The sequence below is a fragment of the Cornus florida genome, unplaced genomic scaffold, assembly GCF_030987335.1.
Source record: "Cornus florida cultivar Cherokee Brave unplaced genomic scaffold, ASM3098733v1 CherokeeBrave_3.0.0_Hap2_Chr03, whole genome shotgun sequence".
In the NCBI taxonomy this organism is placed as follows: Eukaryota; Viridiplantae; Streptophyta; class Magnoliopsida; order Cornales; family Cornaceae; genus Cornus; species Cornus florida.
Window position 1 is genome coordinate 14226402 of NW_026775573.1, and position 67364 is coordinate 14293765.

The window sequence follows — 67364 nt, forward strand, 5'->3', positions numbered from 1 at the left end:
TCCACACATGACCTCTCCTATATAAACCCCCGTGTACTTTTGTATTACACATCTCATACAACAATACAATTGCTCTCTTTATTACTAACAATGCAAACATGCCACGAGGATGTCCTTTGCAGCGTGATACTTGCATTTTGCATATAATTTTTAAATTAGGTTACATGATTACGACATAGCTGTTGATTTTTTGAACGCATAGTATTTTATCATTTAAATCTCCTGGGCTGTTTTATCCTTTCGGATTTGTTGATGTTAGACTTCAGTTTTTTGCAAGGAGAAGTCATACGTCACAAGCAAGGAAGAGAGAGAAGCAAATTTGTTGCGAGTGGTTAATTGATTGACTCGATGAAAACTGTCACACTATATCCTATTTGTTAAATTATTATGGAGCATCAATGCATTCTCCTTGGCATTAGGCTTAGATGATGATGGGATAATGATCATGGTGGTTGGTGCTGCTCACTTGCTTCATGTTATTACCCCTTTTTTCGTAAAAGGAGAAGGGCTGCTCCTTTTCTAAGGTTTTAAATGGACCATACTCTTGACCAGGAGTCTCCTAGTCTATATGATCATTTCAACTGATTATGGCCTTGAAATTGAATGGGGTATATTTGGAGCGAGTAGTCTCCTTCTTCTTCTTATTATTTTTTTAGGAAAGATGTTGAATTGAATATTGCACTCTGGAATAGTGGAATACAAATGGTTGCTTAATTGAGACTGTGAGTGCTTAAATGTCCTTAGAATGTTGAATATGCATGTATTTGGACCTTTTCTGATCCACATAAAATGTTTTCAGATGATGCAGCTGGTACTTCAGAGGAGGATCTAAGCTGTGGAGAGGTGGAAGCAGCCGAAAGTCAAGAATCATCCGGTGCCCGTCCTGGTGACCGGGAGCTGAAAGACATGCTACTGCGCAAGTATAGTGGTTATCTTAGCAGTTTGAAAAAGGAATTCTTGAAGAAAAGAAAGAAAGGTAAGCTACCCAAAGATGCGAGGACTGTATTGATGGACTGGTGGAACACTCACTATAGGTGGCCATATCCAACGGTAAGTTCAAATGCAAGCTCACTTTATTATCATTGAATTCCTCTAAAGATTTTTTGCCATATAATAACTGATGGAGTTCAAAAAGGCCAAAAGAATATCATCCTGGTAAGCGAAGACATAAATTGGAACTTAAACATTTAAAATAGTTCAGGACTACCAAGTCTTGGATTGTCATGAAGTGCATTAACATTCACTACCAAGACCTTGATCTTCCATAGAAATTCAAATTACTTATAGTTCCTCTGCAACTAGTTCAGGTGTACTGGTAGTTATTCCAACTATTAAGAACTGATACCAGTTCCAAGACAGATTTATGTGAACATTTTTTTATCAGCATCGACCGTCCAAATTGTTAAGGATAACACTAGTACTTCTGTGGTGTTACATTCTGTGGATAACATGTGGCGAATACGATGTGGCGGTGTCTTGAATTCGGAATCAAATGAGTCCTTTTTCTGGAGATTAGAGGGTCAATGGGCCCAAACTTTGTTTGGATTACCCATTTCAGGTCTTCTAGATTTTGTCTTATATTTGGACATAATTATGAAGGACCAGATTAAAATTTTATTTTAATTATTTCATTTATTTATTTTTACCTTGGCAAGAAACTCACACACCCACTTTGCCTTTATGAGGACTTGAACTTTTTCCCTTCCACTTTGGAAGACGAGGAAATACCGCTAGGCTTTGGCATCAACCTTTTGTGAAGAACCAGATTAATTCTGAGAAAACTCGTTTGTTTTATCGATCGAAAGTTAGGGTTTACGAGGTTAGATGCATCCAGCCCTTTTTTGTAACCTTCTTCATATTTTAAGTGAAATTTCTTTCATCAATTTTGCTCGGAGATATGTTATGTATTTTGTTTGAATAATTTTTTTTCCTCATCTTTATTATTATGTATCCTTAATCTCAAATCTGTTGGAACTGATTGGAGTCCGAGTTTGGACCTAATTTCATAACATTCTCCATAAATTAATGCACATGAGTCGAGTCATTCTTGGATTTGTACATCTGCGCCTTACTCATGTTCGAATGCATGCTGAAAAGAAAAATGCTTTTTGCATAGCTCAAAACCTACAATGGAAGTTTATTTATATCATTTTATTATCCAAGCACATTTCAAATGTAGCTTGGAAATTTAAAAGATGGTTCAATTAGAATTGTTCGATTTCATTTCTTAACATTTCCACCGTGGTAGTCTGATTCAAATTACTCAAAAGAATGGATTTATATATGAATGATGATGATGCAGGAAGAAGACAAGGCAAAGTTATCAGAGGTCACTGGATTAGACCAGAAGCAGATCAATAACTGGTTCATAAACCAGAGAAAGCGGCATTGGAAACCTTCTGAAGACATGAGATTCGCTCTCATGGAAGGCGTCAGCAGTGGCATTGGAGAACCTATATACTTTGACACCGTGGGAGGAGCTCGAAGTGTTGATATTTAAAATGACTTTTTATTCAGATGAAGGATTTATTCTGTTCTTTTTCGTTTTACATTCGTGTAATTTACATATGGAATTTGCATGTATATAAAGGTGACTTTCATTCCCTTGATATACTAGTTCTAAATCTTTCCTTATCATAGAGCATTAGTTTGTTGGAAGTTCATGTGATTCCTCAACCAGTGTAGTGAAATAGATGGCATTGGTGGGGATCATTGTTGAGATCAATTTTTGATGGTTCAACAGACAAAGAGGGAAAGCTCACACCTCTCATATCTTCCACAAGAAGTTTGCCTCTCCGGAAACTTTAATCCAGGTACGACGTGAACCAAATTTATGGACTGCTGTGGAAAAATTATTTATGTGAACGTCATACCATGTGATCACAGATATATTCAAAACTTGCCAATGACATGACTCATGAGCCACTCTTGTAAATATGTGAAAGAAATCAAATCAAAATTACTAGCCAAGGAACAAAAATCCCTGACAAGAACCTCAAATTTTCACCGTCAAGTGCTCGTCCTACTAGGATGCAACATCACGAGGTCCATCGATTTCTGCCTGGAGACGACCAAGAAATTGACTAAGTTTAGTCGGCTATAGCAGCAAAATGACTGAACCTACTAGGATGCAACATCACGAGGTCCAAATCTAAACAGTTTACAGTGTTTTGCTTTGCTACAGTACACTACCAGCAATAAATAGGCTACCTAGACAAGAGTGACATCCGTCTACAGGTAGTTTCTTATTGATGGGCTTTCCATATTTTAGAACACTTTTAAGATTATTAAATCCAAACTTTGCCTTTGCTCGTGATGGATAGGTTCAATTCATGCCAGTGAATCAAAAAAATGTATTGCAAACATGGAAATGAAGTTTTTACCAATCTATCCTGGATTATAATCAGAGAATTGTGGCTTAGACTAAGCTTTCTCTCGGGTATCCAAAATTTACTTCTGGATTTTCCTTCAATATCCTCTATGTTTTGGGTATTAGACTGTGGTTTACAATCACTATGGCCCACTTAGTACTTAACACTTCGATTTTGAGTTCAAAATGGGGTGCAACTTGGGCTGCCCAGGCCCAACCCAAACCCAACCTCAACCTTTAATTTAGACTGAAAAGGTTATAAGATCTCAGTTCATTTCATGGTGTCATGCATCACTAAAATAGTTATAAGCTTCCACTATTACTCTCATATACAACAAACATGCCAAGTCCAACAGCACTGGGAAAGTCATTCTCCTGATTTTGTTTTCTTAGGAAACAAACAGAACCTTGTTTCAAAAAACTAGTTTTCAAAAGTCCCTTTAAAAAACCATATTTGATAGCTTGTAGTCCATAACTCTTCTAGATTTCCAACACAATAACAACCAAAAATCAGTATAGTTTATTGGTAAGAAACACAACTCACACACCTTGGCACGCTTTTTGTCCACACACGGACTCGAACCCCTAACCTCCGCTTTAAGTATGAGAGGTTATACCATTGAACTAGATGCCCTCTGGCTATATATATATAATGGACAATTGGACATGAAAGTGCACTATCCAAATATTTGAGCCAGTCACATTGCAAAACAAAATCTGTTATAACTACAGTAACCCTACCACATTAAAACACAAAATCTGTTGTCTTCAATTAAGTCTTAACCATCAGGCGACCTCTTGCAATATCCAAAAGTAGCCTTCTAGGCATGAGTAAGAGTAATGCCAAGTCTCTATCAGTAATCATATCATCCAGTCTTTAGTGCTTGAACCCCACAAATTTAATTGTATGTGCAAATTTCCACAAATTGGAGAGAGAATTTCAGTGGGTTGCATTTGATTATGGGATGAAATAGCATTTCATTTACTTGGAGAGATTTGTTACTAAGACCTAGAACCAATAACATATCAAGAATCAAATAGAAAAGTAAACATATCACATATAAAGAACATGAACTTTGCTCTCTCTCGCACTTTTTTCTGCGGTTTTCAGTGTTTTGTCGTGTCCCACTCTATGCTTATATACTATGCTACAATGAGTCCTAAACAGGGTTCAAGACCCGCAAGAGAAAATCGGGTCAAAATATTTTTCCCAAATCAGGTAGTGGCGCGATCCAAACAAAACTCGAGCCACAACATCACATAAATGAAACTTCATGTTGTGATTGAAGGAATTTTATTGGAAAATTTTCTCATTCATTAATCATTATTAAGAACTTTTTCAGAAGGATCAACAGGCTCTTGATTCTTAAGTCAAAGGACTATAATTTGAATTGTTATTTTGAACATATAACTCAAAATTAGACAAATTAATCTAAATCAAACCCCATAATAGATAAAGCTTGCTCTTGGAATCAAACCAAAAAAACCAGTCGTCTCAATGTGACTATTTTTGTTTTTTGTCTTTCTTCTCTGCTTCTTCTTCTAATCTTTTCCCACTGCAAGTGGGCAAGTTTTATCCCATATTGCAAAAAGAACAAAAACACAACAGAAAAAAGAGGAAGAAGATAAAGAGGCATGATATCAGCTAGCAACTGCAATGAATTGCATAGTTTGAACATTGAACATTGAACATTGAACGTTGGTCCTCTTAACTTCCTGCTTGTAACATTAAATTCATTATATAATTTTTATCATGATATGAAGAAAACTGAAGGAGCACATATATAAACATGTGCACACTCCATATATCCATATACATGAAGTAATACATACTTTAACTAGAGGGTAAAAAAAAAAAAAATTGAAACATGGGGGAGGAGTTAATCTTATTTCTTGAAATTCAAGTAAAAAGAAGGATTGGGGTGGTGGGAGGGAAGTGGAGGAAAGGAAAGGAAAGGAGGGTTTAATTATGAGAGATGCTCCTCAATGGTTAATTCCTCAATCATGTTCAGTTGCTTGAGGGGATTGAATGTTTGGATCTCGGAGCATTTGGTTGGCAGTATATTAATAGAGCCAAGCCCCTGATCAAATGAGTGCATAGGCATTGGAAACTTACGTGCAATGACAACGGAATTGATAACCTCATCCACGGGATGAAACACAGAGAGAACCTCAAACCCTTGAAGATCACAAGGATCGATTACCGGATAGAGAAAAGCCCGAGCGCCATGAGCACTCCTGAGCATCAAAAGTGCTCCCGGATCCATATAGTTAGCCAAATGATCGATGACTCGGATCTTTTCAGCCTTGTCCATACCAACTAGTGCAGCCAAGAACACAACATCGTAGTCTTTCAACTCACTCGTCACATTCATGATATCATTGGTGTGGAAGAACATTCGTTTCGACAAGTCTGGATCAGACGAAACCAAGCGAGACGCCATTGAATTGGCTGAAGGGTCGATGTCATAGTTGTGGAAAGAGGTGGAGGTGAGGTGGAAGGAGGCCAACACAATTGATGTGAAAGGAAGGGGGCCTGAGCCCACAAAGGCGACGCGGCTAGGGACATGAGTGCAGTGCTGACTAAGGATGGTGAACTCGAGCTGACTGAGCTTGATGTAGTTGGAATAGTATGGGAAGATAGTGAGATGGTCAAGTGGGTTGTCATATGAACCTAAGATGGTTGAGAAATGGCTCTCCAGAAGTCCTTCGGCTTCTCCGCAGAGCCTGATGAGCTTGGACCTGGTTTCCTGCACTCTCTTGTGGAGCTTGGGGACATCAATTGGGGATGGTGGCATGCACATGAGGACAAGTTGGGTGAAGAGCATGTTGACATCTTTGGATGGTTTTAGACTGTCGAGCCTCGAGATCTTCTCATACATCTCGCATACTCTCTCTACCAAAAGCTCATCTTCACAGCCCATGTTGACACTATGAGGTTAGAAGAGTTTCTCTCAAGGAATGCCCAACCAACAAGGCCCTCTTTAGAAAAATATTGTGAGCACACACTTCCCCAAGTCCCCCAATGGTCTTTATTTATGGGCACTTGAAAAGAGGGGTGGAGCTTGCTGCGGTTTTGTACATTACAACTTATCAAAACAAATAAAATAAAAAAATAAAAAAATTTATTCATTAAAATATTATTCCATAACAATTTTTATTTTATTTTATTTTTATTTTTTCTCACAAGAAAAGTACTTTCAATAAAAATATATATATACGTACACGTACATAAAACGGCAAACAAACTCATCGCAAAGAGGTTAAAAAATATGTCGAGCACGATAATTTAACAAGAGTCTTAGCCCATCTTTCATTGCTTATTTTTAGTCACTTTTATAAATAAAAAATTATTTTTTCTTCAATAACATATATGAATACATAAACACATGCATATAACCAATGAGCTTATAAGATTCACGAGCGACACAAATTCATCGTGAAGAGGTTAAAAATTGTGAAGAACACGATGTTTTTGCAAGATTCTCTAAGAGCATGTATTTATTATTTATTTAATATTTATCTATTTATTATTTTATTATCTATTTATTATTTTATTAATTTAATTTAAAAATTAAATAAAAAATTTAATTTTTTGTCTTTTTCCCAACGGTTATATTTCCAACGGCTATATTCTCAATGGCTATATTTCAATTTCTATATAAACCACTCATTCCATCTTCTTTTAATTATCAAGTTCACTTCTTTGCATTCTCAAGTCTATTCTCTGTTTTTTTGAGTCTTCATCTTTCTTATACAAAAAAACAATGGCTTCATCATCACGAGATATACTTGTCTCCGAGTCTATTTCTCCATTGAATTCGTCAGATTGAGATGGGGAAGATATTTTTGAAATCCATCGAAAAAGGATGAACGATGTGAGAAGATTATTATCGTCTGATAAGGTGCGGGCATTCTTTCAACCTCGTAAGAGAAATGATATTAAACGTGATCGAGAAGAGGCAGCACAACGACTATTCCGAGATTACATTGCTGAAAATCCGATTTATCCACCAAACATATTTCATAGAAGGTTTTGAATGCGACGAGAGTTGTTTTTTCGCATTTTGAACAGTGTTACAACATATGATGAATGGGTCATCCAGAAACTTGATGCCCTTGGTCGTACGTGGTTCACTCTTATACAGAAGATGACTGCTGCAATCTGTATACTCGCATATGAAATTTCAGCTAATCTTTGTGACGAATATATAAAGATTTCTGAGCGCATTGCGATTGAAAGCTTGAAGAGGTTTTGTGATGTTATAATTGCTATGTATGCGGAGCAGTACCAATGCTCACCAAATGCAGACGACATTGCACGTCTGCTTTGGAAAGGGAAGAGAGAGGATTTCAGGTATGATTGGCTTTATAGATTGTATGTATTAGGAATGGAAGAACTGCTCCACAATGTGGCATGGCACGTACACGGGAAGAAGCCATAAACCTACCCTCATATTGGAGGCCGTTGCATCGAAAAATTTCTGGATCTGGTATGCTTTCTTTGGTATGGCTGGTTCACACAATGACTTGAATGTTCTCGATCATTCCCTAGTATTCAAGAGCATGATCAATGGTATAATGCCTTCGGTTAATTATGTGGTGAATGGGTATCGGCGTACAATGGGGTATTACCTATCTGATGATATATATCCTAAGTGGGCAACTTTGATGCAGACCATCCCGCACTCAACAATTGTCAAAGAGAAATTATTTGCTAACAAACAAGAATTTGTTAGGAAGGATGTAAAACAAACGTTCGGCATATTGCAGATGAGGTGGCCTATAACGCATCAATCGATACTTTATTGGAATACAGAAGATCTAAACAAGATAATGAGAACGTGCATCATATTACACAATATGATCATTGAAGATGAGGGCGAACACGTTTTGCAATGGACACCTTCGACGGATAACCCAATCTCTCTTCCACATTACATTCAAAACCCATTAATGTTGGCGGCACACATTTCCTCTCGCCTAAGTAGGATTCGCAATAGATTAGATAATACCGATCTTAGGAGATATCTCATGGAACATTTTGTGGAATCAATTTGGTGATGAAGATATATAAATTTGTTGTAATCGAATAAAACGTAATTTTCATATTGCTGATGAATAAAAATTATTTTTAAAATTATTTTTTTCGATTATATTTGTTAAGAAATTAAAAAAAAAAATTATTATTTAAAGAAATATCCATTACATATATAAATAAAAATTATATTAACTTCCCACAGATAAAAAAAGAAAATTACATTACATTAGCTTCCCACAGTTAGAAAAATAAATTTATATTATATTAGTTTCCCACAGATAGAAAAAGAAAATTATATTAAATAACTTCACAAACTACCCCTTTTACTGAAACCTGCATAAATTTCATTTTGTTGATCAATGATCCATGTTGGAGCATCATTTGGATTTTTAAGCATCATTTCTCTTTCGAAATCAATTTGATTCTGCTCAAATTTTAACTTTTTCATTTATTTTTGCGCCTCAAATTCCAACATTTTCAATTCTTTTTGCGCCTCAATGTCCATACTTTTTGTACATTTTTGCTCCAAGCCTAAATCGAATGTAGCTTTCAATTTTATTTTTTGAGATTCGATTGCCAAGACATTCATCAACTCACTTTGAAGGGTAAAACTTTAAATTGTTCTAGAAATAAGTTATGTTGTACCACCTCTTTAATCTTTTTGCGACCCTTTTTAGATGTTTTTCGTCTCGTCCAGCCATGCGAACTTTCAACACTAATTGCAGGCGAATTGTCATCACCAAGGTTTACTGAACCTGGTGTTGATACTCCAGGTGTTGACGAAGTAGATGGATTGGTTTAGATTGTTGACGAAGTAGGTGGAACAGTTTATGGCCAATTTCCAGGCTTTTTCATATCGATCTCCATTGCTTTTTTGTTTTTCCCTTTATCATTGCTGTTAAAAATGGAATTCCATTTTGACGAATTCTTTAAAATACTCCAACAGTGATCCAACTTAAATGGCTTATTTTCTGACGTATTAAATACATTTATTGCATCATTGAGCTATAAAAAATATACAATAATTGAAATTAGTTAGATTGCCAATTAAAATAAATAATTTTTTTTTTAAATTACAAAGTAAAAAACTTACTGCATCTTCAATGTTGAAGCCACTAGGAGTATGATGTTGGATTTGTTTGTAATATTCAGAAAATTTGTTAATAGTTTTTTTAATGTGTGAGAAACGATTTTGCAAACCTGGTACATTTCAGGACGTCGTGCCCCCTGGTTGCCGAATAAAATTTTTGTGGATTCGTTGCCAATACGTGATTTTATGTTGACCCGAACTCGTTATTGGATCTTCCCCAATGTCAACCCATGCTTTGCATAATGCTTCATCTTCTTCAATGGACCAATTTTGTTTCGTACGCCTAGAATTATGTTGGGTTTGAGATGGTTGGGATTGAGAAGGTTGGGATTGGGATGGTTGGAATTAAGATGGTTGGAATTGGAAATGAGGTTGGAATTGGGGATGTGGTAGGTATGGGAACTAAGAGTATTGAGGTTGAGATAGGTTTTCGGATTGAAAAAAAATTGAATAATCAAAATTATAATTGGATTGCGGTTGTAATTCGGAGTTATGAGATTAGTTAAGATGGAGGCGAAAAAATGGAGGTAAAGGATCTATAGAGATGAATGTTAAAAAAAATATTGAGAGAGAGAATTATTGAATATGAGAATTAATATTTATAGAGTGTTTTTTTTTTTTTTTTAAATGAATAAATAAAAGAGCCATTTAAAAGAACTGTTTGATAAACAAATACTGATGCCATCAAAACATATCAAGATGCCGAGTGAAGATACAGGAGTAGTGAGCCAATAAAATATTACGCACAATGATAGAACATATCCAAACACATCTCTGTCGGTAGAAAAGAGCATAGAGAGGACTCTATGGGCGCCACAAAAATGGTACTTACTTTATGCGCATACCACCCCTCTCTCTACTTTTCAGACTTCTTCTCTATTAATTGCCGTACACTAGATGCTCTAAGTTTTACTCCTTATTTTAAGCACTTTGAATACATGTACAAACACATATAAAGCTTATAAGAGTCATACGGACGCACAAACACAAACTCAAACTGACACAATTTTATGTTTTATTCTTTATTTTAGGCACTTGGATTTTTATGACTAGCACGATAATTTTGTAGGAGTCTCTATGTTTTACTCTTTATTTTAGGGTATTTTAATTTTATAACTTATACATATAAATACATATATACATACATATAATGAATAAGCTTATAATAATCACGAGGACAAACTCATCAGGTTAAAAAACATGAAATCCATGATGTTATTGCACGAGTCTCGTACATGTTTTGATGCTTACTCTTTTTTTTTTTCGTCTCAAAATACATATACATATATATAATGAATAAGTTTTATAAGAGCACCATTTTTTCGCATGAATCTCGTCCATGTTTTACTGCTTACTTTTACGGGCACTTTGATTTTCTTAACTTACATACATGAATACATACATGATATAAAAATGAGCTTATAAGAGTCACGAGGACAGACAATCTCATCGCGAGAAAGTTAAAATACATAAACGAGCACGATATTTTCGCACGAGTCTCGTACATATTTTATTACTTACTTTTAGGCACTTCGATTTTCATAAATTTTTAATTTTTTTTTTCTAAAGTAGTTTAAAAACATATATGAATACATATACATATATATGAATACAAAAAGAAGGCAAAAGTGCAAACAACCCCCTTGAACTACCACAAATCGACAATTTACCCATTGGATTACAAAAATGAACAAATCAGTACCACAACTATCCAAATTGTGCAAATTAACCCCTGAAACGCAATTCCGGCCACTTTCTTGCCCACGTGACCTGTTATTTTCTTTTAATTCCAAAATTGCCCTCACCATAAATGAACCCATTTCATCCTTATGCTCTCTCTCTCAGGTCAATTTATATATTTGCTCTTTCTCTATATATATAGCAATACTCTAATCCACTCCACCTCTGCCATGGAAGACATGCCTAGATCCGACTTATTCTCTATGTGGGATTTCACGACGGAGCCATACGATCGACTTCGCCAACATGTATTGTGACAGCAACAGGATCATTGCTTTGAAGCTCGATTACCCAAGGGCCTGTTCGTTGCTCTAGCCGAGTTCACCGTCATCCCGGATTGGATCATCGATGCTCGGCCTGAATGTTATCTCAGTTGAATAACCTACGGGTTCTTGCCGTCAGCAAGAATTTCATCTCCAACGAGGTTCCGGCGACCCTAGGTCAGCTTCGTGCTCTACGAACCCTCGATCTTAGTTATAATTTTTGCTTTACTGTAACGAACTCGCTCATGGCCGCCATCAATTTTTGATTCTCCGTTTTTCAAATTGCCTCTGAAATTGTAAATGGCAATTTAATATATTTATTTATTTATTTTGGATGGATTTTAGAAGTTAAAGTTGGGTGCTTGTTTTAGACTACAACTTTAAAAAAAAGGTTTGATCTCCAAACATGAACTTTTGATTGGAAGTATTGTTTTAGTTAGATGTTCTTTTCTTCTCTTCCACTCAAGTATAATTGAATATATATATATATACACACATGGTACTATATTGATGTATGTATATAAACTACTTCAAAAAATATTTTGACTAATTTCTAATTTCAAATTTCACAAAATCTAATTTCTATGCTAATTTTAACGGGTCTTAGAAAATGCCATTTTAATTGTGTTGTAATTAATTTTGATTAAATTGATATTACTTTGATAAATTGATTTGACAATTTTTTATTGAAGTTAATGTAAGCAATATACATATGACTTTCTAATTACAGCAGTATTCAATATTATTCAAGCCAACAATTAGCTTGCTAAAAAAAAAAAAAAAAAAAAAAAAAAAGCCAACAATTAGCATGCAATTTTTAATATTTGAAAATTATTTTTAGAATAAAACAATACATGAATTAGCATGCAATTTTTATAAGCTCTATATGTGTAGCCTCTACCTTTGGTAGTCTTTGTCAACCATTATTCAGATTCAGTAATATCACGAGTCAAATGAGTATTCTAAAATAAATACATATATATAAATTGACCAGAGAGAGAGAGAGGATAAGGACGAAATGAGTTCATTTATAGGTGAGGGCAAAATTGGAATTAAAAGAAAATGACAGGTCACGTGGGCCGGAAAGTGGCCGAAACTGCGTTTCAGGGGTTAATTTGCACGATTTGGATAGTTGTGGGACTGACTTGTTCATTTTTGTAGTCCAGGGACGTAAATTGCCGATTTGTGATAGTTCAGGGGGGTTGTTTGTACTTTTGCCTGTAAAGAATGAGGTTATAAGAGTCACGAAGGACGTATAAACTCGCAAATTCTCATCTCCAGGGACTTCATAACTTACACATATGAATAAACATACACATGTATGAGTTTCTAAGAGTATCGGGAGATTAAAAACATAGAGAGTATTTTTACTGCTTACTTTGATTTCCCATACCAATAGAAAGGTAAAAATTTCATTGTTTTTAAGTGGACTTGTTACTGGTAGTGTTGTGATATTACACACACACACACACATATATATAATTAGTGTAAAAATTATTATCAAGAAAATAGGTAATATGTTCATACCATAGTTAATTTTTATTGGAAATACTAAAATAATTATGCAAAAAGTGAACTTGTCAAAATAATCATGTCTACTTTGCAACTTTTGAAAGGGGGTGACAAAAATAGCATATGAATATTTTTTTACTTTTGAAAGTAGTGAGGGGTTCGTGAAATTTGACTTTTATTTATTTATTAATTTTAGTGTCTTCTGATAAAATTAAAAGAAAAATGTGCCTTTACAGCCAACGCTTGAATTTTGGAAACATTCATCTTTTTATTTTTTTTTAACCTTCTTGTAATTTAGAATTATGTATACTACAACCGATCTTTTCCTAAATTTAGGCTTCATTTTCTTCTAATGAAAATTTTAAGTTCGATATGTGGCATTGGATTTGACAAAATAACTAGTTTATTTATTTTATCATTTACATATTTATTATTTATTTCTGTTTGGTAGCAAGCTAACTAGTTGTAAATGTACCAACCATAACCATGACTAGGAAAAAAGAAATTTTTACAATTTTTTGAAATTTTTATTTTTACAATTTTTACTAGGAAAAGAAATTTTTCTCAAAGGCATGTTTCACCTCTCTTTTAATTAAAAATTAGGATAAAAAAAATGATTCTTACATGAAATTTTCAAATCTATTTGTCAGATCCGTGTTTGAGTTTATTCAATACATCAAATGGATAGACTAAAAAAATAATAATAATAATCAAAGGATTACATTGCATTACATTTTAGGGTTTCATGCTTAGAATTGCCGAAATGAAGTAGGGTATTAGTGGACCCCCATATTTTATCATTACATAAATTTTTGTCTTGGAAGTTGGAATCAAATTTTTGATCCCAATGCTGAGGCATGTTTTGAAGTTTGTCATGAGACTTCTTGAGAGACATAAAACCCTAGGGAGTGAGGTTCTTCCCCACCTACGGATTTATTGATTTTTGGAAGAACATAGGTAGTTTTTTGGCAACCCAATGAGGTGCATTAATGTGAGATTAAACTACTATGTTTAGGTTGAAGTATAACATTTTCTAATAGTTAAAACAAAATTTTAATGTCCTTGTTTGGTGAAAGTTGTAACTACTAGATATAATGGTTGCATGAATGCTGGCTGTCACTTGATTTTTGAAGGTAGTCTATTTAATAAAAACTAATACATGGTCCATAATATACCATAATTGTTTTTGAAAAATGATAAGTTGGCTTATTTCTCTATCCTATCTAAAGGGTTAAAGTGTTCACGACTCTCTCACCCGACTAAGTGGGGTAAGAATATTTCGATCCTCTTTTATTTTTCATATTTAGAACTTCGTTGTAACCCATCGTTCAAATTTGTACTCTACAAGTGGTACACAAATAAAATTTAAAAATAGAATTCAAATAGGGATACCTTTTCTAATATCTCCTCAATTAAATCTCAAGGGTCAGGTAGGAAAAATTTTGAAAAAAAAAGAAGTTCCTGTCGATTCTTGTTTGATATATTCTGATGCATGATGTTAATTTTTTATGAAATCACAACACCAAAAGAGCCATTAATCTTCCAAAAGGGCAAAAAAAAAAAATAAATAAAAAAATAAAAAAAAAAAAAGAAAAGAAAAGAAAAGAAAAGTCAACAGCAAGGTTTGGAAGATTAATGGCTCTTTTGGTGTAAATGGAAGAACTGTTCCAGTGGTCAACCCCTGAATAGCCCCATAAGATTAGATTCTTCTCACACTGAGACTCTGCACTAGGAACATGCAAGAGCTGGTTAGATTCTCTTCTAATGCTTTCACATTGATACTTTACAAAGATTTTTAGGTCGACTTCTTGTCGTAGCCTAATGATAATAATAATAGTGTATAAAATACAACATATACTACTACTACTGATTTAGTTGAATTCTATTTGAGTGTTGTTCATCACTTGGCATCATTCAGTTCACACTATATAGCTTGTTGGCCCCACTATATAGCTTGTTTGCCATTTTAATATCAAAACAACTTGTCATGTATACCTATTGCCTGACACGCAATTAGCAGTTGGGTCCACATCAAATCCCACCAATAATATATAATTATATTGATCAATTATCTTCAAACATTAATTACACGCGCGCGTATGGTGCAAAGTTAAATTTCTCCCTCATCATACACAGCGAAAATATCATCAAATTACATTAACACAAGCATATATGGAGATAACAATCATACACATTAACGTACAACACAATATTTTACATAATTCAATTCACCCAACTCTATAGTTACGTTCATGGGAGAGGGATATTTAATGAAGAGAATATACAATCACATGTCAAACCCCACTCACTCACTCATCATCTCTTTTGAGGAACACTCACCCTTAAACTCCTTACATCTTTTTTCTCTTCTTTCTCTCTAAACCTCTCACACCATCTCTATTTATAAAGTCTTAAAATCCAATTTCTTGTTAGACAAGTATTCCTCAACTTATCCACAAAAAGTTACCATTTCAGCATAATGGATTACAATTTCCTCCACAAATTTCAGCATTCCAAAACGAAAAAGGACACTAATTTTGTGCACATGAATTTTGAGCCACAAACCCAACAATCTCCACCTTGGCTCAAAATTCATCTTCATGTGTTCCTTCATAGTTCCACCTCGACTAAGGATCTTTGTATAACTCCACCTTAAATAAGAATCTCTTCTTAGTTCTATCTTAACTAAAGATTTCTTCACTGCAAATAAAACACTACATCCTACACAGTGTTAACACATACTGGTAACTCTTTTTTTTCCAAGTCATTTCTTGATTCTTTTCTCGCTATTTCTTAAACCTTTTTTTTTTAAACCTTTAATTAGTAGAAAGCGTTAAACTCTTAACCTCACTCCCTTTTAAGAAAAAAAAAAATTGAAGAAGAGGTCATATCATTAGATTAGGGCATATATTTATATTTTAATGAATATTATTATGAGTAAGACTGCAACAAAAGTAAAATGGAATAACAATTACAAGAAGACAAAAGAACATACAATTGGCTACACCCATGCTTTTCTTTTCTTCGCTATCACGACTAGCTCTTTAATTTAAATTAATTTTTAATGAATATTATTATGAGTACCACTGCAACAATAGTAAAATGGAATAACAATTACAAGAAGACAAAAGAACATACAATTGTCTACACCCATGCTTTTCTTTTCTATGTTATCACGACTAGCTATTTAATTTAATTTAATTTTTTTTCAATTTAGGTGGATAAGTTATCTAGGGGTAACATAGACAATCAATCAAGTTTCGCCCTTTACATGATTGGTTAAAAATAAACTAATAGAAAGCTAATTCTTTCAATGCCAAGTCTTTAGTTGTTTAAACATTGTGAATGTCGTTTTCATCACTTAGTACTCGATTGCCATGATTTTTACGAGGTCTATATTTTGGGTCAAATAAGATACATACACACATATATAACTTATTTGATATTTTTAGTCCTTGTCATGCCATTTATAAATAATCTTTCAGGTTCAAATTTGGCCTTTCGTAATTAAAAAAAGAATAAGGAGGAGGAGGAGGAGGAGGTTTGATTCTAATGAGCTATCAAGAGTTGTGATCTAACGCTATGTCTTTAACTGGAGGTATGAGTTTCTTGGCGAAAGAGAACAAAAAAATTATATTAAATTAAAAAAATTGTTCCAAAGAAATTCATTTCTTTTTGGTATTTATTCTCAAATTACATAGTGCTCCATTTTCTTCTTCTTTTTATTCTTCTTAAAACGTAGTTTGCAACATATCATAATTTTTCTTTTTCTCAAGTTATGCGGTTTTTTTACATCAATTGTGTGGCAATATTTACAATGTTAGTTTATTATTTAGTTTAGAACTTGACATATTGAGAAAAGAGACTAAAAACGAACTTAGATCCTCCATGAAGTATTGGAGGTCTAACCCAAAGACAAAAGGTGGAGATATTCGCACAAAGGGTGTGAATCCTACCTCTTATAGGGTGATATAAATCATTATAAATATACTGGACCGTTCAATTCACATCAAAGAATCCAAATTTATGATAAAAATAAATAAATAAACATACTTTTAGCATTACAAATTAGTAATGCGTCCGCGGCGGAATAAAATGTGCAGACAAAATAACAATAATTAAGGTGACATATGATTGTTACAAGGGCCATCATATGTCCCACTTAGGGTTTTAACAATTGGTTTTTCTTTTTCAATATTTTAGGGTTTTTTTTCTCCTTTATGCCAAGAAAAAGTTGGCTTTCTATAATTTGAATGGCAACCCCTGAAGTCTATTCATGTCCTTGATAGCTCTTTGTCGAGATCAAATAACCTCCTCCTCATACGAGATAGATAGTGCTCTTTGTTTATTATTTCTTCACCTTTTCTTCTTTCAATTTCAATGGTGCAAAATGAGAGATCATTCATCCCTTTATGGTAGTGCTAAAACCCCATCCATGGGATGCTTTTTATCTTTGGAGATTTTCCTCTTGCTTTGACCTCCATTTTCTAACTTTTGCATAGATTCTAATACATGGTGCACGAAGGTGGTACACTCAACTTTATTGAGGATTGAACAAATTATGTACGAATAAATCGTTTAACGTTTATTACGTTAAACTCTTTTGAAATTTTAAATGTGTGCTCAACAACATCACTGATTGAATGATAATTCAATCACTTGTTTTTTCTTTTCAATGACCAAATTTATAAAATGATAATTTTGTCATTCTCTTGTATTGAATGTAATATAATATATTATTATTATTATTATTATTATATAAGAATATTAGTGACTTTTCACATTCAAAGTCACTTTTTAAGAGATGTCAAAGTAATAAATAATGAATGGTCTGCTTGTGCTTAATTTGCCCAAATCTCGTAAAAAGTTAGTATATTTTATTATTTATTATAAGATAATTTTTTGAACCAAAATATTAATTTATAAATTTTTTTTTTCATTTACTATATCATAATTGTCCTCAGCGAATTTTCACCTCTTGAATGTGTTTTATGATTTTAATGTTTATACATGTTTTATCAAACAAATTATTGTTGTTGACAAATCCGACTCCTTTTTTCTTTCACTTTTTCACAAAATTAAAAATCTTATTTTGTAGAAAGATCAATATTGGCTTAGAGTTCCTTACATACTTTCTGAGAGTCGATAAATCAACTGATTTTTTATTTTAAATTTTTATTTTTATCTGTAGAAAGGTTGACGGTAAAAAAAGGGTTGGGAAGGCCAAATGGCAAACATTTCAAAACAATTTTAAGGTGGGCAAGTTTATAATTATTAAATAATATACATATAAAAATTAGAATAATCAAAAGTCGTGTCCTTCTCAACTCTATGTGCCTCGTCCCACATCATATATGAATGAAAAATGAAATAGATATACTGAGTATGCAACACTACCTAATAACTTAAGTTTTTGGGTTAGAGGACAAGTTACCGATTTGTTACAGTTCGCGTTGCTAGTGACATGAACAACTGTGTGCATATGCGGGATAGGACTTAGTAGTGTGTGTTAAAAGAGAAAGTTCAATTGATATTCTCATTTTATTAATACTAAAATACCTTTTTATGTAGTAAAAGATCAAACTCTGAATTTCAAAAGTACAGTTCAAAATTTCAAAATTTTCTCAATTTAGTTTCATTTTTCTTAATTTCTCTTTTATTTTCTTTTTCAATACAAGGACCTAATTCTATTTTTTCATATCTTGAAACAAAAACAAATAGAGATTTCATTTGATTCCCTTCTTCTTTCTATCTTTTTTTTTTTTTTTTTGGTTCCTTTTTTTAAAGCCAAAAAGTAGACTTTTCAACTAAATTTCTAAGACCATTGGGCAACTAAATTGTACTTTTCTCTCTCTACTTCTCTGTTCCCTTTCTTCTATTTGTTTAGATTTTACTTTAATTTGTTTTATGAGATTTTACTTGATTGTTATGCTGAGTTTTTTCGAAAATTAAGAAATTGATTTTAAGTGTTTGACATGTGTCTTATAGTATCTTTTAATATTAATTGATTTTGATATAGTGTCTCATTTGGTTATTTAGCCTTAATCTTTACTTATATCGAATATATTTGATTTAGAAAGCAGTTTGAGTTTGATTTTTAATAGTTTTATAAAATCTTATGATTTTCAATCCAATACTACAATTTTGATCCTATAGACCGCTCAACGATCCTGCGTATTATCTCAATCCTAACAACCTTAATTTTAAAATTTTCAAAATTTAACATTATCGAGTGTCTCACATTGCTATTGATCTTACATTATCGCTGCTCGGTGGACCTTAGAGCTTGTGCGAGGCACACGACTACTCAGGTATAGTGATTTTTTTAAATGGAACCACTAAGATCGAAACTTAACAACATCGAGTGCCTCACGTTGCTATTGACCTTACACCGCAACTGTTGGATGGACCTTAAAACTTGTACAAGGCACACCACTACTATAGTGATTTTTTAAATGGGACCACTAAGATGGAAAAGTCAATTTTGTGGAAGTAGAGATTGTGACATTTCATTAACTCAACATGATACATTTCAAACTCATTTATAGTTTTTTTTTTTTTTTTTTTTTTTTTTTTTTAAGTTAAAAGGAAACTCATTTATAGTTAAAAAGCTTTTAATATATTGATCTTTCTTTTTTTGGCCAAACTCTTTCACTAGTAACAGTAGGACTAATGCGACCACTCAACTTTGTCATTGGACGCACTGGATCTTTTGGTTGCTTTTTTGTAGAGTGGGTTCATACATTTGGAACAACTATTCATTTATTTGTCTCTAAATGCCGTCATTATCATTTTTATATAAATGAGATCAAGAACTTTGTAACTTAATAATATTTTTTTTATCTTTTAAAGTAAATGTTGAAGGTTCGAATTTTCAAATAGAACAAAATGGGTGTGTGTGAGTGTTTGCGAGAAAACAAATAAGAGCACTTAGGACCAGTTTGGTTCAATTTTCTTTTATTTTTTTGACAAATGAAATTTAAAAAAAAAAAAAAAAAATTTGTACACAAATTTGTTTGGTTAACCATTTTTAAAAATTATTTCTATCAAAACCCAGTTAAAAAAAAGAAGAAGATATTTTTTCAGAAAAATATCTTTTATAATTACCTGAAATTAAATTTTTATTTACACAAATTTGTTTAGTTAACCATTTTTAAAAATTATTTCTATCAAAACTCAGTTAAAAAAAAAAAGAAGAAGATATTTTTTCAGAAAAAAATATCTTTTATAATTACCTGAAATTAATTTTTTATTTTATAAATTCTTGAAATTTTTTTTTAACAAACTGAACCAACACAAGTCTTTATTAGGGTCAGAAAAAAATATATTTTATAATTACCTGAAATTAATTTTTTATTTTATAAATTCTTGAAAAAAGTTTTTAACAAACTGAACCAACACAAGTCTTTATTAGGGTCTATCAACCATATATTTCAGATAACATGTTTGTTGAAATTTATACTACTGATTAGATGTTTGATTCTATCTTCTACAAATAGTTTTCGAGTCCATCAAAAGGAAAACAATTTTATCAAACGAAGATAAGAGTACTCATTAAATTGGGTCTTTTCAACTCTTTATATAAATAATGTTTCCGAAAAACACTCATAAACAAACACTAAGTCTTTATTATTTCAATTGTTTTTATCTTTTACTCTCTTAAGAGAACAAACCAAACAAACCAATTATTATTTTTTAATTGGAACATTTTTTTTTTTTTTGTGGCCCATTGCATGTTCTTTGGCTAGCAATGAAGTCAAAATCACTGTGGCCACTTGAAGTTGAGGATATGTGTGTGGCAACAAGAAGACGCGACATCAAATGTCTTTTTCTGATTAGACTTGTTCTTTTCTCTACTTCATCCAATGGAACAATTGGGAACAGTTTCATTTCATTGTGGGTGTTATGGTCAATTCACCATCCAATCCTAACATTGTCTTCTTAATCATGAGTCGCTTTTTCTTTCATTTTGTGGTGGCATTATTGGCCTGTTTGGAGTCATCCTCACTTTTATTCATCTTCTAATCCAATATGGTTTTAATAATCTAAAGAACTTTCTTTGAGTGGTATTCTAAAAAAGAGAGATTCTCCTATGTTACTTTTTAAATAAAATATTTGAAAGGGTAATAATAAAGTTCTTTGATAATATAAAAAGACTAACATGGTGTACAAGACTTTTGTTATTGCGAAATCTCAAAAAGGTTAAATGTATGCGGCCTTTTATTTATGTATGCATACAGAGAGACTGTTCCTTGTTTTAACTCCGATCTCTCTTTCGGTAATGTAGTTTTTAATAATGATATATAACTTATCCTTTTGATTAAGTGATCAAGCTTGTTGTTCTCTGAAAATATTTCCCTAAGGGCCCAAGCACTTGGGCTTGGAGAAATCAGCAATATATGCCATATTTAGCTCAGTAATTGATAAGGGTTTAACCCTTTTAAACTCAAATGGAGTTATCAATTGTCATAGTGTTACACAAATCTTCTTTTGAGTCCATGAGGGCTTAAAAAAAAGCCTAAAAAAGCAACTATTTTTCAAATTTCAATAAGGTGGCAAACATTTAGGAGATGATTGAACTTTCAAAAACTGCTATGTTTCTAGAGTTCAAAAACTTATTTCATTAAAACTGTTTTCAAATATTTGAACCAAACAAGCCCTTCATTACCATACAACAAGGAATACATGAGACAAGCCACACCAAACCTTACAAGTCAAGCTAAGCAAATAATGAATTAGGAACAAATGCACATACAAAAACCTCAATTGACTAAGCCTTGCATAAACTAGAAACTTTAAAGATAAACCTAAAGGAGAATTACAGAAATTGTTTTCAATAAGTCAATTACTTTAGTGCCCCTGACAAATTACCATAAAAGTTGACAATTTTCTGCAACCACTTTTTTTCTAGTCCCTGTTTTTCCTTGGCATCATATGCTTGCTGCCAAACATGAGGCTTCATATTTAGTAGATTGGGCTACTGGTTTTATCTTGGTCATATGGGTCTCCTGTTTTACACTGATTTAGAGATTTGCAGGGAACTAATTTAACTTGGTTGTTCAGCTCCAGCCGGTCAAAAAGAATACCTAGCTAGTTATCCGATGCAGGACGGTCAGGGGTGCTTCGATATAAAAAAATGATGTAGAATGAGAGAGAAGACGAAGAAAGAGTAAGAAAATATATCTGTAATCACTCAATTCAATATTCAATAATCATCAAAATAACCCTTCTCAATGTATCAATTCACATATATAAAAGCATCAAGGAAGAACCCTAATCAAATCCTAATACTACTAAAATGTTAAATTTCCCTAATCCTATCTATCTTTCCACGTCTCCAGTAGTAAAAGCGAAACATATGCACTTCAAGCTCTTAGACCATGTCCCGTTCTCCATCATTATCCTTTCCGAAACCATCCATGCTCACCTTAAAATACCTGTAATTATTTATAACCCTGTACAACATGCAATATCTCTCATGATATTCAGGTTTCTAAGATGAGGGAGACCGTGGTAATCATGAGGCTCTATGATGATCTCTTCTTTGTGAGAACCTAGAGACTACTTGAAAGAAAATACCAGCTTACCTCTGCTTCAGATTACTTGCCGCCGCCCCCAGAAGAATTGCCTGGAAAAATATTGCATTTTGGTTTACTATTTATTGGTTCTCAGTATCAAGTATCAAATCACAAGTCATAGCAAATAGAATGATTGATACTGCAAGTAATATATATATTTATACAATAAAGCCATCCGCACAATTGACTCCACGTACAACTACTTTCAATCCTTTCCATCTAATTAGCAACATATGCCCAACTCTTTCCCTCTCATCACTTTTATCCATCTTTTATGCCATGAGTGCTTCCTTCTATCCGATTCAATTTGATATAGTAATATCAGTGTGCTATAATTACTTCTGTGTGACACTCGTGTTACCACCAGCTGGTTGTTGGAAAGCATTTTATATACAACAAGAATTCAATATTCACTACAGCCTTTTTTTATTTTTTTTACCCTCGCAATAAGAAAAACAGCCATACGGCATCTACAAAGATCGCCAAAAATGGCCGTACAAAGACAAATAAATCATGAAGCAATAGAATAAAAACTGAAGAACGGGCTCTAGCTTTGTTGAGAAACAACGCAACAACGGAAACCACCAAGGGAGGAAAGCAGCAACGGGAGTAACCCACTGGTCAGGTCATCGTCAAGGCAACTGCTTCAAGGCTGCATCCACAAGGTGCTGCTGACGGGGAAGAAACCCCCCAAACCCCGCACAAGAGGCGGGGACAACAAAACCCGACATAGATCGGAGATCTAGCCGGAAACAAAAAGCAAATCTACCCCGTCAAGCCAGAAACAAGCTTAACAGGAGCAGATCTAACAAAACAACAACAAAACAACGTAAAAATCCACCCACCGAGCGACTATTTACAACACGCTGAATTTATTACGCGTTGGGAGGCGAGGATCGGCACCTCCCCACCCCCATGGGAGGGGGTGGGGAGCAAAACAAAGGGAGAGAACGATGGGGGCGGCTGGGGGTAGAGAGAAGCGAGAGAAAAAATAGAGAGAGAAAGAGTCTTTATTTCAAAGAGTCTTTTTTTTAATATTCACTACAGCCTACAGGCCTCGTTATGTAGCCTTTTATGTTTTTTCTTTGAAGATTTTTCTAATGTTTCCTCTCATTTTCAATCCTTGATTTTCATTTTGTTTTCTGAAAACTAGCACGCATCGAATGTCATCTCCAGCAGTTCTGTTTTCTGTGTAAAATGTTTTAGTAAGTGCAACCAGAACGGCACTAAAAGAAATGCTATGCTAGAATGAATACAAATGTACAACAGCACTATCCACAGATTTCTATAGAAATCAAATGAAGTCAATTGAATTGCAACTACAGTGAATAACACATAATTTTGAAAAAAAAAAGAAGAAGTAATAATAACAGAATTGTGTTCACCTCATCTAAAGATCTTCATGCCCTTCAGAGCTCTCATAAACGGGAGATTCATAGTTGTTGGGATCTTCAGAAGGTTCAGAGCTGAAATCTGTAGGAGTTTCATTAACATAGGACTCCTCAGAAGCTTCGGTGCTTTCAAAAGCAGTTGATTCATAAAGTTTAGTTTCTTCCGGTTGGACAAATTGAATAAAGTAGTGTACTCCATTGACCACATCATATACCATTAGTCCAATCCTTCCTCCAACCCAACTGCCCAGCTGGCTTCCCACCAGATAACCAAACCTCCCAAACCTTTGCTCTCCAAGAAACCCAACAGCATAGGTGCCAACCAAGGTCCCAGAACCCCTGAGGAACCCTTCTGTCATTGTGCCCCCAAAGTAAATTGCTTCAAAAAAATCCCATCCCGAGGATATGATAGGGCCAATGATACGCTTGGCTTGTCGGGTCGCAAGTTTTGCAGCTTTTGCTCCTTCTTTCTGGGCTTGCTTCGCTGCATCTGTAGCAGCCAGGCCTTGTGACATAGCATCAACCAGCGCTTTCTCAATTGCTTGATGCCTTGCCCTCTCAACATGAGAAGCTCTGATATTGTAGAAATATAGTTTTACACCTTCCTTCACCAGGCAAGCTACGGTTCCGGAGCCCCCATCAAAACAGTTTAAGAAAGTAAACTGCCCACTCTTAGAGGAAGCCTCTTCACCAACCAGCTGCCGACATTTTTCAGCTAATATAAAAGCAGAGAATAAAACCACCATAAATGTCAATATATATATATATATATATATATATATATATATATATATATATAATATAGAGGGAATTAGAGAAAAATAATAAATGACACAAACACACATACACACCAAAAAAAAAACGAAGGTATGTCTACTAGGAACCCTAAAAAGAGCACTGCTAGGGAAATGCATTAAAACGTAATTGCAATATGCAAGCGTTTCAATATATATCATTTGAATATTAAACTATTATGGATTCATGAAACATGGTAGAACTGGAGAAAACATTGTTGTTATCTAAAGAATCCTTTAGGATTTTTCCAGTTGGAATCTGCAGCATGGCATGCAGACCGGGGGCTGGGGTTATTGTGTATGACAGAATTATTTAGATGGAAATCAACAGCTTCGATATAAATTAAGCATGAGGAACAGTCAAGACACTAGGCACGGGGAGAGCAATCTAATATAGATTTTTATCATCCATTGCTATTATGTTCTTATGAAGAGAAAGCACACCAGTGAAGTGAAGCATTTCAACCCCACTAATTCATCATTAGTTCTCTCCCAGGTAATAGACATGCTCATTTTCATGGGTATGGCTTCCATCTTCTGGTCTCATAAGCTTCTTGTTGTGAAGGTTCTTCTTTAGTGCTCTGTCATGTGTATATAGTTGAAGTCTTAGAGAATTGACACTATCCTGCTGCAGACTTTAATTTATTTAGAAAGGAGGACAGGGTTAAGTGAAGTATGAGAACTCCAGTGAACGTACTTTCACCCCTAATATATATCACCACATCTAGAAGAAATAGCTTGATATTAAGAGAGGAGAGGATGCATCTTTTAATGTGTAAGCTACATAGCATATAACATGATTTACCTATTCTAATGGAAATATAAAAATTAGGAAAATGATTCTTGCACCGAATAGTTGCAGTGAATTGTTAGACCTACTCTTTCAATTGGTCAATTATGCAACAAATAAGGAAGTTGAGCCATCCACTTAGTTGTATTTAATTAAATAGCCAATTAAAAATTATTCGGTTAGGCAATTCCCTGCAAGTGTTCGGTGTGAGTATCACTACTCTAAAAATTATTACTTTACCTTAATTCAAAAATCACTATCTTCTCTATTTCATAAAAGGAAGTACATAGTTTCAGCATTCAAGTATTCCAAAACTAGGGGAGCTTCAAAAAGGCCATTATTCAATGTTGGACCAGTCATAGAGCATTAGGAGGGATTGAACGCTCTTTATTTCCCAAAAAGTGATTGCTGTCATAGTTGAACTCACTTGACAATCCAAGTGTTTGTTAGTGCAATAAGCAAAAAGACTTGGATAAGATTCAAACAATAGCTAACATTTTTATATTTCTAAACTTGTTTTTTATCTCGGATGGCATAAGTGAAACAAAATTTTAAAAAGGAAAGCAGAATTCAGTTTAAGAGAAAAAAAGAAAAAGAAAAAAGAAAAGAGTTTGGTCTCACAAGTTTTGAAATAATTTATTGTCCATATATTTCTTTTAACTGAAACATATTCAAACAAAAACATGGCATTGAACCAAAGAAACTAATGCTATATGAAATGACTCTCAACATATAGTTAGACATTAGATAATGACTCTCAACATATGAAATGACTCTCAACCAATGAAAAATGTGTATGTTCCAATATTGTCCTTACATTACATATAAAGACACTTTTAACATCACTAACTAATGTCGATGGCTTTATAATCCTCAACTGGGTTCTATAAAATGACGATTATACCCTTTCTATCTTCCTTAACTATTCCAAATATATTTGTGCTGAAGCATATCACATCATAAATGGAAATGAATCAAATTCAATTATGAAGACAAGAACTTCATTTTCAAATGAATAAACAAATTATTTAGTTCATTTAAAGAAGAGGGATTGGCAATCACATATAAATCATATAGAAGTCACACACATGTATATACACAAGGACACATTCATGCATATATATACATTTTTGAATGAGTCAATGGTGAAAGAGGTTGAGAGGATTGTATTGTTTTTGCGGTGGGCTTGCCGTTCTTGTCGACATGTTTGACAAGAAGCAATCAAATGTCATAGAGTGAGTGAGAGAGCAATCGGACAACGTACACCTCCTTGTACGCACCTTCCCCTACCTTCTCTAACTTCTCATACTTGTGCAATCGCTCTCTCTCTCTCTCTCTCTCTCTCTCTCTAATCAACCACAAGCAACCCTAAACATATGAAATTTTGACTCAAAACACCTATTCTTCAACCAATCAATTCTTTTGTGCTTTCTTACTCATCTACATAACAACGTAATGTATATATTTATAATATATAGGGAAAGGATAGATTAGAATTTTGAATCAAAATGAATATAAGTATGAATCGACCATACACCACTTTGATTAAATTTAATTATTTATTTTTTATTTTTTATTCTTTATTCTTTATTCTTAGTTGGTACTCACACACACGTCTCTTCTGAGACTTGAAACCCTGACCTCCCTTTGGGAAGTAAGAGGTCGATACCGCTAGGCCACTTTCTCCTCTAAGCAAATTCAACACCATGGAGCTTGGTAGCCGTCGTTCCCGTTATTATCAAACCTAAATACACCTGTTTTTCTAGCTTTTGGATCTGCAGTCACAACATTTGAACACCCATTTGGGAAGAGTTTTGGCTTTGAAAACAAACAACGCAAACGAACTCACCCTTGCAATAGGTGGAGCACCTAATTGAATTTTTTTCCATCACCAACATGTTCTTCTCAACCACCAATAGAATCATGAACGTTGGCACCAACCACAACAACATCTTCAGGTTCTCCACCGCCAACAACAATGCCCAAAATACAAGTGATTTTCTCATAATTAGTATCATGGGTCATTTTGGCTTTTCATCTTACATGAGCAAAAATATCATAAAATTACAATCAATCTCCAAGCTTAAACCCCCTAAAATCAACAAAGAGTGCATACTTCCCCCAAAACCAAACAAAAGAACGAACTCAGCATAACATGCTTCACATTATATATCAGAACCCCACCCTGTCAAACATACATCTATTCTTTTTTATACATGCACCAGAAAGGACATGAAGGGTTTGCTATGATGCTCCACATGATTCTGGCTCCCCTCTAGGAACAACCCCCTTGTCAACACTCCAGGACCTATTGAACGAAATTTTGCATAACCTAATGCAACCAAAAGGGATCAAACCCAAGCCACTGATCATTAAATCAAAACTGTTAATAGTTTCCTCAGTACCCTTTCCACATGTCCACCCAATTATCAAATGACACAATTTCTCCAATTAAATGGTGTTCAAGCAAGAAGCCAATCATTGACGCCAACTAAAAATGTTGAAACTGAATTGAGTATTCCATTTGTAGCAAACAAAAACAACATAAAATACATAATTCAAAATGGGACTTTAATTTTCTTTCCTAGGTTTTCTCTAGAAACAAACAGAACATAAAAAAATGAAATATAATACAAATGAAATTCATGTTCTTGTGTAATTATTCTCCTCTTTCTCATGTGGATATTTCGCAAATATGGTCTCGAAATCAACTTCCATGCAGCAAATCAGATGAAAAAGAACTTCAAATAACACCATTGCAACAACAAAAAAGAGGTATACACATAATATAACTATTCCAATAGGAACATACACACACACATATATATATACACACAATCGAGCAATCTACCTGTGATACTGAGAACGATGATGCCAACAACGAAGAGCAGAAACTGAATCCTTTTCTTCTGTAAATCCATGGGTTCTCAAGCAATTCGGCGAAACCTAACCGTATTAATTCCAGATTTGATATGTGAAATTGGAATCCGAGTCCCACTCACTGGGTAAACGGTCAGAATTCGTGTTTTTTCCGTGGATCAACTGCATATAGAGAGGGAGACAAAACTAATCACAGAGACTAGTCGCTATTGCTTCCTTAGGAAACGACGTCGTCTCCTATTTACAAGAAGGTATGAAAAATTATTGTGAAGTAGACTCTGTTATGCATTTTAATTATTTTCAGGGAAAAAAATTCAACACGTATTTGTACAAAATTAATATATAAGTGGTATAACTTATGGATTAGTGTAATGAATGGGTACTTGTCCATTTAATCAAAAGTTCTAGCTATTGGGTTGCTGCATACCCACCTCATTTATACCCAATCACTTTCTCATCAACTTTCGGTGTTATACAATGACTTTTGTTACATTCTTTTCCTTCCAAACTCACAACGCCCTTGTTGTGGCTCGGGTCACCCTGTTTATTCGGGGTGTTTGCCAAGATGCTTTCTGGGCTGGACGCTTAGCGTGACATCGGAGTCTAGTTTTGATACCAACTGTAATAAGTGAATTGGATAATACTACATACCCTCTCATTTATACCTAATTACTTTCTCATTCGAATATGATACTTAGACAAATGACCTTATTACAACTACAAGGTAATATTATTCTTCATTGACTTTAAATATATCTTCTTACAAGTTCCAAGTAATGCTAAATAAGCCTACAAAAGTGTTCGCCTCAAAGCATCCAAACCATAGGATGCTTTTATGTGTTGAAAATGTTAGGCCTGCAATCTATTTTCCTTATGGTTTTTTGTTCTTTTTTCCCAAATTGTAAAAACTAAATATATTAAATTCGTATGATAAATTAGCTGACAAATTTACTTTCAACCGCGAGCAAGAGTGGTCAAAGAAGATGATGTAGATGTCATTGAAAAAAGATGAATTGTGACCATTCAAAACATTATTATTCAATTACTCTCAATCTCATGGTTTGTCTAAGTTATACGTAACAAGAGTCGTGTGCTTAATTCTCTTTGCGAGAAAGTAAAAGTATACCATAGAAAAGACAAAGCACGTGCCAAGGAATTATAATGGGATGATATGGGCCAACACACAAGGTATAGGATGAAGAGTGGCTCCTAGAATAGGAACCTAATATTTGTCCTTTTAAAGTTCATTAATATCAAATGTACACTTGAATTTCGAAAGGGGCTAGTGAAATTTGACATTAGGCAAATTATATACAATTAGAGCTTGTTTTACATTTAATATTTTAACCTCCCTTTAGCTGTGTTGTGTGTACTTAACGACTCGATCACTGAAATAATGCAAAGTATTAATTTTTATATTAAATTTTTTTTTTTCAATTTTACAATTTTTTTTTTTTTTAAAGGAAAAAAGGGTTATTGTCTTTTGATTTGACAATTTTTTTTATTAAATTACTATTTAATTAGATAAAGGTATGAAAAACAATTCACAATTTTAGGAAATGTGAAACAATTCACAATTTTAAGAAATGTGAAACAATCTATATGTATGTAATTGATCCAAACCTTAGGGATGTTAATCTAATTTAACATTAAAAGAAGGGTAAATTATACTAATTTCCCTGAGGTTTGTACAAATTTCACATGAGTGAAGCGTTTGAGATTTATTACTCTAACCTCCTTTAAAATCATAAAAAGTCAATTATACTTTTATATATAATATATTTTTATAATACAAAATATATTAAAAAATCTAAAAAAATTAATTTTTTATCTCATCTTTCTTATTAGTAATTACTTTCTCTCCCCTCTCCACCGCCCTTACCCTTTCCTAAAATAATAAATAAATAAAAATTGAGTAAAAGGGCAATTTGATCATTTTATAAAAAAAAAAAATTTACAAGTTTTGATGGAGAGGGGGGTTGTTAAGCATACATCCAAACATCAAGAGAGAATAAATTTTAAACGCTTTATCTGTATAAAATTTGCTCAAAAAAAATCAATGTAATTTACGTTTAAGAGAACATGTAAATTAGGACAATGACATATAATTCAATGGTAAACCTTCTCATCCTCAAAGAGGACAGTTTGATTGGAGACGTGGGTAAAAAAAAAATATATATATATATGCCTACTAGCATGAGTTATTTCTTATCAATGGAAAAAAAAAACAAAAAAAATAAATAATAAATAGGACCACTGGCTAAGAACAATGATTGGGGAGTCCCGAAAACTTCAAAACCAAACCAAACAAAGTGTGATGGTCCCACTCATGTGATGAAGTGGGACCCATCAGGCCCTTTATGATGTCCAACGATTTCTCATCATCTGAAGGTGGAGATTATGTTAAAATTTTATAAGAATCCGAAGCTACCAAGCACCTAGCAGGTGGATGGGGGGGTGTGTGTGTGAGAGAGAGACAGAGAGACACAGAGATTTTTATTAGTATTTATTTATTTTTATCCATGACTGAAAATAAACCTGTGAATCAAGGAACAAACCAAGTACAAAACAGAAACCTTTGATATTTAGTAGTCATTGCAGAGTCCAATGAATTGTTAATATCTAGCTTGAACTCACTTCATTGAATAAACCTACTTAGCCGCCTCCTTCATTCAGGGTTTCTTTTTTCCCCATCAATCGAACTGAGTCCAACCAAGCTCGAGCTTTTTCAATGAAATCAACTAGAATACCAAAAAATGTGACACCATTGTCACACTTTTCCAACATGGTTATTATAGAGATACTGCATTTATATGGAGTTTTATCTTTCCTCTTACTCTGCATCAGAAGGCAAAACGCGAAAAAAAGTTATGCTGCTTATGATTCTAAACAAGCAAAAGCACATTGGTCTTTCAACTCGACTAATTCACTTATTCCTTCCTGCTACATATGATAAAATTTTCTTTTATCAGTCTACAACTAACCTCATCCAACATGAAATAGAATTGATCTTCCACATTGTATCGCTCACTGAGCTTAACAAGGGGTTCATCGTGGAAAAATATTATGTCCACAGCTGCAGAAGCCTCAGTTGATGGTTCTTTATATGTCATCCACAACAATGGACAACCACAGACAGCACTGAACAACTCACACCCATAGTTGGCTCAAAGTTTGTGCCAAAGAAAAACTAAACATTCTACTACTAACCTCAAACTTCCAGTCTTGAATCCGTGGAAATCTGCATGCATAGTAACCAAAAAGCAGGTTCTCATTCTTCATCTTTCTTAAATTTGCTGTTATGGCTCAATCTCATTTCAACGCCAAGGCTGCTTCATCTTGAACTTAGCATAATCTCCAATACGCGAAGCATCAGCTCTTCATCTTTATTTACCATCCTTTACCACTTCCCAAATCATTAAGTTTATGTGCAGTACAGTTAGTAAAAACTGCAGATGAGTAATACAAGCTTTAAAGGATGTTACGTTTCAAGGGGATACTTACAACCAGAGGAGAAGAGTTGATAACTGTAAGCCTGTTCAGATGCATGAACATTAACATGCAAAATGAGTTAAAAGTTAGATTCGAATGAACTTTTTTTTTTTTTTTCCCAATTCACTTTCAGTAGAACTTGCAAGGTTTAATCACGATCCATTAGTCTTTTGTTGTCAAAAAGCTTTAAACAATTATGGCCCCCTACTTCATACGATTGCTGCCATTATCAAGCTAAATCCACCTACTTCATACATTTGCCGTCATCATAAAACTAAACCCAAATTTATTGGTAAATAACTAACAACGAAGAATAGCAAAATGCCATTACTTACTGGTTCTGCCAACATGGGATGCTAGGAAAGGAAGACTGATGCACTTATCAAAAAAAAAAAAAAAAAAAGGGGGGGGGGGGGGGAAAGGAATACTGATCTAGGAGCCAAAGAAGACAGACTTACCTTTATAAAACAGCCAAATAACCTATAAAATAAAGCTTTTAATACCAACATACTAAAATCTGTACAGAGAACAGAAAATGAGGGTAAATGATCAAGACATATTCCAACAAAAACATATTATAAGATTCACAACACTTAATGAAAGCAACCAAGCCAACAAAATTGTCAATGATTGTGGATTACTCAAAGTTATGCAACAAGACAGAAGAAGCCATGATAGGCTGCAATGGCTCAATCTCATTTCAAGGCCAAGGCTGCTTCACCTTGAAACTTTGCATAATCTCCAATACACCTTAGCATCTACAAGCCTCAGCTCTTCATCTTTATTCGCCATCCTTTACCACTTCGCAAATAATTTAAGCAATATAGTTAGTAAAAACTGCAAATGAGTATTGCAGGCTTTTAAGAATGTTACAATTGCTTCCAAGGGGTTACTTACAATCAGGGGAGAAGAGTCAATTGCAATAAGATTGTTCAAATGGATGAACATTTACATGTATAACGAGCTAATGTTAGATTCAAATGAATATTTTTTGCCCAATTCACTTATGGATAGAACTCATCAGGCATCTAATCGTCAAAACAGACACTAAGATCGATTAATGTTTCATTGTCAAAAAGCTTTAAACAATCATCACAGCCTAACCTTCATAAAACAAGTCAAATAACCTCTAATATAAAGCGTTTAATACCAACATAGTAAAATTTATACACAGAACAGAAAATGAGGGTAAATGATCAAGACACTTTGTAACAAAATCATCTAATAAGATTCACAAGACTAAATGAAAGCAACCAAGCCAACCCAATTGTCAAAGATGATTGATTTACTCAAAACTGATGCAAGAAGCCCAAAGAAGCCATGATAGGCTGGATGGCTCAATCTCATTTCAAGGCCAAGGCTGCCTCACCTTGAACTTTGTATAATCTCAAATACACCTAAGCATCTACAAGCCTCAGGTCTTCATCTTTATTTGCCATCCTTTACCACATCTCAAATCATTTAAGTTTATGTGCAATATAGTTAATAAAAACTGCAAATGAGCAATGCAAGCTATTAAAAGAGTGATGATTGTTTCGAGGGGTTACTTACAACTAGGGAGAAGAGTCAATTACTGTAAGACTGTTCAGATGCATGAACATTAACATTTATAATGAGTTCATGTTAGATTCAAATGAACATTTTTTGCCCAATTTACTTTTTGGATAGAACTCACGAGATGTTTAATCATCAAAACAGACACTAAGATCCATTAATGTTCCACTGTCAACAAGCTTTAAACAATCATCACAACCTAACCTTTATAAAACAAGTTAAATAACCTCTAATATAAGAGAAAGCTTTTAATACCAACATACTAAGATCTATACAGAGAACAGAAAATGAGTAAATGATTGCGACACATTCTAACAAAAACATCCTTAAAAGTTTCACAAGACTAAATGAAAGCAACCAAGCAAAGCCAAGCCAAGCCAAGCCAAGCCAATTGTCAAAGATAGTGGATTACTCAAAACTGATGCAACAAGCCTGAAGAAGCCATGACAGGCTGCAATGGCTCAATCTCATTTCAAGGCCAAGGCTGCTTCACCTTGAAACTTTGCATAGTCTCCAATACACCTAAGCATCTACAAGCCCCTCAGCTTTTCATTTTAATTTACCACGTCTCAAATCATTTAAGTTTATGTGCAATATAGTTAGTAAAAACTGCAAATGAGCAATGCAGGCTTTTAAGAGTGTTACAATTGTTTCCAAGGGATTACTTACTTACAACCAGGGGAGAAGATTCAATTACAATAATATTGTTCAAATGCATGAACATTTACATGTATAACGAGCTAATGTTAGATTCAAATGAACATTTTTTTGCCCAATTCACTTATGGATACAACTCATCAGGTATCTAATCATCAAAACAGACTCGAAGATCCATTAATGTTTCGTTGTCAAAAAGCTTTTAACAATCATGGATAGAACTCCTGAGGTGTTCAGATGCATGAACATTAACATGTCTAATGAGTTCATGATAGATTCAAATGAACATTTTTTGCCCAATTCACTCCTGGATAAAACTCATGAGGTGTGTAATCATCAAAACAGACAAAGGATCCATTAACATATCGTTGTCAAAAAGCTTTAAACAATCATGGCCCCCTACTTCATAAAAATCAAACCTTTATCAAACAAGTCAAAAACCTCTAAGATAAAGCTTTTAATACCAACATATTAAAATATATACAGAGAACAGAAAATGAGAGTAAATGATCAAGACATTAAAAAAAAAAACTATCTAATAAGAATCACATGGCTAAACAAAGCCAACCCAATTGCCGAAGATGGTGGATTAGTCGAAACTGAAACAAGAAGCCCGAATAAGCCATGATAGGCTGCGATGAGCTTGGAAGCTGCCACAGCTTTAAATACTAAGATGTATGATGAGTTAATGTTGGATTCAAATCAACAAAGCTTGCCCAGTTCACTTTTAGATAGAAATCATGAGGTGTTTAATCATCAAAACAGACACTAAGATCTATTAATTTTTCATTATCAAAGAGCTTCAAACAATCATGGCCCCTACTTCATACAACCTAACCCAACATACTAAATTCATACAGAGAACAGAAAATGAAAGCAAATTTAATAAGAGTCACATGGCTAACAAAAGCAAGAAAAGCCAACCCAATTGCCAAAGACAGTTGTTTTACTCAAAACTGATGCAAGAAGTCCGAAGAAGCCATGATAGGCTGCGATGAGCTCAGAATCTGCCACGGCTTTAGCAGAGGATCAGGAATGTCCTCAGCCACATCCAACCCACTCCATTGTATTACATCATTCAAACCCCTCAACCTCTCAGTCAATTCCATGACTTGAGCCCTCAACACATTGTTCTCTGCAGCATACATCACACACATCTCTGTGGCTTTATCAATTTTACCCACAATCCCTTTGTTAGCATCCTGAATCAACCTTGCTTCATTTGTCAAATCCTCCACCAGTTTCTGCTTCCTTATCCTCGACCGCCTCGCCGACTCTCTGTTCGATATCATCCTTTTCCTCTTCCTCTCATCTAACACTGCAATTTTTTGGTCCACTTCCAATGTAGAGCTACTGCTAACCTGTTGCAGAGCCGACATTGTTTTCTTCTTCCTTGCAAATTATATAATCAGCGGTGTGTGTATACACACACAAAAGAAATATTTTTTTTCTTTTCAATTCGATTGATGGGTATGCAAGAACAGGAGGATTTTTGGGGAAGAATGTGAATTGGGTTTTTAGGGATATAAATCAAAACTTGAGTTTATAGAAGTGGGTTCATGAAAAGATGTAGAACCAGTGAAGAAACACAACAGAGAAAGATTGAAGAAGACAAATGCGCAAAAGGGTTGTGTAAGTCATAGGGATCGGGATCCAAGAGTTTTGCTTGGCAGATGACAATCTAAAAACATTGGAAATACTAATCCCAGATAAAGGAAAAAAAAAAATGAACAAAAAGGATTTCAATAGATTGAAAACTGTTAACAATCTAAAACCCAACCAAAAACATGAAACTTCGCCCAAAAAACAAATCTCGGAACATGAATTTCACACGCACACATATATGATGCGTGTACGCATGTATCTAAGAAAAACAAAGACTCAGTAGAATAGAGAGAGAAAGTGAGAGGCTTTGAGAGAGAAAACAGTAATCTAGGTACGGTGGGTACCCAATAAATCAAAGGGTACAGAATGAAGATTTGATGAAAAGGATAACGTTTTTGAGGCTTGTAGAGGACTACATTTATAAGGGTTTGAAGGAATCGTTTGTGCTCATCCTATACTGCACAGCTATTTATAATAGATGAATATAATTTTTTTTCCCTGCGCTTTTATTATTATTATTATTATATCACGTATAAAACAAATCGGTTGTATAAATTGTCTGTAATTAATTATCCAACTATTATGTTGAAATCATAAAATAAATGGGAATGAAATGATACTCACTTTCCGGCTATGATTATTGCTTTGCCTCCATTTTTTAAGGTATTTGTATTTAAAAAAAAGAGGAGAATATTAATAGCACATTCGAAATTATAATCCTAATTCCTTATCCATTTATGAATTGGTTATTATATAATTAATATTTGACCACCATTTTTGGAAACTCTTAATTCAATTTTTTTATATTTTACAATAAAAGAGAGTTATTATAGAAAGACACACTCATTGTCCCATGTTCTATAATTATTACAAAAAGTTCTAAAATTATGGTGGACTTTAAAAAATTTATTATTGTGTCATTTTCTTTAATAAGAAAATAAGTGCATTGCAAGAGTATGAAAGCAGCTTTCCAAATTTTAAGCTAATTTTTATTTTATTTATTGAATACTTCATAAATGATGTGAATATTCCAAATAAACAATTGACAAAATCATGCTTGTCTTTCACTAACGATGAACAATATTCTTTTCACTTCTGACATGACAGGCATATTTGACTTTTATTTATTGTGAATTAAAAATATAAAATAGTAATTTTCTTTTAATTTTTTATATAATGAGAATCAAATATTATAAGTATGCTTTGAACTATTTTATCATTATGGCGAAGACTTTTTTCACCTTTGAATCATGAGGAGTTAGACCTAACAACTACTTACTCGAACATATAATTGTCATGACATTTAAACAGATAGGGTTGCCATAATACTTCCTCATCCTACATTATTGTAACTTATTATTATAACTTATTATAACTTTTTAAAGAGATGTACAATTAATGTATTTTTTTTTAATTTTAAATTATGAAATTATTCTTTTTAACTTTATATATATATATGAAATGAATAGTGATACTCACACCGAACACTTGAAATGAATTGTCTAATCGAATAATTTTTAATTAGTTATTTATGCTAAATACAACTAAGTGGATGGTTCCACTTCCTTATTTGCTATATAACTGACCAATTAAAAAAATAGATTTAGCAATTCACTGCAACTATTAGGTGTAAGAATCATTTTCCATATATAATATTAAATTGAAAGATTTTGAAAAGTTTAAAAATAATTATGTGAATATTGCATTTATAATACTTTTAACACTTTAAATGTAACAACTAATTTGAAATATTCAAAAAAAAAAAAAAGAAAAGAGTATAATGACATCTAAAAAGGAAGAGTAATGTGTTAATTTTTGTCTAAAAACAAATAAAAGAACATTTCCAAAACTAGTTATAAAATGTCGACAAAAATGCTTCACACGACAAGTATGAGATTAGGCTTTCAATTCTTTTGGCATGGATGTTTGCTCGAGGCTAAGGTAAATAGGCTTGACAGGCACGTGCTTTTACTAAGGCTCAAACCTTTTTATCTTTCTTTGAGTCCCGATTTTTATTTGCAAAATAGGAATATGGTATCATTAGACCTAGGAATTATTTTTTTAATTATTATTTTCACAATAGTTACGTAAAAATATGAGTTTTCCGTAACAACGAAACATCAAAATTAAATTTGTAGCAACTGTCAGTGATACTTCTTCATCTTTATACATAGAGGTTTGATGCTATGTTAGATGAATGAGTTTCTTGAAACAAAAATAATAACAAATAAGGAACGAGTGTTGCAATTTATGAGATCGTGTTGAATTTAGTTTAACCAGAATCATGTTATTGTACAGTAAATTCAAGTTCACTTAAAATCAATCCATTATGTTGAATTAACTCTTAAAAAAATAAAAAATAAAAAATAAAAAACTCTTAAATTACTTTTTTTATCAAGTTTGTCATACTTGAACTCAACTCCTTTAAAAAGTTGTTGAGGTTCTTGAAACTACAATACTTGATCACTAACTTTAATAAATTTGTGGTGAGAATTTATGACGTATTACTTTATGATCGTAGTCTCTCCGTTGAATCACGCTAGTAAAAATTTAAATAAAATTGACACATTTGTTAATTTATAGAGTTATAATTGACCGAAACTATATAGTCAGATTTGAACGGGTATACAGAAGTGGGTGGGAACAATTACCCCTGTCAATGAGTGTTCAACATAGGATCCTTTCCAAAGCAATGAATGTGTGGAAACAAAGAGAAGACGCTTTTGGAAGTACAAAAACACAAGCCATATAAAACCACTTTGAATGGGGACACTGGAAATTTTGTAGTATTATCAACTCCATTTATCAACCATCTTCATGGTCTTTTTTTTTTCAAAATAAAAAAATAAAAAAGACAAAAAAAAAAGAAAAGAAAAGAAAAAAGAAAACAACAAAAGTATATTATGGAGAACATGGGAAACAAGTCCTAGGACCACTCATTTTGCTTCATTAATTTGAATGGGCAGTTGGGATTTTAGAGATATGTAGCTCCATTCATTAGCTATTCACTTGTTTCCAAAATTAAAGAAATCATAAAGAACAGAGAAAAAACATGAACATGAAAGACACATTTCTGGCCTTTTGTGTTTAATGATTGTTTCTAGGCATTTTCATCCATAATTGAAGTGGTTTATTATTGAAAAAAAAAAAAAAAGTGGAATTGTCATTTTCTCAATAAATACGAAAATAATAAAGAAGGCATATAAAAGAAGAAACACACTCCTGGCAACAAAATTATTTTTCCTGTTCAAGACTTCAAGTGCAAGAAGTCTAAAGCCTAAAAAGGAGAAATTTTCCTTCTTTTTATTTTTTTATTTTTTATTTGGGTGGCCAAGGAAGTTCTCATTTCACTCCTCCGTTCACATTTTCGTTTAACCAGACATTGAACATCCACAATGTGATTAGGCTTTAACTACATTTATGATTTGAATTTCATAAATTGCATATATATATATATAAACACAGCTTAATAGAAAAGAATGAATTGAATGACTAAAAATTTAAAAAGAATACCTTGATTCTTCAATTCTTCAACAAAATAAAGACCGAAACTTTTGGGATGGCACTTCACTTCCTGCTCCTCTTCCTTTCTTCTTCCTTCTTTTTCTCCGGGATGCTTAAGAGTGCGGTGAGAGAATTTCGCTATTCGCTTGACCTTGTAGGTGGAGAGTGGGAGTATGTAGATGCAATGTGTATATGAAGGTGTGAGAGAAAGAGTATGTAGATGCAATGTATATATATTTGAAAGGTGTTTTGTGTAGAGGTCAACAAAAAGTCATGTCTAACTGTGTATTGAGTGAGAGACTTGACCATGGAAACTAAATATGGCAATTCTATCAGAGTAGGTATATGGGCACAACAATTTTATAGTTGCCTCCAGGCAAGTGTAACTTAGTTGTGTCCATGAAGATGTTCCTCTGGACACAAATACTGTTATGTCTACATCGATCCTAATCTGTTTCGGGAATCATGGTAGAACACAGCACACCTGAACATTGTCACGTAGTCCCATTCTAGATATGTAAGTTTGAGAATCCAAAAGAGAGAAAAAGAATGAAATGCTATATAGACACTAGCAAAATTAGAAGCTTTGCTTGAAAAAATTATATATAATAAACAGCGTATGAAAGGTTATGCTCTGTACACCTGATAAACAAAAGCCAAAAACAAGTTACAGTTTTATCAAACATGAAGTGAGTTTTCTGCTATGCCTATGCGTGAATCAAGTTACAGTCTGGACTGCAATTTGAAAGTTCATTAACATCAACATCTAAAAGAGAGAGAGAAGGCAATGTAATGCCTTGTTGAGACAGTATCACAAATTTCTGCCATGCATGAATCAAGTTACAATCCAATTGAAAGTTCATTAACATTAACATCTGAGAGAGAGAGAGAAGGCAATGGACTGCCTTGTTGAGACAGTATCACAACTGCGGTTTACTAAGTTCGTCTCTGCCTATTTGGCTGAAGCTATCCCAGTAACTAGTTGCCTACATCTTGAGGGATCAGCATCTGGTTACCACAGTATTCGTATAGCATGATTAGAGGAAAAAGCCTCAACAAGATTATAAAACAAGGTATTGTGGGAGAAAAGTATACCACATAAAACAAGATAATTGCTTCCATTCTTTTAGATCAAAGAAGAAAAGCAAACACTATAAGTTCACCTATGCATGATCATCAGAGAGAGGGACTGACAGAAAATGGTTTACCTACAAAATGGATCATGAGAGAGGCACTTATAGCAAATGGAACAAACATTCAAGCATCTCCAACATCAACCTACATTTCCTTTCCTTTTCACCAAGAGAGCCAAGATGAGAAAGAAGAGCTTGCAGTTAAGGAAAATTGCTTGTACACTGGCATTAATTGTTCTTTGAACAAATTTGTGGAAATCTTAAAGCCGGTTGTGATGGTGTTCAGTATAATGTACCATGACATGCCACGATCGAGAACCTACCAACCCCAAAAAAAAAAACTAAAGTTGACCTCCCTTCTTCTGGAAATGCTAACCTGGCTGTGATGGTAAGAGTCTCAATATAGTTTACCAGGACACGACACGCCACAATTGAGAACCTACCAACCAAACAATTGACAACTGAAGATGACCCTTTCTATCTTCTTCTTGTACAAAATAAATGAAGTTGATACTTCTATTTGGCACGTCTACTAAAAAATAAGAAAATTATATAAGACAAAAATTTGGTTAAATATAAGTTGATCCTTCAACTTAATTAGTTAAAAATAAGAAGAAAAAAAAAAACAAGGCAGACAATAATATCAATCAAATTGAGTGTTTCTATCAGCATGACAATTAACTGAATCGTACACCATATTGCACTCACACCTCGTCGATGCATTATCAATATTCCAGGTGGTATGTAGTGATTGTAATTTATGAAATATGTAATAAAAATATTTCCAGGTAAATTTTCACTATAAATTTGATCTGGAATCCAATGTAAGAAACAACTTTCATAGAACTGAAGATACTGGCACTTAATTATGGCAATGTAGTTGCTCACACAAATTTAAATATAAAATTATATATCACCGAGGTTAAATAACAATGTCTAACTCAACGTCTCAATTCTATTAACACACAAGAATGACCTTGGAATTTTACAAGATGATATCACTCTCCATCTATTGTGAAACAAATTTTGACAAGCAGCACATAGTATCTCTACAGCTGTTTGTTGCTAAAAATCTCACTGTTACAGGTCTTGTATCAAGAAACTAATGCAGACATTATAATTAACATCACCATGAGTGAATAGAATAGCATGAAAGGTTGCACTCTTGTGAAATCCACTTGTAAAATTTCTTAGGTCAAGAATCTGTCCAGCAACTGGTAGGTCCAGTGTGAATGGATTCTATGCGCCATAATCAGGGGACATCGTCCAGTCACCAGATAAAATTCTACTCTAATCTATTAAACCCCATTTCGGACTATGCACCAGAGTCTTTAACCACTCAAAATAAGGGGAAACATTACACTATTTGCAGCCTAGTGAATGATCTTCTAACTTAAGAGAACCCCTTTTGAGCTCCCCAAAGAACAATCGAGGCCCTTCACATAAAGAACGAAGTAGAGTGACTTAACAAGTGAATGCACCCTCAGTATACTACAGAATTGAACTACAACAAATAATGTAACCTTCCATACAATGGAAGAGTAGATTTATATTGATCTTGTACAGCAGAAAATAACAAAGGTGATCGATGATTAAGAAAGCAAATATCTATTCAAGTACCTTTGATCAATGTAGCAGAGGAAATGTTACAACTGATATTCAGTATAAACCATACTCCCCCTAACACAATACAAACTCCAAACATTTCAAACAAAGATAACATTTATGCCATCCTCTTTTTCTTCACCACCTTGCTTCTCAGAGAGATAGAATGACTGCTATTACCCAGCTTCCCACCAAGTCTGCACCAGAAGAGAGGTATTAGGGAAGCCTTAATGTTGACAGATCTCCTTCATGGAACTGATTTCATTTGATGTATTATACATAGTTTAGGGAAGAAGATAGTTCACCTGAATTAGATAAGGACAACAAACTCTAAGGAAGGTTTCAACCTTTTGTTTTGTATTCCTTGTGATACAATATGAAGCTCCAATTGAAATCAAGTATTTTGTGCAGCAAAAATTGAGTCAATTTTCCAAATCTGAGTGCCCCGTGACAACCAAAAATAAGGAAGGAAGAACAGAAGAAAGTGAACAATCTACGTCACACCAGTCCAATTCTCCTATCTTGGTTATTACGTAGCAGAACTATTATACAGATGCCCATCTATGTCTGGAACAAATCCCCTCTCCATCATTTCTTCTTTAACTATGTCATAGGTATTTCGATTAGGGACCAAACCCTTCTCCAACATCTCATTAAGAAGTCCATTTGCTTCTTCCAGCTTACCTTTCTTGCAGAAACCCTTAATCAACACATTATATGTTACAATATTTGCCCGCCTCCCTTCTTTCTCCATTTTTATCCTCACATTCAAAGCTGCCCTCAGGTTTCCTTCATTACAGTAACCTTCCATCAAAGTATTATAGGTAATATGGCTGGGACTCAAACTCATCTCAAACATCTCATCCAGAAGTCTAGCTGCCTTTCTTGATTCCCCTTTTTCACACAATGCACCCACCCTTATGTTATATGTTACAAGATTGGCTTTTAAACCCTTATCCTCCATTTCCTCTAGAAGCTTACTAGCAGCTTCCATGTTTCCATCCCTTAAAAAACCACCAATTAAGCAGTTAAAGGTTGAAACACCGGGACAGACCATTTTGTCCAACATTAAACCACGCAGCGCAATCGCTTCTTCCATTCTTCCAGCCTTACAGTGAGCATCGATTAAAGTATTAAACGTTATAATGTTGGGAGCCAGACCTTGTCTGCAGATATCATCCAACATCCCGGTAGCTTCCTTCAACATTTCCTTTTTAGAAAACCCATTGATAAGGGCATTGTAAGTAACAACATTTGGCTTCAAACCTGAACCCAGCATTTCATCCCGCAAACAGAGAGCTTCATCAAGTTTCCCCTCGCAACACAATCCATTGATCAATGAATTATAACAGGTAACATTAGGTTTCAAGCCCTGCTTTTTCATTTCCTCGAACACCTTCATAGCTGCTGACACATTTTCATCCTTACAGAATCCATCAATGAGAATATTATAAGTAATCTCATTTGGGCATATTTTCTCGGATACCATTTCCTTCAAAAGAGCATCAGCTTTGTACATTTTTCCTGCCCTACCACTCTTGCAATACGCAGCTATAAGTGTGTTATAGGTAACTACAGAAGGCAAAAATCCTCTCACCTCCATATCCTCAACAACATCCCCTGCCTTCTGCAACTTCCCCTCCTTGCACAACCCATTAATGACAGTATTAAATGTGATCGCATTAAGCTCAATCCTCCTCCTAATCATCTGCTTATACACAAACTCCGCAACCCCATTTTTACTTTCCTTAACCAAAGAACTCAACAAGGGATTACACGACAACACCGATAACTTAAACCCATAATCCCCAGCTCTCTCAAAAGCTTCAAATGCCAAATCCGTTTTCAAATTATTAACATATGTCAGTATCAGCATATCAACAACAATAGAATTAGCACAAAATTGATCACTTGATAAGGTAAGTGCGTGAAAAATCGAAGAAACGGAGTGTGTACTGTGTGTACCATACTTGACAAAATCATACAATAAAGCTCTGATTTGTGGATACTTTTTCGCATTTGCCAACAGATGCAAGAGCCTGCAACTGTGTTCGAGGCTGTGTGAAACCCTAAATTCTCTCTCGGACCACTTGAAGTACCCGAGAACGACCTTCGAATCAGCCCCCGAATCAAATAGTATTTGAAGGAGGCGATTTGGGGTTGTTTCTTTGATTAGGGTTTTGAGATTGGACCAGTGTTGGAGTGTTATGAGCTGAGAAACCCTGGCAATGTCGATAATGCCTGGGACATGGATTGTAGGGCTTGAATCTGAACAAGAAAAAGACCTGGTTTTGTTTTGGAGATGGCGATTCAACACAGAAACTCTGGAGTATAGAATTTGTTTTGGAATTTGAAGACGATACAAGGAATTCATATAGAATTATAAATTTCAAACTCTAGAGGGAGATGAGTTGGGGCTTGTTGCGAGTTTGCGATGAGCTGAACAGATGAGTGAAAAATGTAAATGAGTTCATTTCTTGACTTAATTTGCTCATTTAACATCCCAAAATAAATTTGTGAGAAACCTTCAAATTTTACAATTTTATCATTATCCTAAGTAGTGCTTGCTGTGTGACCAAATGTTACGTCCTAAAAGTTACTGAATGAGAATTATGCTAAGTTGGTAAAGTTTGACACGAATTTAAATTAACGTTAAATGAGTTCGAGTCTTTACAAATTGACATAATTAATTAATTTAATTAATAATGTTGTATTTAGATGAAAGTGATTAGATAGGGGTGGTTTAATGCCTATTAAGTATGCTTAGTCATAAATAAATTGAGGTGGAGAACTTTTGGACAAGATCATGGTGTTATATATCATTTCTATTTATTGAACAAATTCAATTGTATAGAAATATTCTTAAAAGAGAACACTTGACTAAGGCACATGGATGGAGTATCAAGGTTGTTAAAATCGGGATTCTACGCAGAATCGTTTTGGACTCCGTAGAATCGGATCGTAAATCGTAAGATTCTACCAAAATGTGAAAAACCAATTGAAATTAATTTCTTAAACAATAAGATCTGTAACATATAAAAAAATGAGGCCAAAACACACAAATATTACATATCCATGAGTTCATAAATCTCAAATCCTAACAATATTTCAAAGTCTGAATATAAATAAAAGAGAATGTAACTTAAAATAATATGAGTTTACAAATCTCAAATCTTAACTTATCCATCTCCAAAATTAGAAACTAAAATTACATATCAAAAGGATTTATTTATTTATTTATTATTTTTTTTTAACTCTATGCAATTTCCTTTTTTCTTTTTTTTCTTTTTCGAAAACTGATGAAATAAAAAGACCTTTTTGTCCACCAATCCAAGTGTTACGGTGTATGTGACCTTATTAGTCACAAGTACGAAATTAATCAAGAGTTAACACAACAAAATTAATGAACCACGTGTTAACTCGATCTTATTATATTATGAGTTTAGACTACAATATTATACCTTGGCTGGCATATCCGGCAAGTCTTTTAAGTTTTTAAATTATTTTTAATTTTTAATATATATGATAATCCTTCAAAAAAAAAAAAAAAAATTAGTCAAATGAAAATATTGATCATGAAACCAAAATTTGCCTAAATGTGTTAGTCATGAGTATGCATCCTTGAGATATAATTGATCATTTTAATTTTTTATAATTAAACACAAAAATATATTATGGAATATCGACATGCATGGTAAAAATAATTGATATATATATACATATATATATTTCTTTTTTTGCCAATAATGAAAAATAATTTATATTTTATAGAATAAATATTTAACTTTGTATACTATACTTGAACCAGGCCTCTTTTATTTTGTAGTCTAGAAGAAACCAACCGAAAAATAAAAAAAGCCCAAAAATAAAGGCCCAAACAATTAATTTTGTAGAATCGGTAGAATCGTACGATTCTACTCTCGATTCTACCGATTCTACCCTCGATTCTATCAATTGAACGATTCTGCTACGATTTGACTCGATTTTGAGTTCTGAGTCGTAGAATCGTGCGATCCTACGACTCATAATCGCGATTTTGATACCATGTGTAGCATACATCCAATGTGTATGAGATCATGACAAGTGACTAAATGTGAATCTGATGTGGGATAAATGACCCCTTATAACATATTCTCTTACTCGAACTTGTAATGCCCTCGTTGTAGTCGGGTCACCTTACTTACTCGGGTGAGTCACTCAGACGCCTTCTGGGTCAGACACTTGGTGTGGCACCGAATTAAGGATTGGGTTTGACTTTGATTCCAATTATAACGAGTATACATTTGCCTATTTATTTAAAAGCTTAAGTTATTGTGTAATGCTGCATATTCATCCATTTATACCTAATTACTTTTTCATTCGAATCTAATATGGGACAAATGGCCTCCTGTAACACTAAAGCATATCTAATGGAGGCTACGCCAATGTGCCAACGTCCGAGTAGGCAGTCGGGTGTCGCCATTTGCAGTATTATTATTCAATTTCTCGTACAAATGATAACATATTAAGCTTGCAATTTGGCTCGTTTTTTTCAAAAGGAAAAGAAAACGGGGAGGGAAAGAAGGAAAAAGAATAGGAATGTTCTTATTTTAATGAAATCCAGTACATCAATCGCAAAAAGTTGAAAATGATTTCGTAAGTGGAACACCCAAACATAGCTTAAGATTTAATCAAGCATGCCAGTGGGACCCACAAAAAATGCCTGACGCTCGTGGCGACGCCGTATAATTTAGTATAATGTTTGTAGCAGCCATTATGTGTCCTTAAGATACTATGAAACAATAACTTTACCTTTAAAAAATATATATATATAAAAAATTAACCTAATCTTAAGAACATTCCATTCAAATTTCTAGGCAATCACCATTGACATTGATATTTTGATACTCCTTGATCCAAACCCAATTGAGCTTTACTTAAATTTGTTATGCTTTGCTTGGAATAAAGGAGATTAAAAATTGAGATCCTTCATTTAGTAGTTCCAACTCTTTTAAATTATTTTATTTGAACAATTTCATTTGTTTATGGAAGTATTCATAGTCATAGTAGTAAATCATGAATTCTAATATTTATTGAAATTAAATTCAATACACATACATAAATTATTTGATTGTTTTGTGTAGTTTTAAATTAATTATTTGACATATGCACCTAAAAAGGCCATGGAAGCAATATAAAGAACAACAATATTCGAAATAAAATGCTAAAATAAATACAAGTCATATTATTTCACAAGTTACAGCAAAAAAATAAATTCGAAATTACTTACATAGTTTTGGACAATGTGATTTAATCAAGTAAAAATTTTGCACCTAAAAAAAAGGTAACTGTGCAATATTTTAATAAGACATTACAAGGAAAATAAAATGAACATAAGTTTTAATTGGACTAAACCACCTAGAGTCTTCTAAGTAGTTCACAACTATCTCACTATTTTTCACATGTTTTATTTATCGATCTTTACATTTTACAATGATTCAGTTAGGGGTGACAAATTACGACACGACCCGTCAACACGATACGAGATTAGCTAATTTGGATTGACCTTAATTGGGTTCAGGTTATAAACGGATTGACACAATTAATCCGTTTATTTAATCGTATCGGGTTAGGGTTGAAGGGATTTAACTTGTTTAACTCAACATGTCATAATCATAAATATAATCTATGTAATATATTACTTGTTTAAACTCAATTATTATAGACAATTAAATTATTTTAACATAAACATTAATTACGCCTTATAATATTTCTTTCTTATTTTGAATATTTGGATTAATGTGACAATTTTTTTTCTAGTATTTATTATTTGGTTGAATATTAAATGTCTGGTTTTAATAAACAGATCATTAAATATATTAATCTGTTTAATAAATAGATCGGGTTAGCGTTGAGAGTTCCTAACACGATTATTAAATGTGACCTACAAATACAAATTACCACCCCTAAATTCAGTCATACGAAAAGAAAAAATACATACAAGACTAGTCTTAATGATTAGATCATCTTCTGAAGTTCGAACTCTCAATAATACATTACAAATGTTGCAGTACATCTGAGATTTAAACCATAAAATAAATAAATAAATAATAATAATAGACTCACACATAAGATTAATCTTAATGGTCAATATTGTGAGCACGTTTGAGTTTATTTTGAACTTATAAGGAAGAAAATAAATAAATAAATAAAATTTATTCAGAATCTAAACAGACCATAATAACCCGAATTCCATAAATGTGAATAGTTGGGTCATTCATCAAGTTAGTTTACCTCTATATCCAACGGGAGACCGCTAACCCGGTATTCCGGTATTGTTGAAATCTTTGAAGACCTTCACGTGACATAGAGTGTGACGTCATATTCTCCGGTCAAAAAGTCCTTGTTGACAACAACTACGATGATATGATTATATCCGTCAAAATAAAGATGTCTCTGTTCACACAATCACACTCTTTCCTCCTTTTCTTTTACTCTTCTCGCCGTTAGTCTGCGTAATATACATGTGTACTCCAGCCTAATATACATATATATATATATATATATATATATATATATATATAAGAGATATATATAGAGAGAGAGAAAATTAGTAAATGATTCTCAATCGGATTAGGGTGGGTTTTCTATGAAATTATATCATAGTAGTAGATAAGATAACTATAAATCATGGTTGAGAGGCCTGAGTCTAGTGGGATTTGGTACTGGAACGATGATGACGATGATGAAGAATCTTCTCAAGAGTTTCAGAACAATGCTGTTTCTGGGTTTCAGAGCTCCGAAGCTCTGGAACCCAATAGAATCATACTCTCCACAGAGTTTAATCAGCAGGTAATTTTTCTCATATATTTATATATATATATATAATGTGTGTGTGTGTGTGTATACAAGTATATGTGTGTGCATATTGAATTCTTGGGTTTTTCTTTCCTTTTTATCTTGGATTCTTGGAATCTTGGGTTTTGCATGTAATGATTTGACCTGGGTTTTGTTTGATTTCTTCCAAATATAGTTTAGATAAAGTTGAAATGCAGTTTTAAATTTAACTATCTGATTTTACTACTCTTTCTAGTGATGTTCTTTCTCAAGCTTCAATGGAGTTTTATATTGATATATAGTCTATTAGTCTCTGTTTTTACTATATGTAGTGATGTTCATTTTCAAGAAGTTTTCATTTTTCAGAGTCAATTATGCAATTGTTTGAGGATTATTTGTTATGGGTTTTGAATTTAAGCTTCAATGAGGCTTTTATGTAGTTTGCATTCTTCAAAATTGGTTTTATCTTCTCTGTTTTTACTCTGTTCTTTTTCGAATTTTATGTTGGTTATGTAGTGTGGTTCGGGATTATTTCTCTGATATGAATGGGGTCGTGAATTCTTTTTCTCCATTCTTAAGTTTTGGTCGGCCTCTTTGTCGTTGGTCATTTTCGAAGTATTGCACACTAATAACCGTTCTATAGAGAATTTTCTTTCGGGTGTGTTCGGTTGCTTGAAGCCTTGGAATTGAAATTTGTGAAAATTTTCAAATTTCACAAATTCCAATTCCGAAGCCTTGGAATTGAAATTTGTGAGAGGCTCCAATTCCATGCAACCGAACACCCCATTAATTTATTTGGTATCCTATTCTTACAAAGGATGGATTGAGATTCTCCGCTATGAATTTATATTGGTTTTTCCCGGTTTTGATAACTTGATAATTGATATGGCCTCTGTTTTTACTCTAGTTTTTTGTAGTTTGCATTATGTAATTGTTTGAGGGTTCAATGTTTCAGATTTAGAATTTAAGCTTCGATGAGCTATACGATAGTTTTATGCAGTTTGCATTCTTCAAGGTTGGTTTAACCTTTTTCAGGAGGTGGTTTTTTCCGGTTTCGATAACTTGATAATTAATATGGTCTCTGTTCTTACTCTACTTTTTTTGTAGTTCGCATTATGTAATTGTTTGAGGATTCGATGTTTTGGATTTAGAATTTAAGCTTCAATGAGCTATAAGATAGTTTTATGTAGTTTGCATTCTTCAAGGTTGGTTTAACCTTTTTCAGGAGGTAGAATTGGACTCTTCTAAAGAAGGAGGTCCTCTTGGTTTGACACTAAAGAAGACACCTTCTTTTGTAAACTTGGTGGAGATGACCTTATTCGAAACAAGGAATACAGCCGAGACTAATTGTTCGTCGGGTCATTTTGTATCCCAACCGAAGGCTTCAAACCTCCCTGCATCGTTTCTCAAAATTGGTTCTTGGAATGTAATAACTCCGAATTGAAGCAATGAAAGACCTCTTAGAGATTTTTTTATTTTATTTTTTATTTTATATTTTTTTTTGACTAACTTAATGAAATGCCCTCAATTGTTTTGACAGAGGATTGCTCGGAATGAAGGCGACTTAGTAGCGAAATGGTACTACGCCAAACGTAAACTGGTGTGGGAAATCTTGGGAAATGGATTGAAGAGTAAGATTGAAATACAGTGGGAAAATATTTCGGCAATTAGAGCCACTATTCGTGCTGATGAACCGGGAATTCTAGAAATTGAGGTAACTGCCTTTTACCTTAATTCGTGTTCTTATCGTTTACTAAGTAGAAGCTTACTTATTAATGAGGTTTTCGTTTTGTTGGTGTAATTTGTGCAGTTGAATCATCCACCATTGTTCTTCCGAGAGACTGATCCACAGCCGCGAAAGCATACTATTTGGCAGCAGGCATCAGATTTTACTGGAGGTGAAGCTCCCAAATGCAGGTGTCAGGCTATCTTGCTTTTTTCTTCATTTCTTTTTTGTCTTTTCAATAGTCAATAATGCCATTTCAAATAGGTTTCTTGGGTTGTTTTAATTTCTGACTCTGTATTTCCATAGTCAAGTGTTGTCTTGCAGTTTATTTTCCTCGAATAAGTGTGCAGTGAAAGTATGTTAGTGGTACTTTTAGATGTCACGAAAGCCGCCAATGGAGTCTTCCATTGGTGACTATGTTTGCTTCAAAAACCTATTGTGACACCGTTACCATAAGCCTTCGAAAGACCTCTAAAGGGGTTTTTTGCGGGTAGTTTTGGGTGCCTCTGATCAGGATTTGGTTGTCGTATGCCATCAAGCAGTTCAACCTCTTCATCTTTAATTAAATATGACCCTAATTTACGGAATTTGATCTCTTGAGCTGTAAAATTAGGAATGCAGTATCATTACTAGTTTTTCTTCACAAAACCTACTCATATTCGATATACTGTTTAGTTCTAAGTCAATTCTGTCATCTACACAGGAACAAGACCAATTCTATGAAACTAAATAATACTACTAAGATGTTACTTGCAATGACTTTTTTCTTTCTTTCTTCTTAAATCTTTTTTGCAGGAGGCACTATGTCGAATTTCCACCAAATACACTTGATAGACACTATCAGAAGCTTCTGCAATGGGACAAACGTTTGTTCATGTTGAGCCTGGAACCTTTCCCAAGTCTGAAACCTCCTTACTTCATCCTAGATAACGAACTTTCTTTCGGTTCCAAAGGAATCAGCCCTGAATTTCCTTTACAACGTCCTTTTTCATCAATTCCTTTATCCTACATGGTTCCTCCTCATCGTGTTTCTACTTTCGAACCGACAGCCAGGCCACCTCTCGGTGTCATGAATTTCGGTTCACCAATGTCAGGTAGACGACTATTTTTTTTTTACATTTTCTGTTTCAGGCTCCTAAAAAAAACAGCGTGTTGATTTTATTTCTTTGTAATGTTTTGTGATGATTAGTTATCGATTACGGATTTGAGAATCAAAGGAAATCACTTTGGGGTCAAGGAATTAACAATGTTGTATTAGCAAGAGAAGATCAGATTCAAATCATACCCTCCTCTGCTTCAGCAACACAGACCAATTCGGACTTTTCTTGTCAAGACTGTGGAGAAGAAGCAATTAGCCTTCCTAACACCAACACTATAACACTTAGTGACATTGAACACCATTTGCTAAGTGACTCGGACGTCGAGTGCTCGAATGAGAGAACACTGGCATTGGGCTCAGTGCTTGAGCCAACTGAAACAAACCCTAACATTGGCATTAGACCAGATCATTTTGAGTACACTCTCAAGCATTCCAGAGTAGACGGTGGGCTACTCGGTCCACAGCCCCTCCATTACTTGCCTCGGCAAGTGTCTCAGGAGGACCGAATGGTGCAGCAATGGACGAACAACGCGTTATATCCCTACAGGTACTCGGATTTAATGGAGGAAGATTTTGCAACTGTTAATGGCATCCATGGCGAGTGCCGGTGGATGTTAAGATGAAGAAAATAGGAGATCTATCAGGGATGGGTTTTAAGTAAATGTGTTATGTTCAGAGTGAAGAAAATCTAGTGCATGTATGAGTTTTGAGTTTTAACTCTGTTTCAGTTATATGTTCCAAAGGGACATTCAAAGTCTGAACCTTTCACTTTGTAACTGCAAGAGGAATTTTCAGAAAAACTCCCTATAATTGATTACAAGAATGCTTCAAACTCCATGTCTGTTCACACACACACACACACACACACACACACTTAAGTTCATTTATTTGTTGAAATTCTAGACTTAGAAACATGGGAATATGTTCATTTATTTGTTGAAATTTTAGACCATATGACTGCAGATTTGAAAAAATGTGTTGAAATTCTATTTTTGGAAACATGGGACTGCAAAGTTTAAATTATTTATGGCAGGTGTGCATGAAATTGTTGAAATTCTAGACTTAGAACATCTATGACTAGCTGACGACCAACTGTTAGCATTGTTTTCTCAGTCTAGTCAAAAAAAATGAACCATGACAAACAAGATTCCAATGGTAATGTTCACACCTCTATATGGCATATTTGGTATATTTTGATGGCATAAAAATCAATACACGAATGAGATTTAAGTTGCGAACTTCTACGCCAACAAGGGGCTTGAGTTTATAGTTTGTTATAAAGTTTTGGGATCCTGGCTACTTTATATGTTGGTGGTGCCTTTTCCCTTTTACTCTGTTTGGCTGTTGCTATATGCAGTGATCTGGAAATGGTATTTCCAGTGCTATTTCTTTTGAGGAGGTTTACCTCCTTTTGAGTTTTTTTTTTTGTCCTAGGTGTTGATAAAATGTTTTACTTGGGAAAAAATAAAAAAATCTTGAGCTTATATAATCTCTCTCATATTGTAGAGGTCCGAAATTTAAATTCCCTTGTGTACCAAGAAAATTTTCAGTAATTTTGGCCCATTGCATGTGAAATGGGAGGTTGCACGTGCCGGTAATAAATGAAGTACTTTTCGTAATATCTCAAATAAATTAATGTTATATTTGGGAGTATCAAATCCGATGATTTTTCTTATTGAAAAAAGTTTAGTCATCTATAGAAGAAGTTTGGTTTCAAACCCGGTTCGAATGGGAGGAGCACGTTAATGTGCCTTGGATGATCCACATCTCTGGGTCAGGTGCTAATGAGCACATTGAACTATCCATGTAGCTGAGAGCCTTCACAGTTCAGACACAACGATGCAATTACCAGGGATGCGCTCTACAACTGAGCCAATAGCCCTTTGCTCAAACTGTAGCAGGAAACACTTTATATAGTTGTGGATCAAGATATGCAACAAGTGGAAGTCATGATAAAGGGTCCCAGTCTTGAAAGAGACACAACATTAGATGTAAACCATATGCCACATAATGGCTGCATGCCTCGTAAAAAAAAAGGCTGAAGATATTTCAAGAGAAATATTTTTCTTATTGAAAAAAGTTTAGTTCAAATTTTGTACTAAATTTTTTCTAATTTTAAATCAAAGTCACTTATTCGGTGTGGCCAAAAGAAAATAAAAATTCCGATTGCAGGATATGTTGATGTCCATTTAAATGGGGTAAATGGGGAATTTGATTTTTGTTGTTCTTGATTTGGTTGTATGATGTTTGTTGCTCTCTGGATATGTTTCATCCTGTGGTTGTATGTTTGAGGAGTGTTTCCCTCAGTTGTTTGATTAATAAATTTGCCCAATAGATTGGGCTCTTATCAGGAGACAAAAAACAAAGAAGGTACATCCTAATATCATGATTTAACATTTATAAATGTTATAGAAAAGGCTTGTGAATTGCTAAAGCACGTTACATAAAACACATTTATAATTTATCACTTTTAAAAGAACAAAAATCCAATAATTATAACACCTTAAAATATAATTCAATATTTAAAGATTTGAAGAAAAAGAAAATGTTCATTTTTTTTTTTCAAAGTGTATCATTAGGTGGAAATTTTGCCAATGCCATTGTAACATTAATTATTCGTATTGACACCAATGAACATTAGCCTATGTAGGTATGATCTCTGTCTCCTCTTCTATTGTCGAGCTCTTTTAAGCATATTATTGTCAATATACATATACATTTACTTGAACTTTTGGAGGGGAAAAAATTAAAATGTATGGACTTACTTTAGTTATTAGGACTATTTTTATTATATTTGATACAAAAATCTAACTGATGAAATAAAAGATAAGAACATGAATAATCAAGCTCAGGTGAAGCGAAGACTCGTGATGCACATATAAGACTTGAACAATCGAATAATGTTCTCATTTACAAGAACTAAAAGTTTCAGAGAATAATTTAAAGCTATGCTTGAAACTGCCAAGTATTTACAACGGCATGCTATTTCACAACTTTCAAAATGTAAACAGAACAAAACAACTCCAATTTTTCCGATCAATTTTTTACTATTGCCCCAATATGGGGCAAACTTTTGGACTACATTCCACTGTACAATCATGTCATCAATTCTGAGCCTGTACATACACACACACACACACACACATATATATATATATAGTGATTAAGAGAGCCAGAGATTTACACTGCGGTTGAACTGATTGATGATGTTCAATCTGATGGCATCGATTGTACCATCGTCGATAACAAATTGAATCGTCAGCAAATGCAACATGTATTATGAATTAATTGCTATAAGTTTTCTTCAAGGACAATTATGTTTGTTGCGACGCATGATGCAACACTCAACTTGTGAGGTGCATCATATACAAAAAATAGCAATTATACGGGAAAAAAAAAATGTACTAAACCATGGTCCATAGACAACTTATTTTAAGGGCGGGTTGGATATTAAATAAATCCCAAAAATTATTAAATGGTCCGAGACTATTCTATGTCATTCAACTAATAAAATCTCGTCATTTTAGGAGCCACTCATCACCTGCATATATGTGTTTACCCTAATTGCCATGTAATGGCATACACATTTTGAACAGCTTTTTCCTTTCTTTTTTTTTTTAAACTTCAAGCAGTACTTGAAAAAAATACACCAGTATACACAATTAGACAGTATTGAACAGCAGTTTTTTACAACTGCCACTATAGTATGCCTCAGGAGTAGGTAATAGGTGCACCGTGCAACGAGCTCATCACAGCCGTCCCCAGCGGGCGCACTAATCCCACTTAATACAGTCTGGAAGGGCAGTTTACAACCAACACTACAAGCCTCTTAAGATAGTATTGAACAACAGTTTTTTAGAACCGCCACTGTAAGCCTCTTAAGACAGTATTGAACAACAGTTTTTTAGAACCGCCTCTATAAGCCTCTTAAGACAGTATTGAACAACAGTTTACAACCACCATAAGCCTCTTCTGTTGTAATATAACCTGACATTATTTCTGCAAATTATTGAATCACTCCTCCGTTCCAAGTACCAAGAATCCACACGGCCATCGTTTCTGTATTCATTCTCTTAAGCATAATAAGCATTGTCATTTCACTAATCCATTCAAAGTTTTTTTTTCATTTACAAGGAATTTGCAAAAGCTTAAAGCACATATAGGTTTGCTAATCAACAAAAGGTGAAAGTCTAGTCGAAATATCATAATTAACAGACCATGATCACAAAGGTTGAACATATTTAGCTTAATAAAACAAAATAAACAGAATTTCTAAGAATACCCGAAATCCTTTATCGTCAGCATAATAGAATCATGCTTTGGTAGAAACTTAACAGCTTCCCAAAAACCAGACATCCTCACAAATCACAGTAACAATTATAGAATGCCGCCAATTCATTGATAATGATTGAGCTTAACAAGGCTTTTCACATTAACATCCGCAAATGATGAACAAATGCCGAGATCCACCGCCTTTTTCTCTTTCAGATCATACCAAATTAAATTACCAAACATTTCCAACAAGATAACTTCCCTACTGCTCCTACAATAAGCCAAAACCCTTGGGCACCCCGGGCTATGCACCTCAAACATTACCCTAAAGAGTTTCGTCCATGACTCCTCTACTCTATAATTATTCATGACCCATAATTCAACCGTATCTCTTTCCTTCATAGCACAAATTAAGCACAAACATCCACCTAAAACCCCCAATGTCCCCTTACTATAACCAGAAACTTTTGGCACCTCCATTACCCAGTGTTCCTCAACCACCGGATCAAAAGCAACAACAATGTCAAACAAATCTACGCGATCTCGACAAGCCAACCAATGCAAAGCACCATTGACAAGCACACCGGGATTTCTCGAACATAGCCAGGGCATTTTAGACAACACGTAAAGGTGATGAGCGAAGCTCTCACAAACCCGCCTCCACATTTTGGATCTTAAGCTACAAACCATAACTTCAGACCAAAAGGTGTTAAACCTATCCAAGTACTGCACAATCTGAACCACCTTGTAATCGTCACCAACAGGATCATATACCAGACCAGTAAATGGGAGTGCTGCGAATAAGGGTTTTTCATGGAGAGGAGGCAGTGGAGGTAAAATTATATACTCCTTGGTTGAAGGATTTAACAAGGCAATGACTTCATCTATGTAACGATGCAAACAGATCAAACCATTGCACGAACCTTCTACACTAGTCCAACAGTCCTCTGTTTGGATGGGGATGGGGTTATCGACTTCTACGACGACTAAACGACGTTCGACGCTATCACCGTCAAGCATATCTAGGTCTACTGAACATATTTCAGAATCATTTCTATAAATCAAACTCAAATTGGTTCCAGTTTCAAGTGATCTGTTGAGTTGCAATTTTATAAACCTAGGTGAATCAATTAGGGCACACCATCGTTTGGAAACGCACCTGAAACGTAGCAGATCTTTCGGCGATAGCCGAGTGAGGATGTCGCCGAACACATCCTCCGGAAGCTCCGACATCGACGCCGCTACCGGTAGTAGGAGATCGGAGATTCAGCAGAGCTTAGTAGAAAGGGGCTGCTTGAGCCCGGAGTTGTAATTTGGTTTTTTTTTTTTTTTTTTTCCCTCTCTCTAACTCACAAATTGGGTAAAGTCGAAATAATTCTTCTAAACTAATGCTCGTTTGTAAATAACTCCTTATACTGCTTCTCAAACTATTTGGTTTGTTGCAATTGACTATGATATAAGAGAGATTGTTAGACAAGTCACGTATGTATTGATTATATAGAATGAGAGATTATGATATAAAGAGAGATTGTGTTATACAGGTCACGTACGTGTGTACAAGGTGAGAGAGATAAAAGACTTATAGTTAACCCGTTGGTGGCAAAAGGGTCGTGACCCACCAATTCATTTATACCCTTTTATTTTTAAATGAATATGAATAAATTATTTTAAAATGTGATTCATCTATTTTGGCTCATGTTTCTCTCGTTATATAAAAGACTCCGTTCACAATCTCTATTTAATTCAAATTCATATTTTTTTTTTCTCTAAAATTCTCTCACACGATCCCAAATTCTCTCCCCGACCATCTCTCAAAAATTCTCTTTTTAAAATTCTCTTTGCATCGTCTTCTTTCTCTTTATCTAAAATTCTTTATAATACTATAGTATTGCTCTGTTACACATATACAATGTATTCGTGTGTATTATATCTGTTTTGCTTTCCTACAATATTCTCTACTTCTTTTAGTAATTCTTACAACAAATATAGTTTATCTCCTTCTCTATCTCTACATGCACATATACGAGAAGGCGTGTTAGAGTTGCATCAATCTATTTTTTTGGCTTATGTACCGCAAAAACAACATTTGTTTTTGTCTTGAGGGAATCATTTTATATCCAGTCCAATAGGTTTACAAAGAGGGGACTGGGTGTCCAATTATACAGCTTCAAGTAGTGGATTGTTCAACCCAAAATCTAATAAAGGATAATGTTAATCTACTGAAGTATCTCCACCCAAGACCTGATTTATTTATTTAATTATTTATTCTATAAAAAAAACTTAATAGATGATTTCATATTACATATATATCTCACTTTTATGTCTAGTCAAAAAATAAAATAATATAAATTTAAAGTATTTTCAAAATAAATTAAAATATTTACAATTATTCATATATATTTTTACAAGCTTTTATTCATGTAAAATCAAAACATATAATAATGAACATATAATAATGAACTTCTTCAAAAGAATAACATTTATTTTCTTAAAACAGATTGACGGGTCATAACAATTTGACCTAACTTATTTTTATCAATTCATATTTAACTCGTTACAAATGAATTAAATATGCACAACCAAGCCGCCATCATTTACCGCCGTTCACTCTCCTTTGGTGGATAAGTCCAAGGAAACCAAACAGAGTTGCAAATTGAGAGAGAGCTGTAGAAAGTGACAAGTCGGCCAAGGCTCGCACTTCTTGATCACGAATGAATGTGCACCGCGAAAATTTGAGAGGCGAATAGATACAGCTACTAATGGATAGAGAGAGAATTCTAGTCTTTCAACAAGGTCTTCCATTTGAATTAGACTAATAGCTATCAAATCAATTAAGGAAAGTAGGGATTAGACTAATAGCTATCAAATCAATTAAGGAAGGTAGGGAAATTAATCGCTTAAAAAAACAGTGGGAAATTTTTAAGAAACGTAACAACACGTGGTGATAAAATAACCACACACATTTTGATTGGCACAAGGAGGAGAGCTTGATGAATTCGGTGTACATATAGAGAGAGAGCTTGATGAACTCATTATATATAAATATGTATATATGTATATAGCAGAAGGGTACTATCATCTTTAAAAACTCACAAGGTCATTGTTGTCATTTACGTTGCCACATTTATAGTTTAGGAGGCTATTTGCTAAATAAGACATAATTGAAAGGAGTTTTTTGCACCGTGCCCTAACAAATATGTGTATACATACATATATATTACAAGAGCAAAACGGCCCAAGGAAAGCCCAACCAACAGGCAAACCAAGAAAAAAAAAAAAAAAAAAACAACAGCCAACAGAGGCGGAAAAGCTATAAGAGTAAGGCCGCATTTATTTGAATGTAAAACATTTTTCAGAAAATATATTTTTTATTTTTTTTAGCGTTTGACTGTCGGGGGATATTTACGAATAAAAAAAAAATTAAAATTAATAAAAATAACATACTCATTAATATTCGGTAAGTTATTTTACACGTCCGGATAGATGGACCTTTGCCAAACATTGTAAAAGTAAAATTAAAAAATATATTTTTTCTGAAAAAGAAAAATCTTTTTCTAGAAAAAAAATTTTCATCAAAATAAACGGAGCCTAAATCCAATGGATATTAATGAACTGGTGCAAGACTCTACTTACTTGCAAGGGCAGCAATGGAATCCCTCTCTGAGAACCTCAAGATTCTGGTGATGGAATTGGCTAAAAGCTTTAGAACCGTTGCCTGCGATGAAGTTAACGGTTTATTGAAATTTTAGACTTAGAAACATGACACAAAATTTATTTATTTGTTGAGATTTTAGAATATATGACTCCAAATTTGAAAAAAAAAAAAAAAAAAAAATGTGTTCGAAATTTATTTTTAGAAACATGGGACTGCAAAGTTGAAATATTTCAAACAATTATGCAGGAAATTGTTGAAATTCTAGACTTGGAACATCTGTGACTAGCTGATGTTATTTTGACCAACTGCTGCACTGTTTTATTGCTCAGTCTAGTAAAAAAACAAAAACATGACAAACAAGATTACAAGGATAATAATGTTCACACCTCTCTATGGGCATATTTGGTATATTTATTTGGTGGCATAGAAATCAAGTTCTTCATAAACAAAGTCCCAAAAAACTCAATCTACTGGAAGCATTATCTGGGAGATTACTGATAGCTTGGGTATCAATTTGCAGGAATTTTTTTTTAACATTAGTTTTTTATTTATTATTATTATTATTATTTAAGGGTTTGTCCGAGGAGACCTCTTATTCACTGACTTTCGCCACCCGAACTTATCTGCCACCTATTTGAATTGAGATAGTATTGAACTTCGAGTTTATAGTTTGTTGTAAAGTTTTGAAGTGTTGTACTACTGTTTTACTTTGTTTTTGGTTTGGCTGTTGCTGTATGCAGTGATTTGGAAAATCTAGACTTCATAATCTCTCTCGGATTCTAGAGTTCGGGAATTTAAATTCCCGAGGGCATCAAACGTTTTTTTTTTTTTTTTTTTCAGTAATTGTGAAACAGAAGACTGCATGTGACCATTTATAAATTATGAGTGCTATAAAATGTCCGACACTACTCTCTCAATTCTTCAATTTGACGGGGTTTAGTGTATTTGTTGATATATGAGCATGTAACTTATATATATACATGTATAGTGATTAAGAGAGAGAGACTTACATTGGCTTTGAGCTGATTGATGATCTTCAATCCGATGGCATCGAATTGAACCATCGTTGATAACATATTGAATGGCCACTACTAACTATAGATGGGTCCACTAAACTATAGCAACCATCATTACTAACCATTAGAGATGACAATCGGTTAGGATTGGGCGAATTGTGAATGGGTGTGTAATTTATTATTGACTCATCAACGACGGAATTCACAAATTAGTCATTTTTTTTTTTTTTTTTAACTCGATCTTTTATCTATGAAGATATGATAATCATGTGATATTGAAAAAATAAATTTGAAATGACAAATAATGTTTTATTTTTTTTTTTCTCAAACAAGATTTTCATTAACTACTATATTAAATTGAAAAAATTAAAAATTTAAAAATCAATATAATTTAATCTAAATTGTTGCTGTAATACTTATTTTGTCTGATCTATTTTTTTTCATACATCAATGTCACGCAAATTCCTCAATATCAGTGTCGTTTGTCAGGCCACCCATCAACATTGTGACTAAACAATAAACATTTAGTTATCAATATTTGAAAAGTGAGAAAATAAACAAATCTTGTTTGTTTTATCGATCAACAATCCAAGAATGAAAGAATGGTAGATAGTATCATTTATCGGGTTTATGCGGCCACGATTTATGAGGATTTGGATTGGTCTTGGATAAGGTTATCCTTCATATACTTGTAATTGAGAATATTATAGATCACATATAGGTCATCATTTAATAAAATAAAAAATAAATGTAATAACTAGAATAAATTGAATAAATTTAAATAATTAAATATTTCTTTTAGATAATTTAATTTTTAAGATGGTGAGTTTTAATATATTTTTATTGTAATGATAACGAATTATTTCCTCTATCCCATTTAAAAGAGTAATTTAGTAACTTTTCACGGAAACAATACATGTCCAACATATTTCTCTAAAAATTACTACTTTCCAAAAGCGATAATTAAATTGAGATAGAAAGAGTATTAGATAAGTTGGTAGTTGGTCCAAATAATGTGATTGTTTACTTTTTATAAGTTCGTTAGATTGGTAATGTTATAAAAAAAATATAATTTTTAAGAGTTAGATATTTAAATACGGATATTTAATTTGTGACCCAGGACTACTAAAACTCTTCTCTTTTACTATGTTTTATTAGTTTTAACCTTCTAAAAATTCATCTAATATACATTTTTTTTGGAATTATTTTATTGTTGGGTCCCACTTTGTTACATCCACCAACTAAGGTTTTGTCTAGCTCAGTACAGTCAAATAATCATTTCTCATATAAATAAGGTAAAGCGCCTTAAACAATATGATAGAAGATCCATTATTTTATTTTTATTTGAAGTTTTCAATTATTAACACTAATTTAGGAATATGTTCTATAAAGTCGTATGACTTTAAAAGGCCTATTTTATATGACGAAAATTACAAGATTATTATAAGACATGAAAAAGAAAAAGAAAAATGCATAAATATTATAAATAAAATATTCATCTCAAACAATTTTCCATTTAAAGTTTTCGTCTTAAATTTCAAATTATATTGAGCTTTGTCATGTATTTCTCGTTGTCCTTTTTTAGAGCCGTCCATATAAGTAAGTCCAAAAGCATTAATATCATTGCTCATGTCTCAACTCACATCTATTTCATGAGTATTAAACAAATGAACCATTTAAGAAACGATCAATTATGTTTATTCAATTCTCATGTGATTAATTCCAATGTGACATTTCCTATGAATTGCATATATATATATATATATTTATTATTATTATTATTTTTTTGCATAATTCATTTATTAAAATATGGGATTGTCCAAGTTTGTGTGATATGCCTATGATCTCAGCTAAATTCTTCATTTAATTTTTTTTTCTTTAAGTTTTCCAACTATAGGTTTTGACCATGCGAGGTCTCCTTATTCAGAACACATTTGCTTGAGCATCAATCAATGCATATATTTTTAAAGAATAATAATTTAAAGATCCGTAATTATCAAATTTAATTTATGTGAATGTGTTGATGAATTCTATAATATAATCAAATTGTCATGAAACTCGTCCCCTTTCTCACAAAAATTCAATTGGACAGTTATCCAATTGAATTCCTATATCACTAATTAGAATTTTCAAATGAGTAGGTTCAACGGTTGTGCTACTCTTAACAACCAAAAGGAAATAAATATAATAATATATATAAATATAAAGGAGATAAATATCATCTATATATATATATATTATATTGCATCAAGTTCTATCTTGTCATAATTTTCTTTTTATTAGAATTGACTAGCTGGAAGAGAGTGGACAACAGAAGGGACAAAAAAATAAAAAATAAAAAAATAAGGCTTAGTGGTGGATTCACTGGATTGATTTGAATTGAAAACATAGTAAAGGTAACACAAAATATTAAATTCATAGAAAAATCTAACATGATATATATATATATATATATATATATATATATATATATAAGTATTGCTTTTATAGGTCTTATATTAAGCAGACATGTTCACAAAGTGCTATACTTTGTGGCTAAGAAAACCCAAATGGGGTGTTGACTTCTTCTGTTTGTTTCCTAGGAAAATTCCCCTCGGACATGCCTGGATCACGATCGTTAAATCAATGTGTAAAGATCATATATGATAAAAGGCAATGACTTTCATACCCTGTGAATCTTATGTACACTGTTAATAATGACTGGAAACAAATCAAACAATGTTACAAATAGTGGACCAGTACTTTTTCTCCAAATGATTGCAAGCTTCGTCACTTGAGAAAATTTTCTAAGAACTTTAGAAATAAAAATCATTGTTTTGAGGATTTAGAGGAAAAAAAAAATATTAAAAAATTGGTTCCACAAAACAATTGAAAAAGTGAAAAACTGCCAGCAAAGTTCATGTTCATCTTCAAGTTCATATACATAAAAATGTTTATTAAAATTTGAAACTTGACTTGATTAAATAATATATATATATATAGCATGGCCTTTGAGTTAGAGGTACATAAATTTCCATAAGGTGAAATAAATATGTTGGTACATCCACCGTATCTCCTTAAAAGAACATCTACGTCATTTACTTGTACCTTAGGCTTATCACATAGGTTATATATATAACAATTAATTTGGTCTAGCATTTCGAATTTACAAGTTATATAACATGTGAATGGGTTTAATAAGGACCAATTCTACAGTGTATGAGACTTTTTATTTTTACTCTGTCTACCTTGGATGAACTTACCCGAACATTTGGCGTGATACTCAATCAATGATTGAATTTGACTCTTATACAAGTGCACATTTATTCATTTATTAAAAAAATTATGCTATTAAGTATTACTAAATACTTACTTATTTATACTCATTTCATTTGCCACATAATAACTACTTCTCTGCCAACTACTAATATTAATATGGAGAGAGGAAGTACTAAACAAAACAATATATATATATATATATAAACAATAAATGAATTTAATCACTGATTTTTCTTCCAATTTGTTATTTTTCAAAATCATCTTCCTGTATAGTGGTAATTTTTTGATCTGTGAAACAGATGGCAAAACACAAGTAGATAAAGACAAAGTGGGAAGCCAAAAATCAAACCTACTGGTTTACTGGGTCCAAGGGATTAAACTAATAGAAATCCACCAGTCAATCAAACCAACCAGTTCACACTTCACGACTTCCAAGAAATCCATGCAAAGCCACTACTGAAATACCTTTGGGATAAGACCCTGTTTGTTTGTCAACACTGTTTTGTGGCTATTTGCCAAAAAAAGGAGTTCAAGAGCAGTGGAGCATTGAATTGAGCGTTTCTATTTTCTGAAATGGGTTTGATGGGAGAGAGCCTAACACAGATTCTGATACCTTTGTCTGCCTTGATTGGAATTGGGTTTGCTTTGCTTCAATGGTTTCTGGTGTCAAAGGTGAGGGTTTCAAGTGGGTCTGGTTCGGAAAATGGGTACAAGGACAGGTTGATTGACGAAGATGAACAAGAGGAGGGTATTGATAGTGATGAGGCTGTTTACAAGTGTGCTGAGATTCAGAATGCCATTTCTGTCGGTGAGCTCTCCCTCTCTCTTATCTCTATCTGTCTCCTGCTGCTTTCATGGTTTTCAAAGGGACCTAGTTGGTTTTTTACTCTTTTAATTTGCATTTTTTTACAATACCAAATCGTCCTTTGTGATTGTTTTTTGGTGAATTCAGAGTTATTCAAATTGAGGGTAGTTTGTTTCTTAGTGATTATCATAATTACTTGAATTCCCAATTAAAAAATTTGTTTCTGATTGTTCTGTTCTGATTGTTTGTTATATGGTAATTTTTTTTAGGGGTATGCTTATGAACTGATAAATTCACTTTTCTCTTTTTGCAGTTTTCTTTTTTCTTGTTCCTCTGTTTCCTTTCTTTTTCCTTTTTTGTTTGGATTGACAGATTATCCTAATTGTTCTTTTATTATAATAATTATGTGGCCTTTTGCAACAATTACTATTATGTTTGTTGTTTGTTCTTTATTGTTCTGGATTTATATGTCTAAATGTTATTAATTCTTTTTTCTTTCTGTTTGATTTGCTATATTGATTCTGTATAGATGGATAGAGTGTTTATTTTTCACTGTTAGTGGCATTAATAATTTAGCGTGATTATTCAGTTTTGAAGTACTGTCTTCATCATCATTTTCATCATTTCTGTCTATCATGATCATTTATTCTCTGATCATTATGATAAAAGACGTGTTAAGCAAGCAGATGTCACCCCCGGCCCCTTCCTCCAATAAATCAATTATACATATATATATAATTATATTTGAAGCCATGTTCTTTGTTTAACATGCTAATTTTGGTGTTGTCACTACAGAAAAGATTTCATATTTTATGTTTGTGTCTTTCAGTCTACCTACTCTGCCTGATCTGTTTATATTATTCTGGTTCTATGTCTACTTTTATACAGTTCACTTGCTACGTCAATTTTTCAAAATTTTGTATTGTTTTGTGGTTTCCAACACCCCCAACCATCTCCTCTTCCTCAAGTCTTTGGATATCTACATACATGGTTCCTGCAAAGAAGAGTACAGAGATGGTTGACCAGTAGCATATACCTCTATCTATCTGTTTCGATTATGTGGTTGAGGAGTTGTCCATTTAACCGTTCTGACCTACGAAATTTCACTCTGTGAATTTGATCTTTTTGTATGCTTTTAATTGCTAATAGGTAAATGATTATAAAGGCGAAGCAAACAGTCGAATGGAGAGGCCGAAGACTCTCCATCCATCAGATGCAACAAGTGGGGGCCATGTTGGGGTCTCGCTTGTTTTATCTGATGGATGGAGAGGCTTCGGCCTCTCTATTTGGTTACTTTGTTCATTTTGAGTATCATTGCTCTTGCTAATATACCAGTATCTGTTTAATTGATTACAAGAGAGAGAACGTTGTTGATGATTGTCATCCTTTACCGTTGGTCTCTATTCCATGAATGATTCTTGATGGGGCTATGATAGGTCCTACAATTTTCAGGTAGTCATTGTTTGCAATGATAAAGTTAGTAAGTTCCCCTTATGGTCTATATATGAACACCTCAATTATTCTCCTTCAGATCTTGTATGTGTGGCTGTGAAGATTTTGGTGCAAATTTTATTGGTAGATATTTATTTCCTTTTCTTATTGTAACCTATACATTTGTCAGGACTATATCTACAATATTCTCGACAATCATTTGGATGACATACATGAAATGGTCCAAAAACTTTTGAAAATTGTTTGCATTTCTTTTGGAAGAATATTTCTTTAGTCTGTTTTTCACTTTAATGTTACTGACTATTCACAATAATTATTGATTTTGGCATGACTGTGTGTGGTGTGATCTGAAAGACTGATAAAAGAACAAAAAAGATCAATGCTACTATAATTTTCTTAATAATTCTACACTTTCCACCATACTTAGTTTATATATGCGCAATTACACATTCACGCGTCACATTTGCCTAAATTATTTTGATTGGAAGTCTTTTAATTTAATTTTTAATGAAACTGGTGTGTCTTTTTTGTAGAACGCTCTTGTAATCTTAAATGGACTTAATGTGATTCATGACATGTTCCCAGGTGCAACATCATTTCTATTCACCGAGTACAAGTACCTTGGTATCTTCACGGTTGCATTTAGTGTTATCATCTTTCTCTTCCTTGGATCAGTCAAGGGCTTCAGCACCCAAAGTGAACCTTGCACATATAATCAGGGAAACCTTTGTAAACCAGCCCTTGCCAATGCCATCTTTAGCACAATTTCCTTCTTTCTCGGCGCTCTTACTTCTGTTCTCTCGGGTTTCCTTGGGATGAAGATTGCAACCTATGCTAATGCTAGAACGACTTTGGAAGCAAGGAAGGGTGTCGGGAAGGCATTTATAACAGCTTTTCGATCTGGTGCTGTGATGGGATTCCTTCTGTCTGCCAATGGCCTTCTGGTTCTGTATGCCACTATTAACTTATTTAAACTGTACTATGGCGATGACTGGGAGGGACTCTACGAGTCTATTACTGGCTATGGACTTGGCGGTTCTTCAATGGCGCTCTTTGGAAGAGTTGGGGGAGGTATATACACAAAAGCAGCTGATGTTGGTGCTGACCTGGTGGGGAAAGTTGAACGAAATATTCCCGAAGATGATCCACGCAACCCCGCTGTAAGTTTTCATACCTAATGTTTTCAATCTGTTCCATACATTCCCTGTGACAGATATCATAAAATACACAATCAAAATGATTTTTTTTATTTTTTATTTTTATTAT

General features: G+C 33.5%; 8 protein-coding genes across 11 annotated transcripts in view; 3 read left to right on the forward strand and 5 right to left on the reverse strand.

Annotated features, from left to right (window-relative positions):
• LOC132299594 (homeobox protein knotted-1-like 1) overlaps window positions 1-2609 on the forward strand; it is a 13905-nt gene extending 11296 nt beyond the window's left edge. For both annotated transcript variants that reach the window (XM_059796312.1, XM_059796313.1), the window contains exons 5-6: window positions 800-1050; window positions 2303-2609. In XM_059796312.1, coding sequence (XP_059652295.1) covers window positions 800-1050; window positions 2303-2500 — 449 coding nt within the window. In that variant the 3' untranslated portion in view covers window positions 2501-2609. The remainder of the gene's footprint in view (window positions 1-799; window positions 1051-2302) is intronic.
• A 2236-nt stretch (window positions 2610-4845) lies between these two features.
• On the reverse strand, window positions 4846-6599 carry LOC132298661 (nicotianamine synthase-like). The gene has a single exon (XM_059795054.1). The coding sequence runs from the start codon at window positions 6292-6294 to the stop codon at window positions 5338-5340; it is 957 nt and encodes a 318-aa protein (XP_059651037.1). The 5' UTR covers window positions 6295-6599; the 3' UTR covers window positions 4846-5337.
• Window positions 6600-22186: 15587 nt separating this feature from the next.
• LOC132299595 (uncharacterized) lies at window positions 22187-28653 on the reverse strand. 3 transcript variants are annotated; one of them, XM_059796315.1, is made up of 4 exons: window positions 28421-28651; window positions 23980-24700; window positions 22604-22644; window positions 22187-22471 (listed from the first exon to the last, which is right to left on the reverse strand). In XM_059796315.1, exons 1-2 carry the CDS (start codon window positions 28488-28490, stop codon window positions 23985-23987), a joined length of 786 nt encoding a protein of 261 aa, XP_059652298.1. In that variant the 5' UTR covers window positions 28491-28651; the 3' UTR covers window positions 22187-22471; window positions 22604-22644; window positions 23980-23984. The 3 variants fall into 3 exon arrangements, with proteins under 3 accessions (XP_059652298.1, XP_059652297.1, XP_059652299.1); XM_059796314.1 differs by having other exon boundaries at window positions 22187-22644; window positions 28421-28650; XM_059796316.1 differs by lacking the exons at window positions 22187-22471; window positions 22604-22644 and adding an exon at window positions 22694-23782 and having other exon boundaries at window positions 28421-28653.
• A 6247-nt stretch (window positions 28654-34900) lies between these two features.
• Window positions 34901-36200, reverse strand: LOC132299596 (bZIP transcription factor 53-like). The gene has a single exon (XM_059796317.1). The coding sequence runs from the start codon at window positions 35529-35531 to the stop codon at window positions 35103-35105; it is 429 nt and encodes a 142-aa protein (XP_059652300.1). The 5' UTR covers window positions 35532-36200; the 3' UTR covers window positions 34901-35102.
• Window positions 36201-41986: 5786 nt separating this feature from the next.
• Window positions 41987-44492, reverse strand: LOC132299598 (pentatricopeptide repeat-containing protein At1g09820). The gene is made up of 2 exons (XM_059796318.1): window positions 42305-44492; window positions 41987-42196 (listed from the first exon to the last, which is right to left on the reverse strand). The coding sequence occupies exon 1, from the start codon at window positions 44371-44373 to the stop codon at window positions 42529-42531; it is 1845 nt and encodes a 614-aa protein (XP_059652301.1). The 5' UTR covers window positions 44374-44492; the 3' UTR covers window positions 41987-42196; window positions 42305-42528.
• Window positions 44493-48577: 4085 nt separating this feature from the next.
• Window positions 48578-52469, forward strand: LOC132299599 (uncharacterized). The gene is made up of 6 exons (XM_059796319.1): window positions 48578-48830; window positions 50041-50241; window positions 50356-50529; window positions 50626-50732; window positions 51337-51635; window positions 51731-52469. The coding sequence occupies exons 1-6, from the start codon at window positions 48669-48671 to the stop codon at window positions 52261-52263; spliced, it is 1476 nt and encodes a 491-aa protein (XP_059652302.1). The 5' UTR covers window positions 48578-48668; the 3' UTR covers window positions 52264-52469.
• A 2767-nt stretch (window positions 52470-55236) lies between these two features.
• Window positions 55237-57463, reverse strand: LOC132299600 (F-box protein CPR1-like). Its single transcript, XM_059796320.1, has one exon. The coding sequence runs from the start codon at window positions 57143-57145 to the stop codon at window positions 56036-56038; it is 1110 nt and encodes a 369-aa protein (XP_059652303.1). The 5' UTR covers window positions 57146-57463; the 3' UTR covers window positions 55237-56035.
• A 6795-nt stretch (window positions 57464-64258) lies between these two features.
• LOC132299601 (pyrophosphate-energized vacuolar membrane proton pump-like) overlaps window positions 64259-67364 on the forward strand; it is a 6174-nt gene continuing 3068 nt past the window's right edge. The window contains exons 1-2 of the mRNA XM_059796322.1: window positions 64259-64649; window positions 66684-67258. Coding sequence (XP_059652305.1) covers window positions 64415-64649; window positions 66684-67258 — 810 coding nt within the window. The 5' untranslated portion in view covers window positions 64259-64414. The remainder of the gene's footprint in view (window positions 64650-66683; window positions 67259-67364) is intronic.

Bases quoted from the DNA above. Each gene is read 5' to 3' on its own strand.
- LOC132299595 (XM_059796315.1), bottom strand. From the start codon at position 28,490: ATGGATTTACAGAAGAAAAGGATTCAGTTTCTGCTCTTCGTTGTTGGC. The intron at 24,701-28,420 runs GTAGATTGCTCG...CTTTTATATTAG, and splicing joins CATCGTTCTCAGTATCACAG to CTGAAAAATGTCGGCAGCTG.
- LOC132299596 (XM_059796317.1), bottom strand. From the start codon at position 35,531: ATGTCGGCTCTGCAACAGGTTAGCAGTAGCTCTACATTGGAAGTGGAC.
- LOC132299600 (XM_059796320.1), bottom strand. From the start codon at position 57,145: ATGTCGGAGCTTCCGGAGGATGTGTTCGGCGACATCCTCACTCGGCTA.
- LOC132299599 (XM_059796319.1), top strand. From the start codon at position 48,669: ATGGTTGAGAGGCCTGAGTCTAGTGGGATTTGGTACTGGAACGATGAT. The intron at 48,831-50,040 runs GTAATTTTTCTC...AACCTTTTTCAG, and splicing joins CCACAGAGTTTAATCAGCAG to GAGGTAGAATTGGACTCTTC. The intron at 51,636-51,730 runs GTAGACGACTAT...TGTGATGATTAG, and splicing joins TTTCGGTTCACCAATGTCAG to TTATCGATTACGGATTTGAG.
- LOC132298661 (XM_059795054.1), bottom strand. From the start codon at position 6,294: ATGGGCTGTGAAGATGAGCTTTTGGTAGAGAGAGTATGCGAGATGTAT.
- LOC132299598 (XM_059796318.1), bottom strand. From the start codon at position 44,373: ATGAATTCCTTGTATCGTCTTCAAATTCCAAAACAAATTCTATACTCC.